The 68,371-nt window shown below is 34.1% G+C and overlaps 1 protein-coding gene and 1 long non-coding RNA gene across 3 annotated transcripts in view; one reads left to right on the top strand and one right to left on the bottom strand.

The window, feature by feature from the left end:
* Nucleotides 1-14,743: 14,743 nt before the first annotated feature.
* On the bottom strand, nt 14,744-44,878 carry LOC149084843 (uncharacterized). Of its 2 annotated transcripts, none has more exons than XM_089232577.1 (2): nt 44,241-44,878; nt 14,744-22,338 (listed from the first exon to the last, which is right to left on the bottom strand). In XM_089232577.1, the coding sequence occupies exons 1-2, from the start codon at nt 44,521-44,523 to the stop codon at nt 21,062-21,064; spliced, it is 1,560 nt and encodes a 519-aa protein (XP_089088703.1). In that variant the 5' UTR covers nt 44,524-44,878; the 3' UTR covers nt 14,744-21,061. The 2 variants fall into 2 exon arrangements, with proteins under 2 accessions (XP_089088703.1, XP_089088704.1); XM_089232578.1 differs by lacking the exon at nt 44,241-44,878 and adding an exon at nt 30,791-31,087.
* Nucleotides 44,879-54,466: 9,588 nt separating this feature from the next.
* The window catches only part of LOC149084842 (uncharacterized), an 18,281-nt gene continuing 4,376 nt past the window's right edge, over nt 54,467-68,371 (top strand). Inside the window, exon 1 of the long non-coding RNA XR_016192877.1 lies at nt 54,467-54,525. This is a non-coding gene — a long non-coding RNA (uncharacterized LOC149084842). The remainder of the gene's footprint in view (nt 54,526-68,371) is intronic.

The following is a 68,371-nucleotide window of genomic DNA, read 5'->3' as shown; positions in this document are numbered from 1 at the left end:
ACTCGGGTCCGCATACGCTTTCACAGGAGCACTAAAGATGCTTTGAAATTCGTGCATAAAAACTATTTTTTCGCAATTTTTGTCATTATTTTTCTCCTTCACCCCTGATTCAGTGTCCATAGGCAGGGTAGAGCCATTCTTTGGTGGTTTAATCTAGAGCCCAATAGAATATGGGTATAAAGATGCCTTCATTCCGATCCTCAGAAGTAGTCGATGGGAGAAAATGTCTTGAAATATTTTCAAAAGATTTTGAAAAAAAAACTGTCTTTTCGGAAAAATATGAAAGAAAAATTCCAAAAACATCCAATGTTCGAAAAATATGAAAGAAAAATTTCAAAAACATCCAATGTTCGAAAAATCCAATCCAAAACATCCGAAACATTCGATGTTCCAAAAAAAAAAAAAAAAAAATTCAGGAGATATCAAAGAATTCGCAAGTAGAAAAAATGGGGGAGGCGTGGACTTTTCAAAATGTCTGTCAGGACGATCTAAGGCTCGGAAAAGAGGAAAAATGACTTTAGGAGAACGCGAAGATACCTTTCCCCAATCGGTAACCCTTTGTTGCATCCGGGATAGTGACATCATTCAATTCGTTAGAGAAACGTGGGTTGTTCGAGCCAAAATGAGCGATCATGCACTTGTTAATGCTAAATTTCATGCTTCATTCATTTGCGATGTTCCAATCCTGTTCAAGTGGGTCTGGAGCAACTCACTACCGCTTTGATTCCCGACTACCCCCATTAGCTTCACGTCATCTGCTAATTTGCTAGCAATCCCATCGATACTCCGATCGAGTTTATTGATAAAAAGTGAAAAAGTATGGGGCCTAGGACACTTCCTTGAGGGACTCCACTTGTGACGCCTGTTCAATTAAAGAATTCCCCGTTCACCACAACTCATTGCGACCTAGCTCTTAACCACGATTCTCGTGAAAAACGTTTCAAGAGTTTACCATGTTGGACCCGATCGAATGCCTTCTGGAAATCAAGGTAAACAACATCTACATTTTTGGCCTTACCCAAAGCCTTAGTCACGTGATCATAGAAGCAAAGGAGGTTAGTCACACATGACTTTCCCTTCCTTAACCCATGCTGATTGTCCAACAACACATTATTCTCCTCTATCCACTTCACCAATTGCTTTTTGATAATAACTTCCAAAATTTTTGAGAGGGAGCCCATCAAACTCACTGGACGATAATTGGACACAGCTTCTCTACTACCCTTTTTAAATATTGGAACAACATTAGCAAGCTTCCAATCCCTTGGGATGATACCCTCATCAACACTACTCCTGTAGATCTGTGTGACTGGCCCCAAAAATTCATTAGCACATTCCTTAGGACCCTGGGATAAATATCATCTGGTGTTTGCTTGCACATAAATTTTTTAGAAGATTTAGGACCTCCACGTCTTCCACTTGAATATTGTTGAGAATTTTATCACCCCCACGCTACACCCGCACACTGAGTAGAATTTTCTCTATTAAAAACGACGGGAAAAAGTAATCGAAAGCACTACACATGCCTACATTGCTTGCTACCCTAGACCCTCCTATCCTGAGGGGGCCAACTGTCCCCTTGCACAGTGGCGTAGCCAGGTTTTGGTCCATGGGGGAGCGAAATTGTGAAAGGCGCCATTTTTTGTTCGTGCTTAAGGCGCAAACTTAAAATTACGCATTAGTGGAAAGAACTTTAAATTTCCTAATTTAAAAAAAAATCAAATTTATTTTGTTTCAGTGTTGATGTTATTTTTAAAATTAAATTAATTACCTTCCAATTGATTAATGTATTTTAATATTTTAATTAATTTTAAAAAAATGTATATTCCATTTTATGTTTTGTATAGTTATACAAATGCAAACACAACAGCTGGGAAGTTACCCTAAAAGGTAGTTTGAAAAAAATTTAGATTATATATATATATAAAGTATAAAAAATGATAGGAGAATATTTATATATATATATATAAAATAGAGAGAAAGGAAAAATATATTTTTTCTCTTTTCTCTCTCTGAAATTATTCCAAGATGTGAAAGTATCGAGAAATCTTCATGTTTTTCATTTAATCGCTTTTATCGTGTTACACTCTTATCGTAAGCACGTATCACATGTATCTACACTACTTCTACTCAACGCGCATGTATACTTCCAAGACATTTCTCTTATGGAATTTCTAACAAATTAATGCATGCCGGAAAGTTCTTTCTTATATTATGCGTGACCATAACGTAGGATATATGATGTCAAAGTTATGTATGGTTTCAGTTCGAGAAAAGTTTTGTCATCTGTCTTCCATATTAGAAGTAAAACTGGCAGATGCCGTAAGTTTCTTGTTATGTAAATACCACGGTGAAAGCCTGCCTGCGGGAAGGCTTTCCAAACGAAAGATCGGTTAGCATTCGTACCTAGAAATTGGAAAAAGATTCGCTTCAGTCAACCGCCACTATGCCACTAGTGGGGTTCAGACCGGGATGAATCCATCATGATCGCAGTGGTTATCACATACTGCTAGATTGCATACACACAAGCAGAGGGTGGCTGAATCCAAAAAGGTATAGGAACCACTGCTTCAAACGAATTAGTGTGCGCCAGAAATTGTCGTATGTGTCCGTAATCTATTTAAGTATCTCTGAGGCGTGTTTGTAATGTCACTGCTCATCTTCCAAATCGAAGTGAAAGTGGCAGGTGTAGGAATCGATTGAAATATTTTTTATGTTTCTATCTATACCGGCTTCCTTTGGAGATACTATTTAAAGGGGAGTTCTGTGCGAAATTGAAACACTTAAAAAGGCATTGTGCTTAGTATATGTATATTTATTTCTAGTGAAATAAATTCATGCGATGTGTTCTATAACAAATCAGAGAAGAATGAAAATATATGAGTGATGAATAGTACAGACTAGCGCAGAGTTTCTCGAACTTTTTTCATCCGCGGTGCCCGTTAATGCTTGCCCGTGGCTCCCCAGAGCAGTTTAACAAAGAATCTCTTTGAAAAACCTTCGGGATGCTCCGCGGTGCCCCGACAAAGGTTGGTGGCGCACAGTTTGAAAACCCTCTGGACTAATAAGTTCTTGGATTTTTCTCCTCGTAATTTGACCAGAGGGCATTCGGGTAAGTGCTGGCAAACCTCACGACACCATAGTTCATATTAGAAAGTATTGTAAGCCCTCGGATAAGTGCTAACTGAAAAACACTAGATAATCTTTCAAGAGAAGACTTAACGTTTCGTGGACACTTTGTTTTTCTGAAATAGTATAGGCTACGTATGTATATCATCAGTTACTTTTAAACTTTCCTCGTAATGCATGGACAATTCCAGGCCCGGTCCAAGTGCCTCAAGTGCAAAAGGGACTTCATGAAGATGAGATCCAGTTAAAATCTGCGAGAGTGAACTGTTAGGCAGACATTTCTGAACAGGTAGGGGGCCTTAGAAAAGTCCCTTTGATGCTCGTAAGACGGCCCTGCGTAGCCCACCAATGTGTTGTTGTAGGAAATAAACAAATAACGCTCGGAATTCTGCTTTAAAAAGCGATGAGTATATATATAGCGCATTTTTATTTTAATTTCGGAAATATTCAACGGATTCTCAAAGTGTGTGTGTGCTCGTGGCTCATCACCACCCATTTTTGAGGGACGTCTCAACGGGTTGGTGTATTGATGTGTGCTTATTCAGTTCTTTGCAGTGGGTTTTCTTTTTACATTAGACCAGGAGGTTCTCAAACTGTACACCGCGACATCCTGGTGCGTCTCCAATCTTCGTCAGGAGCGCCACGGAGCGGTGATCCTGACAAAGGTTTTTCGAAAATATTTTTTGTTAAACAGCTTTAGGGAGCAGGCGGAGCTTGTGGATAAGTATCGAACAGGGGAAAGGGACACCTCGTGTGGAAAAAGTTCGAGAACCCCCTGCGTCAGCATATTCTGGGAAGTCACGGATAAATGATGAAGTCGGGGGGGGGGAAGGCACGGTTGCCAAAAGTTTAAGAAGTACTGGGATTAATTGGAGGGGAGATATACACGTGTCATGAGATAACAAACACACCGGCCCCCCCCATAACTTTTTCCAGGAAATAATTTCTCCGATTCGGCACACTGCTGTATATGCATAATTAAGCAAACTGATTCATAGGAAAGAGAAACTACGCCATGGAAAAAGACAATGCTTCTGAAAGTCACATTTTAACATAAAACTATGCACTATCACCATATAATATAGCGCAATATATTGCCGTACAAATATAGAAGACTAATTTCCTCCCCCATTCTCTACATATCAGAGCGCTATTGACCCAAAATTATAGGTTTTTATTTACCCAACTTTAAGAAAAAACTCTTCCAGAACCCCTTTTGTGTTTTATCTTGGGTTTTTTAGGGCTCAAAAGCTCATAGCTGCTTTCCTCCTTTTCTTAGTCTTTGACACTGCTCTATATACAAACTAGTAGCTCTTACCAAGGCACCTGCAGATAACGTGGCATTTCTAGGCGTTATGAGAATCTAGCTAAATCCCCCATACATAAAGTGGTATTTCTAGGAGCTGAAGCTCTATCTAAGGCGCCCAAAGAAAAGGCGTTACTTCTTGCAGCTTGAGTCCTAGTCATTACTTCATAGGTTCAGTGGTCTGTCCACAATAGGTTCCCGTGCTTAATTTCTTCAAAAGGCGCCTTAGTCAATGCTCTTGGTGGCCCTTCAGAACAGAATGAGCATTTCGTGAACACCATATCCTCATACCTATGAAAGGTATTTCTAGGAGCTCTACCAAGAACCACCAATGGCAAAAGAAAAAAGTTAGAGCTAGAAGCGGGCAAGATTCTGTCCTTTAATAAAGGTGGGGGGACAGAGGCTGATCTGAACATGCTTGCAGATGAAGAGCTTGAGAGCAATTGTCAAAAATGGTAATGAAAACCTCCACTTTATTTTTTTCCTTCTTCTCAGTGATTGGGTTAGTACAAACCCAATCACTGTGAAACTGCAACAGGCGTAAATGTAGATTTTTTTTCCTTACTCATCCATCATTTTAGTTGATGAAGGTAGAAAATGAAAAAGTCAATATTTTTCAAGTTTTTTAAAGATCAAAAGTCATTTAGAAAAATAGGCGCCAATGTAGGCAAAATTTCGATTGGGGGAGCAATTGCTCCCTCTGCTCCCCCCTGGCTACGCCACTGCCCTTTCATCCATTATTGACGTACCTAAAAATGATTTTGGGTTAGAGCCAATTTTATCTGCCAACCTAGATTCAATTTTTGTTTTTATCCTTTATCGCTTTCTTTTATCAGTAAACAATGACAGATCATCTCGTCCAATTTCATACTCTCTGAACCCTCTTTTCTTTTCAAGATAAAGGTTACGCACGCTATCCGTGAACCAATGTACAAACACCCTTTTTTCGAACAAAGGGTATGACATCGTGCAAAACAGAGGACAGCTTTGTACTAAATTCTTCCCACTGACTTACCACCCCGATTGATTCCAACAGGTGTGTTTGAAAACTTCCGCTCACCTTCCTCTCAAAACATCAAAGTTAGTTCTTCGAAAACAAGAAATCAGTCTTTTGCTATCAACCTTACCCGAAGAAAACCTACAGAGAAAACTGACGATACGATGATCACACACTGGAAGAATCTCGTCCCCCACCGAAACATGTTTAACAAGACCCTCGGAACTAGTGAGAACTAAATCCAAAATAGCAGTACCCCTAGTGTCTTCTGATACATACTGATGCAAAACATTATCGAGCAACAACTTAAGAAAGTCCCTTTCATATTGATCTCTAGCTGAAAGATTCTCCGAATCTATACCTGGGTAATTGAAATTCCCTAGTATTACAACCCTCTTACGCTTACATATGTAGGAAATTTCATCATGAAGCTTGGCGATGTAGTTTGGCCCCATGTTCGGTGGATTGTAACAAACCCCTACAATAAGTTTGTGACGCCTTTTGTTTTCAAGCTCAATCCATATTAGTTTCAATAACACTTCTCTGCACGTTACACTCTCTAGCTTTCCAACATGATTTCACGTATATTAAGAGTCTACCCCTTTTCCTATCCGATCCATAAAAAAGTATCGTTACCTGAGATTTGTAAGAAAGGGTCATCCCCATCGTTTGCCCAAGTTTCTATAATGGCTAAAAGATTCAGGCCCTCCATAGCTATCATAGTTTTTAAAAAATCTTTCTTATTACCCAAGCTTCTGGCATTTATTAGCACACGCTTTATGATGCCAATTTTCCTGTGATTCAGTGTCAATCGAGAAGCCATCCAAGTCAGAGGTAGGTAATTTCCCGTCCATACTGTTATTTTTAATAATAACTAACCCGCGCATTCCTATCTATGCGATCTGGGAGTAAAAAACCGGACCTGAGCCTATCGTAAACATCACAGACCCCACTCCTATTCAGATGAATCCCACCATGAATTATTAATACGCCGTCAATCAACTGCTTTTACAAGGGGGCATCAATATCGTTTGGTAAGGGACAATTCTAGGCTATGGTGTCGCAGGGAATTCCTCTCTAATAGGAGTGTTAAAAAATGGAATAACTTACCCCGGTAGTAAATTCTAACACAATTGACACGTCTAAAAAGAAATACGATAGACATGTTGGGGTAAATCGAGAAGCTATCCATACTTAGAATAAGACAACCATAAATGCATTTTATGGGCATTGTATAATATTTTATCATGTATATACAGGGTGGTAACTATCGACAGTCCAATAATTACACACGTGATTCCTTGTGAAAAACTAATATAGAAAATTGTTTTCCGTTTTTGGATCGGACGAATGTAGAGTTATAAGGTTTTGAAATTTTGTGACGTGTCATTTTTCTAACGGTCAGTTATGAGGGGAACTCCGAACGAAAGTACATTTCTCCGCCAGCAGCGGGTTGTCACTTGAAAATTAACTGAAAATATTCTGTCCCAAGAGTTCTGCCTTCTTCCTTCACGATTGGTGTTTTCTCTCTCCATGTAGTGTGATATTATAACCTTGTTATTACGTATAAGTTACGTATTAGCTTCGTCCCCTATGTTTTCAAATTTATCACCAGATTTGTAACGTGTTAGCCAAATGAGACGAAGCCACCTGTCGGTAAATACGGGAAGCTCCAAGAACGTGACCCCCCAATGAGGAGCAAATGTCCTTTAGGCTTAAATTGAATTGGTGGATATCCTACTCCTATACCCCTTACTACCCCTTGGCAGAACTGTAATCACTGCCACATGTGAACCCTCCTCCTGAGCGGACAATAGTAAGTCCCGGTACTCTGACAGAGAATCACTAATATTCGCTACTACCCCTGATTCGTTCCCACGCACACGATTACTCGCAAAGGCAGCTTTCCGCAATGAAAAACGTCTCGAACGTTGCTAATCTCCCCCCCCCCTCCCCCAGGAAGACAACAGCGCTCGAAACCCCGAAAAACCTTAGACAAATTTGTACATCAACACACCAGATGGAAAAACAAAAAAAATATTGTGTATCCACAAGCGATTTTTTTTTTGCTTGAAATTTTTAATTAAAATTAATTTTTTTACTTATACAAATACAAATACAACGCCACAACAGGCAAAATGCCCAACGAGGTGGCTGAGAAAAAGATGCCCATAACAAATATGGATGTCATATATTTCTAAAATAAAGCAACCCCCAATTAAAAATGCTATTACACAAGCTATAAAAATATACAGGGTGGTAAATATCGACCGCACTATAATTACACACGTGATTCCTTGTGAAAACCTAATATGGGAAAGTGTTTTCAGTTTTGTGATCTGAACCATAATTAATGAGTTATAATGCTTTAAAATTGATTACGTCCTGCCAAATGCACCAATCGTACACCAAACGTATAATTTGCCGTTTTTGGAAATGCTAAAATATATTAACCTGCACACAGAAATCAAGAAAACGAGAGAGAGAAAAAGAGGTATAAAAATAATTTTTTTTCCTCACACTCTACAGGAAAGGAAAAAAAATTTGTTTATTATTACAAGTCAATCAGAATATATGTTCTTTGCATCTCACAACGACAGTTTTACGGAGGTTATAGATACGGTAGAAAGTACACAGTTTATTTTATTGATTTTTTGGTTATAATTTCTAATTTGATGGCATTCAGCATAAAAGAATATTGTATGCTGAACTACTCTTAAAAACTTTTGAGGGGGATGAAGTTATTCTTAAAAATTATTTTTTCGAATAATACTGGCTCTAATAACTACCATAAAACTAAATGTTTGTGAGTAGGTTAAAATAGCCAAATTTTAGGCCAGAAAAAAAAAATTTCATGTTCCCAAAGGAAATTTTAATGGTTTTATTGTATATTGGGATGTGCTGATTTCAAAATTTTGAAAAATTGTTAGTTTTGCCGAATCGGCTCTAGTTTTTGAGATAGTGCATAATATCAGTATTTCAATATTGTCTGCACTCATTATATATAATTTTTGCGTGGAAATTTTTCTTTCAACTTTTTACTTACTTTCCTAATTTATTCAACACATCATTACTAGACATCAGTGATCTTTATGTATTGATATTAAGTTTATTAATGATGTACATTTCGCGCAGTCATAACGTAATAAGTTTGATTAAAAGCTTCCGATTGAAAATCATTGTTTTTTATTTAATAAACAAATCACAAAAACACAGACATATATACAAATACAAACATACACATAGGTACAAACATAAAAACACATAAATACAAACACTTTGTGACCCCAAGGGACTTAAAAGTCCTTCCAGCAGGTCTAAAGGGGGGGGGGGGGGTTATAATCACATATGTTTCAGACAACAGCTTTTATAAAGATTAGACATATATATTATATTGTATTTTTATTTATATATTTACGATTAAGGTATACGTTAAAATGTTAGATTTCTCATTGAGAGTCATAATCACGGTTATATAATTATATTACGTATTATGAATATCAGTTAGTACATTACATGTAACACCATACATATACATGTATCTATCTATACTTAGTCAAATGCTCTTTTTAAATCTAGGAACACAGTTATGGAATACATATTATTATTGAAGCCATTGTTTAGATAGTTACTTAGATCTAATATTGCCATTTCTGTGTTTTTATTTTTTTGGAATCCATAGTAATTGGGAGAGAAAAAGTTTTGTCTATTTATGAAATTTACAAGTCGTTTTTTAACACATTTTTCAATTATTTTTGAAAAACCTGGAAGTATATTTATTGGTCTGTAATTTACCAGATCATTTCTATCTCTTGCTTTATATACAGGATGGACGAGAGAGTATTTTAAATTCATGATAAAAGATACCATTTAAAATAGAATGATCAATTAATTTTTTTAACGTGTTTAGGTGGTATTTTGAAATTATTTTCGTCGTTTTAGGTGTTAGTCCATCATAGCCACTTGCTTTATTTTCCTTTAGGTCTCTTATTACTTGTTTCAGTTCTTCTTGATCTATCTCAGTACAATACATAGAATTGGTTGAACTGGTTGATATATTATTTTGTTCCATACAGTGCATGCAAAAACTATTTTGTTCATTGGTGTATAAATTCCTAGTAATGAAGTCATTATTGAAGTTATTTGCAAGTCCATAGGGTCCTGACATTCTGGCAGTGTCTTATGCCCAATGTTTTTGTTTAATATATTTTCATTAATGTATTTCCATTGTAGTCGTTTGTTTTTCCCAGTTTTTTTAAAGTTATCTTTAATATACGCCTGCTTAATTTTTTTAATGTATTTTTTTAAATTTGTTTCGTATTCTTTGTACTCTAATTTGTACGAGATTATAAGAGGATTTTTTTTTGTATTTTCTATAGAGTTTTTCTTTATAATTTATTCTTTTTAAAATGTCTTCATTAATCCAGTTTCTTTTATTCTTTTTTGGTTTTTGCTTCACAGTGTCAGTCCATAAGTTTGAGTTCAGTGTTGAGATATTCATTAAGTGTTTATATTTGTTTTCGTCACTTTCATCTTCTACAATGTTCTCGAGATTCAGCGTTAAGATAAAAGCTTCGAATTTTTTATAATTAATAATTTTTATGTGTTTACTTTCCTCACCAATACTGTTGGATTGTTTTTGCAAGAAGTCTATGAATCCCAATACTGGATAGTGTTATTATTTTACTTTTTCCACCAGTCACACATTCGTCAAGCTATAATTTTTACATCCTGCATTGAAGATTTTTACGCGTAACAGTTTCGATAAAAGTTCAAAAAAATCCAAAGAAAAATATTACGGTTTTATTGATCAACTTGTAATCTGATTAAAATGACAACGTAAAACAACGATCGCGCAGTATACACGTACGCACACGTTGCACCTTCCCTAAAAAAATTAGACATGATATTGAAGATAAAAAAATCGCCACATTTTGGCAAAAAAGTGTTGATTTGGCTAAAAAAAATTTCAAACAGATCTCATTTGGCTAACACGTTACAAATCTGGTGATAAATTTGAAAACATAGGGGACGAAGCTAATACGTAACTTATAAGTAATAACAAGGTTATAGTATCACACTACATGGAGAGAGAAAACACCAATCGTGAAGGAAGAAGGCAGAACTCTTGGGACAGAATATTTTCAGTTAATTTTCAAGTGACAACCCGCTGCTGGCGGAGAAATGTACTTTCGTTCGGAGTTCCCCACATAACTGACCGTTAGAAAAATGACGTCACAAAATTTCAAAACCTTATAACTCTATATTCGTCCGATCCAAAAACGGAAAACAATTTTCTATATTAGTTTTTCACAAGGAATCACGTGTGTAATTATTGGACTGTCGATAGTTACCACCCTGTATATACATGATAAAATATTATACAATGCCCATAAAATGTATTTATGGTTGTCTTATTCTAAGAATGGATAGCTTCTCGATTTACCCCAACATGTCTATCGTATTTCTTTTTAGACGTGTCAATTGTGTTAGAATTTACTACCCCCGGGGTAAGTTATTCCATTTTTTAACACTCCTATTAGAGAGGAATTCCCTGCGACACCATAGCCTAGAATTGTCCCTTACCAAACGATATTGATGCCCCCTTGTAAAAGCAGTTGATTGACGACGTATTAATAATTCATGGTCTATCCTATCAATACCGTTGATGCAGAAATTTTTTTTACTTACAAAATAACTAATAAAAACCAATAAATTTTTTAACTTCGAAATCATTAAATCTTATTGTCACTTTTAACATTACTGAGTCACTTTCTTTCAGATGAGCCTGGAAAATTCCGGCTATTTGAGCTATAGATATAAAATTTTTCTACGGGCAATATCATCGGGTATCAGCTAGTGAGAATATAAAATAATTATCTAAAAAGCAAAAATAGTAATAAAATAAATAAAATGTCTCATAATACAAACTAATACTAAGAATAATTGATTAAAAATGTTCAATATTCTCGATCAGGAAAACCAAAAACGATCGATGCCAAAAATGATTTATCTGAAGGAGGAAATTGTTCTGACGCGCATATTAATTACGTCTCATCTATATATTATATCTTCAGCTTCTACCACTCCTCCGGTTCACCTTCAAGAGGCGATATCACCCACTTTGGGAAACATTGCAACACAATGTCGAGTTTATTAATTTAATGTATAATGTGATGGGCCTCTCAGTTGAAACGAATCTGACAACGCTGCCCGTTGCCAAACAACACATTTTTATTATCATCCCTTTGAAAGAACCATGAAATAAATTTTTAAATCCAGCATATATAAATTTAAGTCCTCAACGTCATAGGCATTGGTTGCATAAATTTCGATAAAACAAAGAAACCTCATATAGTATTTCTGGAGTATTAGATCAGAGAAGGCCCGAATAAAACAACATCACCTCTTCGTCGGTGTTTTATGACGCAACGTGTTACCCTTCTATTTTCGTATCAACACAATGATTTTTTTTTTATATATACACACACACATTCTCTTTTGGCTAATAATAAACGAGTGAGAGCATGAAGTTCCAAGGCCAAGAACATCACGATGCTAAAAAGAACCAAGAAATAATGGCGGACACGTAATTTACTTCTCAGTTGTTAGCATCTGTTAATCTAAAAATAGTGAAAAACAAGCATCGTATTGAAGGGAGGAAAAAAGTATTATATGAACCGAACAGGTTTTACAAAAGCACGAAATTTATGGTTGCTAAATTTCAAGGTATACAGGGTGATTCCATAATTCTCCTTGTCGCATTTTACTGGAAAACCGTTGATCCTAAAGGCATACTTCCGAGTAGAAAAAGTATCCAAATAACGTGTAGAACTCAGATACGTCATTCATGCAAGGGGTTGTGTAGTTATTAAAATAAAAATTGTCTTTTATGCGAACACACTGTCCTCAGAAACGCAATTAAAAAGTTGTTGCCCTGTCTCTCTCCTGAGGACAACAAAAAAACTTCCACGTTTCAATATTCATTGAGATATCAAAAATTGGAGAATAGTTGAGAAAGGACAACAGACTGACAACGCTTCTTTCCTTTATTTATGCTGTTCTTTCCCAACTTTTCTTTGATTTCTGAATTCAAATGTCTCAGCGAATATTGCACTTAAAAATTTGAAATTTTTGGTTGGCCTCAATAGAGACAGAGCAACAACTTTCTAATTTGGTTTTTGAAGACAGGGTGCCCGTATAAAAAGTTAATCTTTGTATTTTAATTACTATACAACACCTTGCAACATGATTGACATATCTGAGTTCTACACGTTATTTTGATACTTTTTCTAATTGGAAATATGCCCCCAGGTTGACCGGTTCGCCAGTAAAATGTGGCAAGGGGAATTATGTAAATCACCTGCATATTATGATGGGGTTCAAGTCAGAATGGTGTGAATCGATAATATTCTTCATTTTGAGAGAAAAAAGTTCTACTAGAATTGTTGTCTTTGGTTCCCATGTTGAAAATTTTGTGATTTCACAGTCTAAAGGTGAACTATTGAAGCTGAGACTTGGTTTATTTTTTATTTCACAGTTTAGCACTTCTAGATTTCATTTCTAAACTTGAGTCAGAATTGCTGAAAATATGACTTACACCACTTTGACTCCCTCATATATGTTACGGTGAATGTGATAAATCCGGTTATTATGCCTAATAACCGATCATTCTTATAAGTTTGATAAATTTTGCTAATTTATCACATTTTCACATTTACCGGTGATTAGCAGGATGATGGATTTGATCGGTGATATTGATTATGTTAAAAAATGTTGATAAATATGAAGATAGCTAACATCGCAATGTTGAAATACTCATTGTTATTAATGGGTGCGTAGTGCATGGGAGAAATTGATAAGTGGGTGAATTTAGGTGATATTTCCTAATGATTTCTTCTACATTTATCATACATACCAACCTAAATCGGGAATTATTCATAATCACCGGTAAAAGTGCTAAATGTAAGAAAATTTATTAAATTTACAGAGACGATCGGTAAATTATGCATGATATTACTGATTTATCACATTTACATAAACAACCTGTGAAAAAAAAAGTCTTGTCACAGCATTTGACAAACTCACATCGTTTATTTCTCGTTGTTAATTTGAAAGATAGATGACGACACCCAGGGCCACAACTAGAGCGGAGCAGCCGGGTCTAGTGCCCCGGTCGCTGGACCAGAGGGGCCACCGAATCCTTTCTGTGATCACTCCTTCAACATTACACGGAGGCATCAAAATTTTAGCTTTCTCCCGCTGACCAAGTATCTAATTGCGGCGCTGACGACACCTACTATCAAACCAAGGCTGCCCTTGTAAGACACGGGTCGGTGCGAAAATTAGAGCGGGGCAATTGGCGCCTTGACAATAACGGGGCCCCAAAAATGTTTGATGGCTTTTTTTCCCCCCAATATTATATATTTTTCTGGGGAAGGGAAATCATAGGCTATTCCATAAATTCAAAAATTAGAACTTTATGAAAGAAATTATTCCAGAAATTGATGAAAATGCAAAATTAATCGAAAAAAATATTTCCATAGTTGAAGAAAATGCGGAATTATTGAAAGAAGCAATCCCAGAGAGAAATAAAATTCAGAATTGATGAAAGAAATAATTCTAGGTTTGATGAAAATTCAGAATTAATGGAAGAAATAAATTCAGAAATTGATAAAAATTCAGAATTAATCAAAAAAAACAAAAACAAACTCTCAGAGCTGAAAAAATCCAGAATTATTCAAAGAAACAATCCCAGAGAAAAATAAAATTCAGAATTAACGAAAAAAATACAAAAATTGATGAATATTCAGAATTAATCAAAAAAATATTTCCAGAGTGGAAGAAAAAATTGATAATTAACAAGGGAAAAAAACCTTCCAGAAATGAACAAAATTAAGAATTAATGAAAGAAGTAATTCCAGGTTAGGGGAAAACTTTCAATTGTTTGGAGCCTTCCTGTATATATCTGGATTTAGGTTAAGCCCATAACTAGAAACATAAATGCATTTAGTCACTCCGGGCAAATATCTATTTTCAGTCACCCGGGGCAAACATTTCTATTATTTCGGATGAGAAAGGGTTAATTTGGGAATTTTTTATATTATATATTTTGTCACTTCCCAACTACCGTGAGAGTGAGGCCGGGTGCAACTGCACCTGTCACACACTCCCAAGGGCAGCTTTGATCACAACTACTTCTAAGATACACAAATAAACAATCCGAAGATACTAAAAAAATGAGTCTGAACACAAAAATCAATAAATCATTTGATTGAAGAACTTTTTTTTTATTTTGGTACAATGAACATATTTCATATTTCTTTCTTGAACAAAATAAACAACATGTGAAAAAAAAAATCATTTACACAAAAAATATTTAAAAAAAAACCAAATTTTCACAGAGGTGATCAGATGTCGATGTTTTTTCTCTTATAAACAAGCAGTCAATCAAATTAGAAAACAGAAACATATGTATAAGGTAATAGAATAAACGGAATCATATCAGAGAAGATCAGTAATTTGTATTAGTTAATTAATTTATTATTTCAAAAAAAAAACAAAAAACAAAATGGATCACAGCAAAAAAAGAAAAAAAATCGAACTAGAGAGAAAGTGGAAAATCGCATTTGATAGACATCTATAAAATAAATTATTAACATTAATTCATACCAAAATTTTAAGACATATATAACATTGCACTCGATTTTCTCTCTTTTATAATATCGTATATGTGTAATGGTTTAATAGTATTCACTTAACGTCGCAAGCGCTCTAAATCACACACAAAAACATGCAATCAAATATTTTCCAATAATTTTCAACATACAAATAAAATTTGACAATCAATATTTTAATTTTGATAACGATTAGCTGCATTTATGCAATTCACATTCATTGTCGTCAAAAATGTCTAAAATGCTTCATCATGTATAATTAGTACACATACACAAAAAATGAGGGATTTTCATTTTTATAAGGTAGTCATTGAAAGTAGAAATTTTTAGTTCCATGCGTCGCTTTTATATTTAACATGAATTCAAAATAGTCGGAATGCTAATCGGTGTACATATTTTGTTCATTATCGATCACGTTAATTAAAAAAATATGTATAAACATCACAAATTCATTTAATCAACAGCATATATCTTATACATATAATTTATTTTTCTATTAAACATCTATTTCTTTCAAATTCCTTCGATCCATATCTGAAGTAACATGTATATACCATTATAAGAGATAAAAAATGAAAAAACAAACATCCAAAACACTCTTTTAATGTTTCCTTTCCAGAAACACTATCACTCGACATTGTGATCTTTAAGCTCGACTTATTTTTGATTGGATACAAATAACATAATTTATAGGCATATACTTAATGTATGGAAAAGAGATGAGATTATATGACTACAGATTGTCCACGTGCAAAAAAATTTACGAATTAATTTCTTAATTATTCCTTAATTAAAATGATTGATTACGTCTAGCAATACGGTACATACAATCTCCTGACTATTTGGCCATGGTCTTGGGTCCGAATCGCGCGCATCTCCTTTTGAATGTGACGATAAAAAAATCTCGGTAAATTTGATAAGTTTTTTAAACTATTGACATAAATTTAGCTTATGTATGTAATATTGGAGTGTGTGTGTTTTCTTCTTAAAAGTCTAATGTATGTAGAAAGGGCCAAAATAACATGAGTAAAGATTTTTTTTCTATTATCTCATTAAAATTATTTTCGTCCTGATATCTTGTATTTAATTTACATGGATATATGTTTGCATGAATATATGTAAATATACTTGTATTTAATTTACATGAATGTGAAGAAGATTATGACATACAAATCATAAACAATTCATATCGGTCTTGTAATGTTGGCATTCTTCATGCATTTCGACACGTGCAAACAAAATCAACACTACAATACCTTATCTATCAAATTCACCATCCTATACTACTACTACTAAACCCCATACATGTACCTCGTCCATATTCCTCTGCGGAACCTCTAACGAATTGGTACATGTTGGAATGTGTGTGTACATGTAGTGAAACCTGACGTGAAATTTGTTTCTGTGTAATACTTGTTATGTGTAGTGCTGCCATCTGCCATCCTACACTGAAATTTATACATAACGGCCAGTAAAATTGAGTAATTTATTGACGATTTATCTTATTTACTAATACGAAATGGAGATTGTCCACAATCACTGGTAAATGCGTATATGAATTGGCGATATATGAACCGAATTTATGAAACTTAGAGAAACGGTCAATGATTATGCATCATCCCCGGATTTATAATTTTTAACGTAACATATCTTGGGTCGGAATGAATTCGTATGGGTTGGTTCTCTTGGGTTCTTATTGACTGCTCACAAAGTTGGTTAGTGTTTGACTAAGGTAGAGCTTCTCCGACTGTCATCAAGGGAATCGAAACTCCTCTGACGATTCTCACCACGGTTACGGAAGTAGATTTTCCAAAAAAATAGCCCAATAGCCCGAAGTTGTCTGCACCGCATCTAATGCCGATCATGAAAGCCTCAAACAGTACTTCTATCATCACATTCGAAAAGAAATTTTTTTATCAGCTTTCACATTAATTCAGTTTTCTATCTTAATCAGCAGCTAATACAAAAAAATAGAAATATAAATTTAAAAAAATGTATAAATATATCAATTCCTCATTGCCATTCATATCGTGAATACAGAGCTATTGAATCTGAAATACAAATAAATACATTTATACATGTATAAAAATTTCTTTACCGTCCGAATACACTATATAGTAGTACCCAAAATCACATTTCTATGATCGAAAATAAAATGGCAAAAACAGATTAAAATCTAGAATGTACATTATTTAATTGTCTGCTGAAATGAAGAGATTAGGTGTTGCATAATCTTATGTGAATTATATTATGCATTATATAATCATCCTGTATCAAAATATACAATGACGCTGAAAAAATGCCGCGAATCTTATAATTCTTTGCACATTCAATTTATTTATTTTTAAATAGAATGTACATAAAGGGAAATAAGAAAATAAGGTTTCTCCATCTTCTTCCAAATTTTTCTTGATTATATATGTATATATATATTTATCACAATGTCACAATCAAAAAATTCTAACCCTAAACTATCATCACTAGGGATCCTTAAATATTGAGCGTGCATCATATTATATTATTATCAACAGAGAGAAAAAAATTCTTAAGAAACCGGATGTAAAACATGGTGCAACCAACATTCAGATATATAATGTATCGAAGATTTTTCTATCTTAAAAAGACCTAAAGTGTAAAAATTTAAAATGCACTGTACAAATTGAAGATGATTTTTGGACAAAATTATGATTATACATTGAAGTCATTCTTGGCACGATAGGGGACTTAGATTTGGAGATCTATAACTAAATTTGCCCGTAGCGTTTCTGGGAATTTAGGTAAGAGAATATTTCACTCATAGAAGTTTAAAGTTCTTATGAAAAATTTACTCCGATAGTTATTATACTGTACTTTTTTTTTTCTGATATATACTCATATATATGTAAAAGAAAATCTGCTGATCCTAATTATAAAAGTTTGGACGGGACATGCCTACTTAGAAAGCATTAGTATTGCTTTCACTTCATCTTGAGAAGTTCAAATGCAATGCTCGTTTGTTCAATCATGGTCATTCTATGTAATAACTGAGCCGATTAGATCGTGAATCTGCATAAATATATTCATATCTAAAACCAGAGGTTGCAGCAATAACCCAACACAGAATATTTCATAGTAATCGAAGAATGATTTTTATCAAACATTTTTCGTATTTATTATACGTAAGAGGAATTTTCTCTCAGCAGGCTAATTTTATTTTTTAAATTCCGTAAAAAGATGAAAGAAAACACCGGTATCACTTATTAATGCACAGAGTTTAAAAGGTGATTAGTAAAGAAATCTTACGTGCGATTTATGTGCAATTCTCAAGCAATGATAAATGATTGATATTCATAAAAAAATCTTTTAAGATGAAATTTTGCATGAAAGCAAAAAATGAATCATGAATATAGACACTGAATAGTAGCCCAATCACTATACATTAACTTTTACGTTTTTATGGAATCTAAGTTAATCTATAATCCGCACAGGTACGGCCACAATTTGATCAAGAAATAACTTGCATATGAATTTCACACACAAACACAGGAATTTATATAATTCAAAACAGAACGTATTGAACATTATCAACGTCGACTGCGCTTGATCGGGAGAGGGTAAAGTTTTTTTATGGGACAATACAAGTATCTGTGTGAGCGAAAATTCTGTTAAGGTATCCGACTACGTCGGCAACGTTATTTTGGAAGAAATATAGAATTTTATTTTTTATTTTTTATGACACAGCCCTGTTTTTTGTAATTCCAAAAGAGACCTTGTTTTGTTTATTTGAAGCTTAGAATCGAAGTTACGTCCACTTTAGTATGGCGTTTTTACATACAAGTAATTTTTGAATGAAAATCTTAAATGTGTTTTACAAAGATGCTATTTGTGACATTTTATTTCATAATGTCTCATTACGAAATCTTAATATAATATTTTTCTACATATTTTGAAGGTTATATTATTATTGTTTTCAACATTTTGAGACACTTTCTATCAAACAAATTTATTAACGTTCACTCCAGTACCATTTTGGAGAGAAATTGCTCTCGAGCGTAGTCAGATACCTTATTAGAAATAACGTCAATGACGGGTTTTCTCCATAATGATTGTAGAAATATGTAAACAGACAACGTATATATACATATATATATTTTAGATGAAACATGATTTAATTAACAAAGCATTTCGTTATACAGTTAAAATAATTAGGAATTCCTTTTGGAAAAGCTCGTCTGAAATATATATTAACAAAAAAAAAAATGCACATAAAATGTTAACAATTATAACGAACACAATAGTTACATGATCAATAAAATACAAAAATAGTGATCTATTCTCGGAATAGGTTAGTGACTAAAGATGTTACAATAAAAACAATCATAATATTTTTCAACAATTAAAAGCCTTGTATTTAACAGCTCTAGTTGCGTCCCTGATCTCAGCCAACAGCACTTTGGCATTAGAATATATTATCACTACATAAATCAATGTTTGTAGTTTTTGTTTTAAAGAGTATTCCAACAATCTATTGCACTAGATAACAATATGGCACGATTATTTAACGGAATATATGGCAATGTTGCATTTTGTTTCTCCGTTGTTTCGAACTTGGTGGAAATGAAAGTGTGAAAAATATAGGTCTGTGTGCGTGTGCGATGGGTTTTATATAAATTTTAACAGTAAATCACTCGCGGATTTTATTTTCCAATACATCGCTATCAGGTATAAGATTCTAGAACACTTTGAAGATGAAGAGACATTGAAGAAATTCATTGAAAAAAGAGACTCTTGAATTTGGAGGTTTTAAGGTTGTTCATTGAATAAAATTCAATATCCTTAAAACTGACTGAAATAAACATTTCGGGTATGAATTCATTCAGTTTTGAAATAACAATATCATACGTGTGGCACACATCGATATGATTTAATTTTAATGATAGTTGGGAGAACACATATTTATGAATAATTATACCGACGAAGTAACGAAACGGCTACTAAGAGAGAAATATTTTAAAAGTTTTCAGTTTGCATAGTTAATATTTTAAATTGCATATAAGGAAAGAAGTATACTATTATGAACAGCAGATGTTGGCTAAGGAATATGTTTTTGCCTGTATGAAGACGATTGTTTTTTTCTCGAAATATAGATTTGAATTTGCAGAAAAGACCGAATTATCACAAATTCGGATGCAGTAATGAAAAAATATGGCAATACGAAGAAGCGCTGATTTGAATTTACCGTAATTCAAACACTTTACAAACATTCACTCAAAATGAAAAGTTAAATAATAACATTTAGGTAATGGAAACTTAATAAAGCTTAGACACGAGTTTACACATTATGTACATAGACAGACATTTACGTGAAAATTCACTATCGGCGGGAGTGACAAGTAGCGCAGCAAGTATTTGCGGCTTCAACAGACAAGATGAATCACTTTTTAATATTCGCATGCAATATATTGATTGACAGAGAAAAGGAGAGAAAACATGCACATTTTTATAGCTACATCGATGGAAGGGAGGCAATTTTTGCCATTGGGAGAGAGAAATTGACTAAGAGAGTTCTTTTTTTTTTTCACCAGGAAATCTTTTCTACGTACAACCTAGTTAAAAACACGCACAAGAAACACATATCAAATGCTTATACATACCACCATGCATTTTTAATAACATTTTGGTGAACCTCCGTTAGAAAATATGATGCTTTTCTACTCTGAAAATAGTTCTTTATTTACTGGGTTACCTTAGCAGCCTGAAGGCGCATGTAAAAACGCATACGCCTGCGCACGCGCATGTCCATCAACGATATAATGATATTTGTACACGACGACGTTTTCCATTGTGAGGCACCGTGAAGTTTCTGTGAATAGAAATGTAGAAGGTCCGAAATGATAGATAGATATGACAATTTCCTATGAGTGGGTAAAACATGAAATTCGTGGAACGGGAAAAATTCAATTTCTCTGATATTTATTGAGAACTGGGTCCAGCCATACCACTTGGACCTGCTCCACTTCCTGGACCATGTTCGTTGCCATTGTTTCCCCTGCTGCCATCTTTCTTCATTTTCTGTTTCAAGTGCACTTTGGCATGTCTTTTCTTTTCGTCGCTTCGAGCAAACTTACGACCGCACATGTCGCAAGAGAATGGCTTTTCACCGGTGTGGGTCCTGATGTGGGTTGTCAAATGGTCAGACCTGCTGAAAGACCTCAGGCATGTCTTGCACTGGAACGGCTTTTGTCCAGTATGAATTCTGATGTGACGGGTGAGCTCGTCGCTGCGAGAGAATCTTCGATCGCAAGGGTCGATCGGACATGCGTAGGGCCTCTCGTGCACCGGGGTTTTACTTGGGCGGTTTGGATATTTTCGAGGTTTCACGGGTAGCAGCTTCAAAGGTATCGGGCTATTTTGGAAGGTTTGACTAAGTATCTCATGTCCTTTGCTTGTCGACTGATTGTATTCTGCAAGGGTCGCGGTGCTGTGAACAACTAACCCGAGATCTGCGTCCAATTTCGAAACTGGAGATGCAGCGGCTGCTGCTGCCGACCCTGCTGCAGCTGATGGGGGTCCATGACTTAACTGCACTCCACCGATGTTATACTCCGGAAGAGGGGGTTGGAAAGTTGACCACTCGTATTTTGGTAAAACTTGCTGTTGTTGAGGTTGTTGCTGAGGTTGTTGTTGCGGCCTGCTGAATATATCTTCCGTTCCAGTTACCATGAGAGTTTGAGCGGAGAGCCCACCCGCTGCCAAAACGGTTTCTGGTGAAGAGATTGAATCTGTAGGACATGAGCTATAAATTGGAGGCTGCTTTACTGTAAATCCACCAGACGCTTCGAATTGCGAAGCAACACTGAGCTGTAACAGAAGATCTTGTTGTGATTGGTCGGTGGGGCTGCCCAACGTGAAAGAAGGTTCTGGTACTGGTGGTTCGCCAGTCTCAAATGGACTTGGAGCTGGTGAAGCAGAGAATTGGGATGTAGAAGGAGCTGGGGAAGATCCATGAGTGGCTTGCAAGGGTGAGCCTAATCCTGATGGACCTTGTTGTGATAAGATATTAAGTGAGAAAGCTTTTTCCGGACTGAACCATGAACTGACTTCTGCACTGGTATCGCACACTGGTGCAACCTGAGCAGTGGACGTTGTAAACGTGCCTCGATAGCTGATACTTTGGCTTGCACTTGTTTGTTGAGGCAATGTAGTTGGGAACATAATCCCTTCGGGCTTATCTCCACCAACAGTCTCGCCTGCAATTAATGAGAAATAAAGCATATAATAAATATGTATAGTAAAGATATTTCAGGAAATGTACTATATAACATAAAATAAAAATTATAAAAAACAATGACAACCCATAACAAACTTTTAAGTCATTTTTTAATGGTGCAGCTTATAAGAAAAAAAATGAAGGAATATATTGGAAACTTTAAGATTGAGATTCTTCTCGCACTTCTATTAAAAATGAAGAGACTGAGTTTGACTCAGTAGCTACTCTCATGATCTTACTTGAGATAAATTTATAATTGTCCCTTCTAGCCAAAGCACCGAGTGAGTTTTGTATTCGATAGTTTTTCATAGAATGATTAAATCATAGCTAATGCACGAGTATACTTCTCTTTATAGAACCCATGGCATTCTGCAAGACATTTATGCAAAATGAGTGGAAGCATTTTCATGACTATTCTGTATATAAAAGTAGTTAGTTGTATTAGAAGTTTTATCAATTGAATATTCTCTTCCAGTTAATACTGACTACGATACCAAAAAATTAAAATGCAGTCATACTTCGTCTAATGACGATTGGAACTTCATTCCGGAATCACATTTCTTTGCCAAAACGCGCTTTCCCATAAAGGTTTCTATAGAAAATCGTTTAATTCGTTTCAAATACAACAAAAAATTTGGCAAGTTAAGTTTTATAAAACACTAAGAAGCACTGTAAAAAAGATAAAAACTGATCGGGGGCTTAAATCAACAGCTTCACAATCGGATCAAGAGGAATATAGAGGAAATGATAGACAGATTTATTTATTTTTTGCGCAACAACACAGATGTGAATATAGAATACATGAAATAAATACCTTGCATTCATGTTATCATACATACAATGTAATAAAATTCATTTAAAAAGGCAAAGACAAAAAACCAAATTCATAGTCAAGCTGGCAATTCACATGAGCCAATGCTACTTAAAAAAAACATAATTACGATTACTATTATGTGATTGTCGTTGAGCTAACAGTGGGAAAAAAGGGCAATTATACGCTCCGGCTGATCCCCACTGCCATGTTTGGTAACAATGAACTCCAGGATTAAGAAGATTAAAATGTTACATTTAATTTTGCCAAAAGAGAGAGACAAGATTTTTTTCTTATTTAATATAAAATAAAATATAATTTAAATATAAAATAAAATATTATAATTTAAATATAAAATAAAATATTATAATTTAAATATAAAATAAAATATTATAATTTAAATATAAAATAAAATATTATAATTTAAATATAAAATAAAATATTATAATTTAAATATAAAATAAAATATTATAATTTAAATATAAAATAAAATATTATAATTTAAATATAAAATAAAATATTAAAAGATCCAAAATAGACATTGATCATGTGTGTTTGCGATATTTTCTTTAATTTATAACTATATTTCCATCGAGTAACTGGATTTTCAAACGTTTAGTGAAAATTGAAAAACTAACAACATCTGTGAGACTGTTGGAGAGTTTGTTCCACATAACAGGCCAACGAAACTGAAACTACATCTCATATATTCGGTTTTACTTTTAAGTGGGATAAGTTTGTTATGATTCCTTGTCACGTAGTTATGTTGGGAGTCATAGTATATGATGATATCATTATATCTGTTCATTTTAATTCATTGAAACATGATTATACATATCTGAGAAACGAAAAATCTTTTTATTTTACATCATGATAACCCAGTCGGATTCATAGGTGTCCTTTTATGTGATCTGGTCAGCTAATTTTTGTCTCATACATGCAGATGAAAAAGATATTCTCTTAGACTGTCTAGACCGTTCAGTTTGATGTTAAGTCTCGCACTGAAACGTGTGCACTAAAAATTGAGTCTAGGCTTTTTTTAACGCGGTTTTCTTTCAGCTAAATAATTTATTTCGCGTGAAATGACTCGAAAAATTTCTAAAAGAGAAATAGAGGCGTATCTGGAAATTGATTCTGAGGCGGGAGGTAAATTGATCGGACTCCGATAACAGTAATTCTGATATATTGATTGATGTGAAAATATAGCACACAATGTGGCTATGCCATGTTACGAGTGAATCCACATCCAAGCAAACATTCGTTAGCCGATGTAGTAATACTGCGGAAAAATCTGCGTTTTCCAAAATATTCGTAAGCCCGAGGTATTACTGTACTCATAAACGACGGTGAAGATAACGTACTAAATATCAAATACGTTAATACCGGGAGATGGCTTAAGATCTTGCTCGTTGGAAGATTCAAGTTACTAATGCTGTTGTGAAGAGCACGCAAAAGCATTTATTACTTTTTTCGAAACCCTCAAATCCTTGGCAAAAAAATAAAATAAAAATAAATAATATGAATAATATAAAGATAACGGATAGTCAGAATCCTCTCTCCTTGACAACACAAGAAACAATGCAAGTTCTGCTGAAGGTACTCTTCGATCGTTGAATGATTCACATCGTGGAATAGCAGCTCGCATTACAAGGTTCGTTCTAAAACACAGTTGTTTGGCGGATGGTATCGAACTTTCCATCGCAAGATCCATCCATGAAACAAATCTTTACCGAATCAGTAATTTTTCTTTGAGATTAGATTATTTTAATTTATTTGATAAACTCACACAACAGGCATAATCACAGATACAGTGGAACGGTCATTAGTCGACGAACTTGAAAGCGGGACTCTTATCTAGGGTTTTCGGGAGAGAATTCCTACCCGCCCGTTCTCTGGAATTTTTTACGATTTTCCGTTCCCGAAATCCCGAGAAAAATTCCCGAGAGTTCGGGAAAAATATTGTTGCAACACAGTAATACTTGTAATCGAATATTAAAAAAAATTCAAAAAAATGATGAGAAGTATTCGTTGAAAAATTAATTTTCTCTTGGATTGCTTGAAAAGAGATACGGGAGGCGGGGAGGAGGTTTCCAGTTCTAAAAACTGTACAAGTAACCTTGTGCCTACTATAAAATCCTAATGCTGAGAGAACTATACAAATAGCCTAAAGCCAAAAAAAAAGTTCCTCTTCCATTTTATGACCCTGTTCGGGAAACACCACAGATGAACGCGAGATAAGATCTGAAAAAAAAGAAGCACTGCGTTTAATTCGATTAATTTTACTTTCCCATCCGCATCACAATGACAGGCTGTTTCGCGATTGTAAGTAGAGAGGCCGAAAAGAAAACAGGAGGATTCCGAGGAGCTATACATCATATAGCCCTGATATAATAATACCCTGTTTTTTTAACAATCGTCAAGAATAAAGATCAGTACTGGATGAAAATGTGTACAGCTGGACAAGAGTCCGAAGCAACACTCCCACTTAGAAGGGAAAGAGTAATTCTCGGGTATTTTGCATTTACATTTTTTTTCAAAGTGGGGTGACTCTTGTCGGCTTTTTAAATGCCGAAAACACTATTATACAAATGCAAGAATAATTTTTGTTCACGAATTGTATATATATATATATATATACAACTCTCTCTCTCTCTCTCTCAAACGTTTCCAAAGAGAAGAGTGGGAGGGTGATGTCTGTCTTTGAGGGGGTATTTTGGAGAGCTGCACTTTTTTAAGGAGGTTAGCCAATGGTCTTTAATTGTCTCAAATCAACTGTCAAAATTTTTTATCATGACTTGCGATTGCGTGGAAAAACAAGTCAACGCCTTTGGGGTGGGGCCTGATAGTCCGGGGTGAAAATTGGGGACTTGAAGATTGAAAAACGAAATCTAGAGAAATTCTCTAATTGTTATTTTGTGCGAAAAAAGTATGAATAGTTATTTTTATCAAAGGGATTTATAAAATTTGATCAGCATAGTTATGAAAATATTATAGTGGCAAGCATATCTGGAATTAATGCTATGTAGAAAGGGTGAGATACAGTATATATATGTATATATTTCTTTGCTCAGTTTCGATTGCTGTATCATGTAGGGCTGGGCACCATGTCACAAAAGAGAAATTTTACAGGAGAGTCGTTTAAAGAATTTTTTTTAGTACTGTATGCCTCTCTATGGAGTTCGTTTGTTTTAATATATATCTCTGTGATTTATTGAAAAAGGATTTAGTGCTCCCATACCCATGTGTAGTGCGACGAAAGCACTGCAGATTAATAGCGTTATTTCAATATTGACGAAAACGGACATAGTGCCTTTTACCTCTGGCATACAGATTTAGAATATTCAAAATGAGAAAAATTAAAAAAAAAGGTAAAATATAATTTTTGATAACTGTAGAAAAATTAGAGAAAATTCTCTCCCAAAGAAATTTCAAATTACTAACCTCGAAAAAACATTTTAAATTACTAAACCTTGAAAAAACATTTCAAATCAATAGAAGCTGATTTAGGCATCCAAGACCTCATTTCGGGTTTTTTTTTCATTTTCTATGAAAGCCACATTTTTTTCTGATTTTAGCACGTTGACGCCGGCGCCGATTTTCATGTTTTTCGCGGCGCAGTGTTATTGCATATGGGGCCGGTCAAGTATTACGTAAGCAAATTTTTAGCCATTTTTGACCCCTTCCCCCCCTTGCCAGCAAAATCTCGTCATCGGCTCTGCCCCTCTCAATCCTAACTCATATTTTCATAAAGGGTGGTTGATGACGTAAGCATTATCCAAACCCCCCTCCCCCCCTTGTCATCAAAAGTCAGAAAATCGGAAACCCCCTTCCCCCATCGATGATGACGCAATACTTGAACGGCCTCTATTCAGTCATTGTATGTGCAACTGTTCGACCAGTAACATAATGCGTGTTAAGTTTATAATATTGAATTGTTACGTTTTTACTACTGAATTTTCGTTTTACAAGTTATGTTTTTATAACGTTGAGATAAAATAAAATAAATCCTACCTTTTTTCAATTAAAATACGTTTTTAAGTTTCCATTATTTACATTTTCAACTATATGGCAATTCTTTCTAGTTACTAAACGAACTACACTTTTGATGGTACGCAGCGTCTGGTCGAATATTGAAGTGTGACCCACCGGTGGTGCACGCCGCCCGATGGGACAGTCGAATGTGACCCACCGGTGATGCACGCCGGCGTGAACGTGTTAAACCAGGCCTAATTTTGTTTCTTTTATGCTTAGAACCGAAGTTACGTCCACTTAGAGTTGCGTTTTTACATCAAATAATCTATGAATATAAGTTTTAAAGATGTTTTATGCAGAATGTTATTTCTGACATTTTCCTTAAGTTTGAAACATGATTTCTAAAAACTCATTGGACTGTTTTATCATTGCAAAATTTTAATATTATATTTTTCTATTTATTATTAAAGGTCATAACCCAAAATCCAAGGTGTATTAACTGTATTTAACTAATTGCAGTGTTTTATATTCACAATATGTTAAGCGATATTTCAAAAAATTCCAATGTACATCAATTGAGTGAAATGACACTTTTGCCAAAATTTGAAATTCGAGTCGGAGTGAAAACGTAGTGAAGTTATGTAGTGCATTTTTTTACAAACGAGAATAATTTATGAAAAAAGAACACATCTTCTTGTGGTTTATAAGTTTATATTCCAGGATTTCATTTTACCCGAATCGATGGCCTCCAGCAAACAAGCTGAGATGCAAACACGGAAGGAAGAACCGAAACCAAAAAATACCAAGAGGATATTTAAGTAAATATGTATAGAACTTGACTCTGTTTGTATATACCTCAAGTTCGTAGGGACAGCTTCCTCGAAATGTGCACTTACTTCAATAACGGTACAGAAATGAGATTTTCCCCCTCATTCAACAACATATAACACATATCCACAGTTCAAGTTTAAAGAATTATATATATATATATATATATATATATATGAAAAAAAATCAAATCACATCAAAAGTTTTTATTTATTTGACGTCAAAATATTCCCAACATATTTAAAACAGATTTTTTTTTGACAAAATTCGGACAGGTTCTGTTCAAAAACGTGAGCGATAATAAAGCTAAGGTTAACAAGAAGCCGATGAATCATTATATGATTTAATAAGCACTAGGGTTTCTGTCAAAAGGAAAATTACAGACATGGAGGCTTAGAGGATATGCGTAATATTGACTTTGAAGTCCTCGTGACGTTAAAATGATAAATAAAACATTTTGATGACGTTTTCAAGAGCCGATAAATTTTATAAACCACGTATAAGCCTTAAATGATCAATATTTTAAAAAAGTATCGACTATATTTTCCTTTTTATAGAGTATTTTAGCTTTTTTTTGTATTCATGTACAGCATATAAAATTTCAAAATTCAAGAAATTGACTTAATATCACTCGAAATATCTATTAAAACTACACATTTATTCCAATTTATCAGAAAAGTTCATTCTTCAGTTCAGTTCATCATACCGGCCCAATGCAATTTATTAGGAAAAATCATAGTTTTTAGCTCTTTTAGACTCTGGTGCTACAAATGTGTGGGTTGCTTTTTTTCCCTGTAGAATTTTTTATTTTTATCTTAGGGAGTCAAGTCTTGACTTAAAGGATTGTGCAAGTGTTTGGCTAGAAATATGGTGAATATGAACTTTGGGGAGTTTCATCAAAGATCAGTATTCAAAGTTGAGAAGTGCCTCCGGGAAAAGTGTGATTTATTGCATAAAATTTAGCAATAAAATTCTAGAAAATATTTTACGTGAAGATGAATATGCCTTGCATCGTCGTGGTTGAAAAAATTTAAACGAAATGAACTATTTCTTCACAAAAAAATAAATAAAAAATTGAATATTCTAAAAAAATAAAGATTTGCTGACATTTGTTTTTAAATGCGTTTTTTTATGAGTATCATAAATGCAAAAACTGTGAAAATGGAAGTGGGCAAATGAAAATTCCAAAAAATGAATGCTCGGGTCTGAAAGGGATAAAGTTCAGCTCAATGCAATTTATTAGAAAAAATTTGCGTTGTTAGATATGTTTGATCACATTCATCCTTCCTCAATATTTCTTTTGCGTTATCTCCGCGAATACTAATTAAAGAGTAAAAATAAGCAATTAGAAACGTGTGTACTGCGATTTGACATGAAATACCAAAGAACAGATCTAGTTAGTCAATTTCGTCAGATTTCTATCTGATGGATAATGAGAAAGAAAACTATTTTTTTACTATGTGAGAGAGGTTAAAACCAAACCATCGGCTTTTTAGAGAATACTCTGTGATTATAGATCGAGAAATCAATCAGATTCACTCTCAATACATACGATTTTATGTTCCCATCCTAGTTGTATTTATGGATTTTGTGTTAATATAACGTGATAACACAGCCTTATGTTAGACTGTGTTAAGACTTATATCGATGTCCTAGTTCAAAAAGGCATCAACTTAAAATTCTATGTTTTGAGATACAGTCGAACTTGGTTAATTTGAGGTCTAAAGTCACGCTGGAAAAAAGTTCGAAGTATCCAAAATTCCAATTATCTAATTAATCGATCCTGGATTTGTGAAACGACTACAAATTGTGATTTAATTATCAATATTCACATAGGATAATGATTATCAATTATTAAAATTTTATCAGTTACAAAACTTTTTCAAATTTTAATAATTTATAATTATTTAATAATATTTAATAATTGCTCTTAACTGCTACACGATTTCTTGTTCTGAAATCAGCATCACTGCAGGATTTCTTGACCATGCTCGAAACCTGATTTACGGAAACAGTTTATGATCAGCCGTTACGAAACGGTTTTCGGAATTTTGCTTATCATTCTTATACTATCAAGAAAAAATATAACTTTCAATAAAATATTACAATTTGTATTTTCTGATACTTTCTATACTTTTAATGACGATAAAAAGATTCAGATTTTGAATGATACACCTTGATCCATAGATTGAACAACATAATCGGTATTTAGGGCAAGATAAAAATGTTAAAAAGGGCATTAACTTATCAAATAAAGAGTAGAGAAAAACATACATATATATATAATTTCAGAATTTTTTTAAACTTTTATTTGTCTTAAAAGATTTGTTTTTTAACAATTTGGTCGGAAAAAGTAGTCTGATTTGCAGAATTTATTGAAGTAAATTTGCTCACACAAAAAATCATGATGTTTTCCTCCAACTTCAAATTATCCAAAATATTTGAAAAAAAAAATTCGAATTAAACCAGAAATTCTAGCATATAATTAGAAAACACAAGAGGAGAGAAGGAACTCTTCGTAAGAGTTCGAATTATAAAAAATTCGAATTAACCTTGTTTGAATTAGCCAAGTTCTACTGTATCTGCATTTTAAAGATTTACTTTGTATGTAACTGAATCGCAATCAACTCAGATTTAATTATAGTAGGGAGTATATAAACGGAGTTGAGAGATTTTGTTGTTTTGAAATATGTAGACGAATTTTTCACCGTTCTCATGGCTCGCTCAAAAATGCAATTTTCTGAACTATCGCATTTTTGAACTAGGCCTTCGATATCAAGTTGAAAACTAGAAAATTCAAAAACCACAAAACAAGACCTACCATGATGCCGTACTCCATCATATGGTCGACATATAATATCCGCGGGAGAGCACCTCAAAAAGTGAGTCGGGATCCAAGAGGATGCCAAGGGATCCCTAGAGGCTGAGGGCACGATCACCTCGTGACGCCTCAGATAATTGTGTATCTTGCCATCAGTGGGCATATCTCGAAACCCTGGTGTGGAGGGGGGCGAAACGAGCAACGGAACGGCAAGCATGGAGGACGACGTTTGGCCAACTGTGGTTCACTTGCATAAGCTCCTCAACATCACCGACCATCATCGCTACCATGCATCGTTTATGGAGACCGACAGCGGTTTACCGAATTCGAGGCAGTATCTTCTGCTAGTTTACTGGATGGCTCCACCTATGGTTAGATCAGTAAACTCGTCTTAAGGATCTCTATTGGTTCGAAAGTTTCTTATAGCCCAACCCAATGTCGGCTAAATATGGTGATGCCAACCTACGCGGCTGCCAGCCGGTTTGACAGGTGATGGTAAAGAAGGCACCGAAAACTCGACAGTGAAGACGAGTGAGACAGCCGGCCACCGTTTTCAACGAGTAAATCATCACCCTCCTCAGCATCCTTGTCACCCACCCTTTATTTTTGTTCCTTAAATGGATATCACAACGGATGTGTCAGCTTAATTATGATGCAATTAATACACTCAGTAAAAAAAGAGTACTTTCGAACGGAATGGCATTGGAACTTTTTTGGAACGGATAAGACACTGAAGAAGGCAAAACATGGAAAAGTTCTATAAATTAGGCATGATTTCCGCATCAGCAAGTCGGAATTGTCCTAGGGCCCGCATCATTTCGGGAACCCAAAATTTAAGCAAAACAGTATATATTTTCTAATCAACCAAGAATTTATGATACTAGTCGTAAAGCTCTAATGCCCGCTCCAACCAGAGATCCCTTTTGACACTAGAACAGAGGTCTTCAACCTTTTTCCAGTCACGAGCACTGCCTGTACCCATCATAGAAAAGAAGAGCACCCCTTACGTCAAGTTTAGCATATGAATGCAAAATCAGGATGATTTCAATCCTTGAATGCAATTTGTACAAGGTGTTTAATTGGGACGGTTGATAAAGTGCTCGCGAGCACGAAATAGTATACGCGTATCGAGCATTCTGGGCACTTCAAGAAGCACCGTGGTGCTCGCGAGCAAAGGGTTGAGGATGCTTGCACTAAAACATAGTTTCCCAAATTTTTTGTTTCATATATATAGCTCCCTTTGAAAATTTTTTCTTCTCATCGCTCCCCAACTCAAGCCAGCCCATAGGATCCTATACAAAACCCGAAGCTTCTACCTCTCCCTGGACCATTTCATCGCTCCCCAGGGGGCGATACTGCCCACTTTGGGGGAAAACTACGCTACAACTACCGAGCGGTCATTTCGACCGCTTTTCAAAATTTGATTGCCATGTGCAACTCTACTTTTCTAAATTTGAAAATTTTTCTCCGAGACTTTTCCTAATTCGTTTAAAGGGATCCTTTCGAGCAAGAAAGATAATTTTAAGCCATTCTGTTGTGTTTTAAAAAATTACTTTTATCTAATATAGAACTACGAGCGGTCATTTTGACCGCTGTTGAAAATTTCGTTGCTTACCAGTGTATATAGCCAGATTTTGAATATACTATGGATTCATATTTTAGAAAATAAAATTATCCACATTTTCTTTTTTAAAAATAAGGTAGAATCGTTCATGTGTGTGTGTGTTTCGTTGTATTTCAGGCGTAAACAAACATACAATGCGTTAAAAAAAAACTGGGCTAATTTCTAAAAGCATTGAAATACATTTAAATTTTAAATTTTTTTGTCTTAAAATACTTAGTGGAGAATCAGGCACAAAGATGCCAGCGTGCCCATAAGAGTAAACCCAAGGAGGTGAATCACATTTTATTTTCGATCATGCATTTTGCAGACACAGGCCCAGGCCGATGCGTCAAAGGGTATTATTGAATTCCCCATGTACGAGAAGTCTGGCATTCCTGGTAACCCCTTTCATTGTTTAGCATTATCTCAAACCCTGAGTAGGGGGGGGGGGTTGTCATGGAGTAACTTACATTCCGAAATTTTGGAATCAATGTAATCAATTAATATAAATTCGAAAAATATAAACATATTTTTTACGGGGTTGAAGCCCCGAGGGCCCCCGTGTCTCCAAAAACCCCCATACGACAATATTTAAGACAGGCAACCATAGTTCTTATGGCACTTGTTTTAATCCAAAAATAAATCCACATTTACAGCCATATCATGCATTTTTACCATTTTTGTGGTCATTTTGACCGCTCCGGTAGTTCTAGGAGGGATGGAATTCCTGATAATCTAGTGTTAAGTCAAGAGCGTTGTCTATGAGTTACAAAATTTCTAAATTTATGAATCAATTTCTAAAATTTTTATAACAATATAAATTTTATAAATAATTAAATTCAAATTTAAAGTTAACCCTCTATGGTTCATCCCCATAAAAACATATTGAATATTTTTTTACAAAAACGGTTGTAAATTGGAGCATTTTGCATATTTTCAATTGAAACAATACGTCAACACAGCAATTTAAAAGTTGATTTTTTAATTAACTAAAATGGTTAATTAAGGGAAAATATAGAGTTTGCCTTGATTTTAATGTTAAATGTAAACAGATAAAATCTTACTTAGCAAAGTTATTTATTTTCAATCCCCCTGAATTATATAGGTTATATTTGATGCGATTTTATAAAACACTGAACGCGTAAAATTTCAGCTGCTCTTAAAAAATGGCACCAACAAGAAATATACTCTTTATAGAAATACAAAATACAACGCCACAACAGGCAAAATGCCCAACGAGGTGGCTGAGAACCCAACAAGGTGGCTCTTCCTGGATAAAAATGTATTGCACTTATATATAAACGTATTTTTTACTGAAATGACACTAAAAGATGCACTTACTAAAATACCAAAAAAATTAAGAAAGGGAATTGGTATAATGGGTTTTTTGCAGTGCCGTTTTAACGCATGAGCCCACCCGGGCACGGCCTAGGGCCTCAAGAGAAGAGGGGCCTCAGAAAATCACTTGACCCGGGGTCTATGATGCTCTTAAGACGGCCCTGGTTTTTTGACCATGTATTTGTCATGTGTATTCAAATATACATTTACCATAGACGGTTAATTCATTTTTGACGTTATAGTTCAACTTGATCATGCAGAGATTTCAAGCTCAGATTCTCTACATCAAAGCATAACTTATTTTTAGTTTTTTGCGAAATTTTGTCAGTGAGGATATTTTAATAAAATGCTTTATTTTTAAAGCATTTTATTGTGACGAAATAACTACTGCATATCGAAATTGTATAAATGATTAAGATATCAATTTAAAAAAAATTAAATAAGAGAAAAATTAGAACAAATTAATAAATTTTAATAATAATTTAATAAATTTTAATAATAATTTAATAAATTTTAATAATAATTTAATAAATTTTAATAATAATTTAATAAATTTTAATAATAATTTAATAAATTTTAATAATAATTTAATAAATTTTAATAATAATTTAATAAATTTTAATAAAATTTCTATGAAGTAAACGTTTTTAATAAATTTTTAACATAAATTTTTTTTTTATGCTAAAAAGCTAAATTTATTTCATTTTAGAGCTTCATGTAATTTAAAGTGGGTATAGCTGGGTGATGTGATTGGAAAGTTTTCATAAAATTTTCAAAACGTTCCCACATTTAGATGGAGAATAACTATTGGGAAGTAATTCTGATAAATCGATATATATATATATTGATTTTTATCTAATGTAGTACTTAATATATGCTCGTTTTTTTAAGCTGTGTAGCGAAATCAAATTCTGCGTTATAGTTTAACTACGATCGGAAAAAATTGATTTGATATGTTCTAGTGTGACGTACAAACAGATACTGTATATTTTAAATTTTTTTAAAAATTTTGAAGTAAAAATAATTTTAGAAATTTGGAAATGAAAATAAATTTAGGAATGAAAAACAATTTTTTTCAACGTTGATTATTTAAATTAAGATCAAGAGATCTTATGTGTGTTATCTCGAGAGGTCTAGCATTTGTTTAATTTTGATTAGAATCATCCCAATATAAAAAAAAATGTTAAAAAAAACCCCAATGCAAATAATTTCATTAAATAACCGAAATTTTAATTTAGACGAAAATATGCAGAAATCTTTCTTCGAGAGAGAGAGAGATAATTGACATCCGCGATATTTTATGTCAAATTAATGAACAAAATTTTCATGAGTATGATTATTTTCATGTGCGAAGTTTTATATTAGTTTCAAAACTCAAAAATTTATATATTTTTTATTGATTCTTAATTAGTGGTCATTTTGTGTCTGATAAGAACTTGTGATACGTGTAAGTTCGTCGTCAAAATTTATTTAAAAAACTTATTGCAGTCAACACTCGTTATAACAAATTCCATCGTTCTGCAGAAATCGAACGTTATATTAGGTGGTTATTGAAATGAAAACTTCTTTCTAAAGTAATCTGCTTAAGAAAATTAAAAAATTTGGACGGAATAAAAAACTATGTATAATTATTTTGTTATAACAAGCAAAAGGAATGAAAATATATTAGGTTTGAAAATAATAATAAAATTTAAATTAATTGAAGGTACTACTCCGAAAGGTCGAGCACACTAAACCTTTTAAGTGGCATTGACGAGATATCTCGCCTCCTTATAGGCCTCTCATTTTAGCATTGAGAAGTCAAGATATTTCGTAAAGTTGATTTTCAAGTGCAACATTTTCTGAAAATCGGAAGAAAGTTTTCTTTATTAAAAAAGATATGGCATTTTACAGGGGGTTCGGTTGTAAAACGAATGAGTGGGGCAAAGCTGAGTACGGACATTCAAAAAAATAGGGTGTTAAATAAGTTTTAGCCGGCACGACCCAAAATATACAATGTGATCAACTTTGCGAGTCAAGGGTGTATTTCAAATTTCGAAAAAACGCTTATTTAATACTACTTCATAGTGAAATATTTGGTTTTCAAAATTCGTGGAATCTGTCAGTTTCGTATTATCAATGGGTAAGCCAACGGGTCCTGAGTCCAGGGCCCCAATCACACAGGATCTAATCAAAACTATTGAAGGCTTTCACTAACTCTGAAAATTATTTTTTTCATAAAATCTGAGTTTTCACCAATTCTAGAATTATATATATCTCGCATTAATTTTAAATTATTTCTTTCATTAATTGGACGGGTTAAAGTTACATCACACAGTATACAGTAGCGGTGTAAATCACATTTTCAACAATTCTGACCAAGTCCAGAAATGGAATCTAGAAGTGTTAAACTTTTAAAAGAAAAAAAAAATAAACCGAGCTTCACACACACAATAGTTCGCTGATGCAGTGGTTTTTGAAGTGTCGGTCGCGGCTCGCTGGGTCGTCGCCAGATTTGGTTAAGGATGTCGCACCAAGCCAAGAATATTGATGTCCACTAACATAGTCAGGGGTCTGTCCAGACCATAGACTAAAGATATAATAGACAGCGCGCGCTATTCATAAAACTTGTCGAACGTGAAGAAAAGATGAGCAGTATTGTCGGGGAAAGAACAGGTTCTGCGCTATTACGTTTGGCTCGTTTTCGCAGAACCTAGTGATTTCGTGTTAATGCTAGGATGTTGTTGTAACGAAATTTGACTCGATCGAGTTGATGAAAACTTTCCTTCATTTGTTCAATGAATTTCATTCATTCTTTTGTAAAATATTTAGGGAATGAGGGATTCAAAAAAAAAAATCAATTCTATATAATATAAACAAATATTGCAAAAACGAAATTTTTTCATTTTCCAAAAGGGATAATTCCTAATAATTTAAGACTTTCAAGTTTTTAAATCCTATTATATATATAACCTACCTCTTACATATACAGCCTATTTCATTTATATTTTTAAATATTCTCTTCTCATTCACTTTGTCACTTTTAATTTCGGAAATATGTTTTAACTAGGGGTTATTAAAACATAAAAATTATCTTCCAAGAACATCAAAATTACTCTAATCATACATTTATTTTGAGTATATAATTATAATGTATCATATTATGTTATGTAATGTAACACATTCACACTCATACCATATTCAGTCATGAAATATTCAAGTAATAAGTAAAAGTTTCATTTCCAACATTCCTGAAAAACCTTTTATAACCTTATCACACAAAAATGTAAACACATAATATTTCAGGAATAAAATGAATTTTTCAAGAAAATTGCAATACCTCATCGTCAGTACTTTTCTAAATTATAAGAAATGAAATTTCGTGTAGCGTATATATGTAATAATTTAGAGTACGTAAATGTATGTTACATGTGACATATGTGTAACCTCTTCGCTCCAGAAGTATACATATGTGAATCTTCATTTTTTTTTTTTTAGGCATTAAGTAGTTTTTAGAATGATTCTTTCTTCAAGTTAACATCTGAGGTACGCATAGTGACTTCAGATCTTAACTCAGATGGTCCTAATAAAGATATTGACTGAAAATTAATTAATCAATTAATTGATTTTTCTTGTTTGAGGGCAATTTCACATACAACAAACACAAATTAATCAATAAGAAAATTTATTTTCTGTAATAGTTTTATCTCGGGCGTGAAGAGAGGTAAAAATACTATTTTTAGAGGTAGTTATACATTTTTATGCAAAACTGCCATTGTCTAGAGGGTGCGTTTTCATTACATTCTATGTAAATAAAATATTTGCCATAAATTCCTCATTCTGAAAAGCATATTTTCTTCAAGTTGAGCGAAACTCGAATAAACTCACTACCTCGCCAAATCTTCCGGAGACGTATATTTCAGTTAAAAGTTAATAAAACTAATTACTTTAATCATTTATTACCAAAAATTCTATTACAACATTTAATAATGGCTCATGACATTTGAATTTTACCAAAACTTGGAACTTTAATAGAATTAAATCCAAAATGGAATCGTTAAAAACGGAGACTACGTCAGAAATCCATTGAATCGTCAATTTAATATTCCAATTTTTAATTTATAAGAAGGGGAAAAAGCAAAAAAGTATTCCCTTGTGAAAGGATACTGGTCCCCCTTTCCTAAACCGTTCAGAACATTCGAAAGCTGCGCAAGTGTTGACCATTCTACTCAAAAATAAGACAGCGCGTGCAGATCGTCATACGAATAGCCATAAGGAAAGCATTGCCAGCGAGATTCCCAGACCAGCCTTTTGACCGGAATCACGTGACTCCGGATCTTTGCTTCACATTGTAACCCCTCGCGCGCGCTCTATATTATTCTTACTCTGTGGTCCAGACTTTCTTTATAGGATCCTGTTTTTTGTCAAAATGTTCTTTGTTTTTGTGTAAATGATCCATAATTTTGTGAAAAGTAGCTAATTTTTTGGGAATCAACCTATATAGTTGTGTGATTCGGTGCAAAAGGAATAAAATTTTAAATTTATGGTTTCGTTAATTTATATTTTGCGAAGGATCGATTTTTCAGATTCGGAATTTTGTGAAGGGTCCGGAAAATGGACCCAAAATTTTCGACTGGACAGATCAGTTGGAATCTTGGAATCCTGACTATGCAGAGTTGTTACCGTCTTGAGAGCGTCGTGGATATGTGATTATTAAATGACACTAGCACCCGTAGTGAAAGTGGATCCCACTTATAACGTTTTTAAAAAATCGTCATGAAAAAAACTTTTTAATCGTGAAAACGCTTTTTAAACGGGAAGTCTTGATGAGTACTAGTAAAAAGTAAAAAGATGAGACCACGAAAATAAGTCGTTCTAAGCGAGAAACGTTCTAAGAGGGAACGTTATAAGTGGCATCCACTGTATATAAGTATTAGGGCAAACAACAAAAACGTATGGGTAAATAATAGCTAGAATAAGTGAGCCGTGGGGGGGGGGGTAAAAAATTTGAGAAAAATTGCAATAACAATACAGTATCATTACCGTCGAGTCTGCACGTAACTGTCATTTTATTCCATAATTAAGATTATATGGAAAATTAGTGATATAGAGAAATAACTTTCAATGTGGAGTTTTAAATTTTCTAAAATGTGAGCGTTCCAGTAAAAAATTCAGATTATGTGGAAAATTCATTAAATTCTGTAGGTCATCGTATAGAACAGTGTTTCTCCACCCTTTTTGCCCACGTCCCCTCCACTTTGGACCATATTTTTTTTTGTGGCTTCCTGTCTTATCTAGGGCTCTGTAACCTCATCCGAGACCCTTTCTATTTATTGAATTGATTTTCTGACCCTTTTTACTAAATTTGAACTGATTTTCTGTCTTGCATATAAGTTTTATAAAGTCTTGTCTATCTCTGGACCTCTGGGCTAGAATCTAGTGAGTTTCTCTTTTGTGGAGGTTTCATACAGGGCCGTCTCAACATCATGGGTCTTTGGGCAAAGGAATGTTCTGGGCCTTGATCTGAGCTGCAAGTAACAGCTTACAGATTTTCATATTTATTCGGAGAAATCATATAGTATCAGATCTCATCATATAGACCCTATATGGGCACGAGGCCCTCATGCCAAGCTTGGATAGGCGCATGCGTTAAGATGGCGCTGTCTCTGCATGATTCTGAAAGTTTTTTCCTCAATATATTTCAATTAAAAGATTTATTTCTCACATCTGCATTTTTTCACAGCACTTTATGCCAACGCCCCCCCCCCTTATCACTAGTTAAGGGTCTATTTTCACTTGATTTTCACCCGTGATACCCCCCTAGAATATCCTAGGACCGGACCACAGGCGGGGCATATGGCCCTAGGTTGAGAACCACTGTAGTAGACCTCCTCCTGTACACCGTTAGTGTATAATTCCAGTTTTTTCTGCCCATCTCGCGATTTTCAAGCGAAGAAGTTGTCTTAACCTATTATATGGTGACTTTTCTGCCGAGTAGCACAAAACTTTTCATTCGAGAATGAATATAGCTCGGAAAACTCAACATTTATCCGTCAATTTTATTTAAGGGGGGTCTCGTACCCTTTAAAATGGTTGAAAAGCATCAGAAAATAGGCTAATAATATATTAGAAATCTACTATTACATATATTAGAAATATCCACATTAAATATATTATTATTATTATTATAACCACATTAAATATATTATTATTATTATAACCACATTAAATATATTATTATTATTATAACCACATTAAATATATTATTATTATTATAACCACATTAAATATCCACATTAATGTTATTTAACCATTGATATATTTCAAATGTGGTACACAATATTTTCGATTGCATGTGCTATGCTATGCCAACACAATTTTATGTATTAGTTTTATTTTTGAAAATTTTCGTACGTTAAGGAAATAATGTATTGTTTCATATTGCATCACACAACACCCAGCGAAATAGTTGAGATCCATTCATAAATATTTGATTTAAAAACATGATTTAATTTTTTTAATTTTTGAAAATTTGAACTTTAAATAAGATTGAGTCAATGAAATTTATACCTTTTGTCTTGTTTGATGAACTGAATAGTTTTTTTTAAATTCATTTTTTTTATTCAATTATATTGATGTCATGCTGTTTTATCGTACGCGCGAGGTGTTGATGCAACATTGAAAATACATCTTTTTTCAGTATTTGAAAATTTGAAAAAAAGTATCAAAGTATTAAACATATGTATGGATTATGCATGGCACTTAATATATATATATACATATAGAATATGTATGGTACTTAATATATATATATACATATAGAATATGTTTGGTACTTAATATATATATATATATACATATAGAATATGTATGGTACTTAATATATATATATACATATAGAATATGTATGGTACTTAATATATATATATACATATAGAATATGTATGGTACTTAATATATATATATACATATAGAATATGTATGGTACTTAATATATATATATACATATAGAATATGTTTGGTACTTAATATATATATATACATATAGAATATGTTTGGTACTTAATATATATATATACATATAGAATATGTATGGTACTTAATATATATATATACATATAGAATATGTATGGTACTTAATATATATATATACATATAGAATATGTATGGTACTTAATATATATATATAGAATATGTATGGTACTTAATATATATATATAGAATATGTATGGTACTTGAATATATGTATGGAATATGTATGATACTTAATATATGTATGATACTTAATATATGTATACTTAGTATATGTATGGTACTTAACATATGTACGGAATTTTGTTGGTATAGCATAGCATACAAAATTGAAAATATGTGCAAAGCATTTTAAAATAAATCAGTCGTTGAATAGTATTTTTAACAATATTTCTAAAGACAGAGTTTCTCTCCCAAACTTTTTGTTTTATCGCTCCCATATTCAGAACTTTTTCTCATCGTCCAGCCATTCAAGCCAATCCATAAGATCTTATGTTATACCCGTAGCCCCTACAATTCCATCGTCTCAGTGGACATTATTGCCCACTTTAGGAAATATTGTTATTTGACCATAAGTCTTTTGACTATGTTAAAAGATATGAGAACCCTTAAAAAAACTAAATGATTTTTTTTTAATTGTCGAAGAAAAACAAGAAGCAACGTAAACTGAACAGTAATAAATAGTGATTTTATAATTAATCTGTACCAATAAAAGAAATGGAATATATGAGGATCTTGTGAGGATCAGTTTTCACATGTGGTGAACGAGAGAAATACGCGTCAAGTACCTGTGTTGAGATTTGAACCACTATCTTCTCAGATATAGTCTTAGAGCAGATTTTTTTCTTTTATGATATCAAGTCACTGATTATGATGTTAATTATTTGATATTTTCGTAATTATTAATTTTTATTGTATACGTATTCTTTCAGACTGAAAATATTGTCGTAGAACTGCGAGAACACAACGGAAAATATGTTCGTAGATCGCACGCACGCACATACACACACTCAAAATTGAACCAACTGTTTTCCTTTGTTTTAAAAAAAGTGTAAAATAATCTAAGTATGAGTATATAATCAGACGTTATAATTTCGGATTCAATGATAAAAATTCACAAAAAAATGGCGATACCATCTATTTTTTCCTTCAAGCTGTACATTGAAGGTCTATATATATATAATAACTATAATAGAATAATTATAAAAGTCATTTAAGAAGATAAATGTCTTTTTTAAAATACGATTGGCGTTGTACTTGCTTTCTAGTTGTTGCTTGTAAAATCCCATATATGCCATGTAAAAAAAATTAATTAAAATTATTTTACCTTTCAGATTCGTTACTACACTTCAGTGACTGAGACTGAACAACAAAAATCTTACCTACACAGAAAATGCTTCCGAAAATCACTTTAATTTATACTTACTTTGACTATCAAAATTGAATCAATACAACGATTTTTATTGGCACCAAATTTCTGATACAACAATAAAAAATAAATATTGAAAAAAATCATAATATCGTCTGCAAAAAATAGAAATCAATTGTTAGTTTGATGATTCTAATGATAGATCTATCGGTAAAATTATAGCATGGCACATCCCAATTATCGGTATCAGTCGAGTTAATTAAATAAAAAAATTGATAACAACATGTGTAATGTACGACGAATATTTCGCAAGTATTTATTTATTATTATTTTTCCTTGAAAACTAGAAACAAACGGGGCCTACATCGCTTCCGTTCTACTTTCCTAAATAATAATGAAAAAAAAAAGTATCACGAATTCTCATTTCAACATCTGTTAGATTCTTCGGCTAAAATTCATTAAAAATCATTCGAAACCAAAATCAATTGTTGTCGTAAGCTTCCCGATAACCGTAAATTGATTTTTCCAACTGTAAAAGTATGATGATCATGATCATGTTTAATGAAAACTTAACAAATGGTCAAGATAAGAAAACAGGTTGGGTTTTGCGCATAGTTTTTTTTAATGAGATACGAGAGAGAGAGAGAGAGAGTAATAATGTGAGAGAGACCGACTCTCCCAAACTAAGCTTGAGCAAGCACATCTTAAAAAGTGCTCGACACCCTTGATCTCATGGCTTCGTCTGACTCGAAATCTCGGACCCAGATTCGATATACGTTTCTTCTCTCCTTTCCCCCATTTTCTTTTAGTATTATTTTGGAAAGAAATGTTTGAAAAAAATAAAAAAAAATACGGAAGAAATCTCTTTTACACGAAACTATTTCGACATCCGTTTCATTTTCGGTACTAAAAATGTTTTTTTGATATTATTGAGTGATTTTAAGACGATGCTTTCGAGGATTATTGGTTTCTTGGACACAGCTGTTTACTTTCGAGTTGCGTCGGCAGAACATCATCGACGTCATCTGTGAGGTTGCGTCATGAATTCATTTGGCGCTGGAGCTGATCCGAGGCAAAACCATCTTTACAGGAGCTATAGAGACTCCTTTAAATTTTTTTACTAATACATACAACTTTTTAATTCGACATCGTACTCACAAGTTACTACCATGTTTTCCGAAATTTACGATTTTTATCATCCTTACATCCACCATTATTGAGAGCCCTTTACGATTCTTCATCTTCCGACCCTTAAAGGTCATAGTTGAAACTTGAAAATTCGTTACGATGAAATATTTTAATTAAAGAGCAAATTACCAAAGTACACTTGTGTTATTTTGTGTTTAGTGTATTTCAAAAACTTAATTTATATTCAGTTATACGGTATAGAATTTATAAAAAATAAAACGATTAAAATTTATCATCATATCATTTTTGCTAATATGTCATTAAAAATGTCACTAATTTATATTATTATTAAATATGGATATTTCTCTCATTTTAAATGATTTTTGAATCGATTATTTGGTTTATAGTTCGATAAAAGTTTGTTTAGAATCGTATTACTATTTAGAATCATACATATCACATATTTCTTTTCGTAAATATCATCCTAAAATGTCACTAATTTATATTATTAAATAACTATCGATAGTTTTCTCGTTTCAAATGATTTTTTTAATTGATTACTCAGTTGACAATTCAATAATCGTTTCTTTAGAATCATATATTATCATTTTTAGAATCATATTACATATTCATTTTCGTTAGTGTCATTGTAAATGTCAATAATTTATATTATTAATTAAATATCGATATTTTTCTCGTTTCAAGTGATTCTTTTAAATCGATTACTCGGTGTATTGTTCGATAAACGTAGTTTTTTTTAAAAATCGAATTATCGTTTCGAATCATATAACATATTATTTTTCTGTCTTTATAAATGCCAGTAATTTATGTTATTTATTAAATATCGAAAGTTTTCTCATTTCAAATGATTTTTTAAATAAATTAATCGATTGGAAGTTCGATAAATTTTGTTAGAACCATATTATCACTCACAGATGTCATAAACATTGTTATGATAATCACTTGAAGGTCATAAATGAAATTGACAGTGACCAACTCACCTTCAAACGCTGATAAATCCGGAATACCGGCTTCAGAGCAGAAAAAAGACAATAACGTAGAAGGTACAGTAGCGTTCAAAGGATCGTCCACTTGTTGATCACCACTTTCACTGACCGGAGTATCTCCACAATTTGGGTCAGACCCAATAGGGCCGACCCCACTTGACCTAGAGTCACTCGTGTTGTCCGTAGACAACAAACTTTTGAAGAAATCGAAATTACATGCGAGATGCGAATCAAAGTAAGCGACCTGTGGAAGCGTGTCCAGTGCTTCTTGAATCATGCTAGCACCTGGTTCGGACCTAGATGACACACGAGAAGAGGGTGGACAGGCCACCGTGCTCCGGTAAGGTTAGAGTTGGCCAAGGTTCGAATATTATATGAACACACACCAAAACGATTGAACTTTTGTGTTTGATGATGAATTCAACTGGAATTATCTCGAAGTGAGAAATATATCTGATTTTCTTTTAGGCTTTAGAGGTTTTCAACAGCATATAAGCCGCTGACGTCTTTGAATGTTTTCAAACAATTGAGTAGATTTTTTCAATGTTTTCATTTCAAGGTTAATAACACTGGTCGACGATAGCATGGATGGTGATGACAAGAGCTCGACTTGACACTTACGACTTCTCGCGGGAACCTGCGTCAGCTGAATGAAGGCGCTGCGTTTATAAAACTGATTTCATGAATGAAGGCCGACGGGTAGGGCTTTCCATATTTGGAGAGCCGGAACCTGGTGGTAGCCAATAGCAAAGCAGCTTTCGCTCGAGACGTACGAGACGTTGCTACGTCATCGTGACGTTTCGATCCGAAGCTCTGGCCGCCGTTCAAGTCGGCAGTTCGGGTTTTCGACTGCGCGGTTTCGATCCGCAAACAGATGCTTGAATAACACGATATTTAGCAAGTTAAAACCACGGAAAGGCTTTCGAGAACCTCAAAGGATACTCGTCTGTAGTTTCGGAATCATTTCAAGCCCAAACGCATCGAAATTAGACATTTTCCGCGTTTTTTCGAGGATTTTTGTAGTCGTGACGTCAAAATTACGCGTTGCCCATATATGGTCACCGATCGTACCCGAAGAGATCCGAACGCAACAACGTCACTGGAAACGTCACGAATCTCCGAATATTTCCTTCTTGGGCAGATCGTGTATCGGTACGACTCGAACATCATTGGCTGATGCAGTCGGAGCCGAGGCTCAGCTCTGTTGCTATGGGCAACTCGGCTCCATCAAGAACAACATCTACATACACCAAAAAAAGAGATGAGGCCTTTTTTTTTTCTTTTCGGCATCCCGTTTATTTACTGTTATAATGTTGTTTAGCGATAAGCCGCCGGTTGCAAGTTTATTTATTTATATTATATATATATATTTATATGTTTTTCCTGTCGAGTTTATCATTTCTAAGAAATTGAATGAGACTTCAAGACAAGGGTGGAGTTTTCGATGAACTGTTGTTATCTTGACCAAGACGCGTATTTACAGGAGGGCTAAGCGGGCTACAGCCCAAGGAGGCAGGTTCGGAGGAGCAGAGCCGCCCTTAGGGGTGTGCGGCAGCTGCGGTCGCACCGGGCCCCAGTGTTTTGGGGGGGGGGGGAGGTTGTGGCGCATTAACGGTACCGATAATTTCTTTCAAAAATTCCGAATTTTCGTAAACTTCGGAAATCTGCATTTTCATCTAGAAAGAAATAAAGAATTATTTCTTTTACAAATTCTGAATTTTTTTTTTTACCATATCTGGAATTATTTGCAATAAATCCTGAATTTCCACCATGTCTGGAATTATTTCTTTCACAAATTATGAATTTCCATCATATCTGGAATTTCTTAATAAATTCTGGATTTTCAAAATGTCTGGAATTTTTCAAAATAAATTCTGAGTTTTCATAAATTCTGGAATTATTTATTTCTTTTATTCTGGAATTATTTATTTCATTTATTCTGAATTTTCATCAATTCCCAAACTAATTTTTTCTTTTACTCTGAATTTTCATCATTCTCTAATTAATTCTTTCTTTTTTTTCTGAATTTTAGTGATTTTCTCATTATCTGAATTTTCGATTACCTCTCACAGAAGAAAAAAAATTCGGGACTAAGGGGTTCCCGCTATCATTTTCGCCCCAGGTCGTGCGTCTGGCAAGTGCATAGAGTAATAATAGTGGTACATACATACGTATATCTTTAGTCTATGGGTAAGCACGGTCTTTCCAAGGAGTGGCAAATTCCAGGATTGAATGGTTTAAGAAAATTAGAATAGAATGGGAAAAAGCGGCACCCCCCCCCCCACCATATCAATCCACTTCTACCCAGAGATCGATGTATTGGTCAGTGAGAGACCACAAGAATGACCTACAGCAGTGGTTCTTAGCCATCCGAATCCCATGGCCAGTTTGATTTCTTTTTCGGGAATGGATGGCCCGGTCATATAAACGACTAACGGGGAACTAATGGGTAAAGATGAAATGGTGAATCACTCACGGCCCGGTTTGACTGATGTCGGGGTCCGGTGGTTGAATGAGAAATTTTTTGACCTAGATTAATGTGTGAGCATGTGAGCGACCTAGAAAGTATGCATGAATGAGAGATGTGAGTGACCTAGAGAATCTGCATGCATGTGAGATGTGAGTGATCTCGAGTGTGTGAAAGCATGTGAGTGACCTACAGAGTGTGCAAGTATGTGAGTGACCTACAGAGTGTGCAAGTATGTGAGTGACCTACAGAGTGTGCAAGTATGTGAGTGACCTACAGAGTGTGCAAGCATGTGAGTGACTCCATGCCGTGCACTCCTCGGATGCTTAAAGGGAAGATGGGAGGAGGGCTCACAAAAATGAGATCTGGTTGAAATTACCGAGAGTAAGCATGTAAATTCGCCAGGTAGGGCCTAAAAAAAATCACGTAGCTCCGGGGCTGCACGATGCTTTAAAGACAGCCCTGGAGTGACCATAAGAGAGACCTAGAGCATGTGCAAGCATGTGAGTGACCATAAGAGTGACCTAGAGAGTGTAAAAATATGTGAGTGACCATAAGAGTGACCTAGAGAGTGTAAAAATATGTGAGTGACCATAAGAGTGACCTAGAGAGTGTAAAAATATGTGAGTGCTAAAGAGTGACCTAGAGAGTGTAAAAATATGTGAGTGCTAAAGAGTGACCTAGAGAGTGTAAAAATATGTGAGTGCTAAAGAGTGACTTATAGACAGGAGCATATTTATGGGGGGGGGGGGTGGTGAATGGGATGCCCCGGGCAGACAATTTGAGGAATGAGTGGTCAAGAAAATTAGAATAGAATAGGTAAAAGGCGACAAAATCATAAATCCACCTCTGATCTTGACCAACGTCTTTGATGCAACCGAAAAATCATTTTCAAAAATTTATAAATTTTGAGGAATTTATAAAATTTTCGAAATTTACTAATTTCTTATCAGAAGTTCAACAGGTCACAAAAGTACTAAGAATCTAAATCAATCAAAAAAATAGAATAAATTAAATATTTAAGCAGTTTTTTCGTTCGAACGGAATGGATGCTGCAGCCTAAGTTGACAAGACTTGATGTACTCTGGCAGTGTTTCTTAACCTTTTTTCACCCATGGCCCCCTTTGGAAATATTTTATTTTTGTGGCCCCGTTTTACCCAGGACCTTGCCCTCTACACCCTTATCCGGAATCAAAGGCGAATTTATGGTTTTGCTGAAGTCGCCACCTTGGGCTATAGGCCCCTTAGCTCATCAATTCCCCATCATAAGCGGATACAGATTCCTCGAGGGCGAGTCACCGAAGATGTGTATAGTGAACGATGGGGGCGAGATCCCGCGATTCCCTCCCCCGATTCATAAAAATACGCCTCTGTCCAGAGAGCAACTCTTTCTACTTATTAAAAATTGATTCTGTTAAATAAATTTATAGACAACAAAAATTTCATAAATGATGTGGATCTTCAAACCCCTGCGCTTCAGTGAGCTTCCCTGTTGCGGAGGTTTTATGTAGGTCATCTTAACATTGTGGAATCCCCACGATGAGTGATGTTCTGGTGCTCCGTACATAGCTATTTGCATGCTTACTGTAGAAAATCATAGAACCAGAGATCTCATCATCATATAAGCTCTCTATGTACATGAAAATCCTGAGGTATGCCCGGATGGGGCCCACAATTTGAAGAGGGCTTTTACTCTATGCGCAGTTCCACTAAATTCTGAAGGTAACCATACTTCATTAAAAAGCCTGATTTCTTTAAATTCGAATTAATTTTTTCACAGCTGTCTGACCACATGGCTCTTTCCACTTGATTTTCTTCCGTGTCTTCTTTAAAATATCCCAGGACCCACAAGCGTAGCCGGTCAATTTGTCGCAATCAACTTGTCGCGCTCAACTCGTCGCGCTCAACTCGTCGCGCATCAATTTGTCGCAGTGCCAATTCGTCGCGGTACAAATTCGTCGCAGAGCCAATTCGTCGCGATACAAATTCGTCGCGGTACAAATTCGTCGCGATACAAATTCGTCGCGGTACAAATTCGTCGCAGAGCCAATTCGTCGCGGTACAAATTCGTCGCAGAGCCAATTCGTCGCGGTACAAATTCGTCGCAGTGACAATTTGTCGTGTAACCAATTCGTCGGGACGTCAATTTATCGCAGAGTCAACTCGTCACGCGATCTGTATGTAGGTTTTTTTGTCTCATACGTGAAAAAATAAACATGAAGAAAAGTTTTTTTCCATCAAGAAATGCACACAGTTTACTAAATTTTTTTTTTTGTCATTTCGAAAAAAATCATCGAAATTACATCGAAATTAAAATTACAATTGATATTAATGTTTTATTATTTAATTATTGTAAATGTTAAAAAAATCATTTTTTCTATGATAAAATTTTAAAATTCTGTAAAAAAATGTCGGTGTTTATGATATTCCCCAAATTACAGTACAGCGGAGGCTGTCTTTAAGTGTAAACTTGTATCTGTCCCATGTGGAATCGAGACTCCCACCAACATTAACCACTACAGTATCTCCACAAGAACCTGAAATAATTAAGAATTTAATTTAATTAATATTTCATTTTCACCGGATAAGCCACACTTGTCGCTTTCTCTCGAGATTTGCATTACTCGTAGCGAGGGGAGTTGGGGCGCACACCGAGATGATAAATTGCGATCACATACATTTTCAAAATTTAATTTGCACCGGATAAGTTGCTCAAGTTGAAAACTCAAAAAATCCAACCAATAAAGTTCATAGGTTACATTCGAGCAAATGCAACCGATAATCTTATTGGTTGAATTTTTCAAGTTTTATAAAAGGACTTTTAGAACACTTTCATAGTGTAATGCTAGCCTTAGATATATTGTCGGTAAAAAATTCCTCAAAGATGTATTCCCTACATGGCAGATACATATTCAATAGTGAATTAGGGCCATTCAAGTATTACGTGAGCAGATTTTCAGCCATTTTTGACCCCCTCCCCCTTGTCAGCAAAAATCAGCAAAACACTGACCCCCATCCCCTCCCCCGTCAGCAAAATTTCACCAGAAGCTTAGAATATTTCATATCTTCAAAAAGGGGTGGTTGATGACGTAAGCGACCTTCAACCCCCCCCCCCCCCGCCATCAAAAGTCAACAAATCCGAAACTCCCTCCCCGATCCTGACGTAATACTTGAATGACCCCTTAGGCAAATTGTGCTTTGGGATGGGCATTGATCCTAATTTATCATCTTGGTGTGTTCCCGCAACACCCCTCGCTGCGAGAAATGGAGATCCCGCCAGAAAGCGGGAGTGCGGCTTATACGGTGAAAATTTAATTTTGAAAATTTATTTTATCGTAATTTATCATCTTGGTGTGTTCGCCCAACGCCACTCGCTGTGAGAAATGGAGATCCCGCCAGAAAGCGGGAGTGCGGCTTATACGGTGAAAATTTAATTTTGAAAATTTATTTTATCGTAATTTATCATCTTGGTGTGTTCGCCCAACGCCACTCGCTGCGAGAAATGGAGATCCCGCCAGAAAGCGGGAGTGCGGCTTATACGGTGAAAATTTAATTTTGAAAATTTATTTTATCGTAATTTATCATCTTGGTGTGTTCGCCCAACGCCACTCGCTGCGAGAAATGGAGATCCCGCCAGAAAGCGGGAGTGCGGCTTATACGGTGAAAATTTAATTTTGAAAATTTATTTTATCGTAATTTATCATCTTGGTGTGTTCGCCCAACGCCACTCGCTGCGAGAAATGGAGATCCCGCCAGAAAGCGGGAGTGCGGCTTATACGGTGAAAATTTAATTTTGAAAATTTATTTTATCGTAATTTATCATCTTGGTGTGTTCGCCCAACGCCACTCGCTGTGAGAAATGGAGTTCCCGCCAGAAAGCGGGAGTGCGGCTTATACGGTGAAAATTTAATTTTGAAAATTTATTTGATCGGCGTACTGACTCTGCGACAAATTTGTACCGCGACGAACTGATTCTGCGACAAATTCGTACCGCGACGAACTGATTCTGCGACAAATTTGTACCGCGACGAACTGACTCTGCGACAAATTTGTACCGCGACGAAATGAGTCTGCGACAAATTTGTACCGCGACGAACTGACTCTGCGACAAATTTGTACCGCGACGAACTGACTCTGCGACAAATTTGTACCGCGACGAGTTTGTAGCACGACGAATTGACGCTGCGACAAATTGATTGCGACGAATTGTCGTGCGACAAGTTGATCGCGACGAATTGACCTAGACCCACCCACAAGGGGCCCATATGTCCCTCGGTTGAGAACCACTATACTACAGCTTTTTTTTTAAATCTCTTTTCGTTTATGATTCCCTTTGCACCATGATTTTTTCTTCTCTCTCCCGATTTTACCAAGGCCCTTCACATCTAGGAGACCCTTTTATCCATTAAAATTTATTTCTGAGTAAATTTACAATGTTCAAAAATGTTTTATATGAATAAGTTTGGTCTCCGGACCCTCGGGTAGATGTTCATCTTTTTACCGCCCCGCTCAATGTATGCCAAATTGATATATTACCCATTTTGAAAAACACCTGTTTTCAACATGCGGATTGGTGTAGATCAGGCCCACCCTTAACAGACACGGGACTCAGTGCGAAAATAATAGCAAGCCAGGAGCGACTTGACAATTTCGGAGCCCCAAAAATGTTTGGGGGACCCCGTAACCGTGATATTTGGGGGGGGGGAGCCGATATTTTTATGGTGGGTGGGTAATCGTCTTCGTAAAATTCATACATTATTAGAGAACATGCAGGAATGCTGAAAAATATTAATACAAAAAATATGAACACACCATTAAATGCAAATTAACGAAAAAATGAAAAATTTTGACTTAAGGAAAATTCAGAACTAAAGAAATATTTTAAATTAATGAAAGAAATAATTCCAAAACTAATGAAAATTAAAAATTAACGAAAAAAATAATTCCAGAATTTATGAAAATTCAGAAATAATGAAAGAAAAAATTCCAGAATTGATGCAAATCAGAAATAATGGAAGAAAAAATTTCGGAATTGATGTAAATTCAGAAACAATGCAAGAGAAAATTTCAGAATTGATGAATATTTAAAAATAATGGAAGAAATAATTCCAGAATTGAAGAAAGCCTTTAATAATTTGGGGAACCCCCTGTTTGATTTTTTTCTTTAGCCCACAACTGGAAACAAAAATGCATTGGAGCAAACATCTATTTTTGTGATCCCCCCCTCCCTTAAGATTTTGGATGTAAAAATGGTTACTTTGAAGATTTTTTAATGGTATATATTTTTTATTTCTATTATCGTGAGAGCGGGGCTCCCGAAAGAACAGTGCCCGGTGCGACCGCCCCTGTCACACCCCCTTGCGAGCGGCTCTAGAATAGATGACCTATTGTAGCGAATGATGCTATGCTAAAGTCGGAAATTGAAGGAAATCCGAAGTTGAACTCTCGAAAAAGAAAAAAAATTGGCAGAGATTCTAAAAGATTCCTAAAAGTACAATTCAAAAATATTTCTTGAGACTCGTCTTAAAAACTTGTATGAATCTATTTAGTGTGTGACACGCTTTTGAAACGCAATGAAAAATGCTTTTTTAAGCCCTATTTTTCGATTTGGTCACTGAAAAATACTTACATTAGCTCAGCTGAGATGTTTTCATCCTGCCCACTATACTGACCAGACATTACACTATTTTACTTTCATTCTTTTCGAACCCTATGAAATCCTTTAGATGAAAAATCATTCATCAAATAATGATGTGAATAGCCACATAGATAAATTTTTTTACCTTCAAATCAGCAAATTTTTTGATAATTTCAGAAAAATAGGTTAAGGGGTCTCCCCTACCTTTTCACATGGTGAAAAACTATGATCCAGTAGAAATATCATTAAAAATATTATTTAATCATTGATCTATTCCAAAAAAAGGTGATATACATACCTTTGATTTTATATATGCTATCCTACTTTAGTAAAAAAGTTTACGTATCTCAAATACTCAATTTTTTGCAAATTTTCAAAGAAAATTCATTATTAACACCTTGTCCGCATGGTAAAATAATGACATCAATGTAATTAAATAAAAATTAATTCACGATAGAGAAAACTGCTACGTTCATAAAATTACGAGAAAGCTTAAGATTTAATTGACTCAATCTTATTTAAACTGAAATTTTAAAACTGAAAAAATTAAATATCTTTTTTTAAACCAAAGTATTTATGAATAGTCATTTTATGAACTGAATAGTTTCCTTTATTTTTAATACATTTTCATTCAATTTACTACGTTTCGGCTCTCCATTGTAGAGCCGAAACGCGTCGACCAGTAGACCAATTAAAATTTTATTTGTCTTAAAAGCGTGTCAATTTTTTGTATAAATATTTTTAATGATATGTCTACTAGAGACACATACCTTTATATAGGTGGAGAAACAAGGTTGAGAAACACTAGTATATGCTAACCTACGCTAATAGAATGTTTTACTTATATCTGATACTTATTTTTGTGCAAATTTTCATAGAAAATGCATTATTAGCACATTGCGCGCAAGATAAAATAGCTTGACGTCAATGTAATTGAATAAAATTTTATTAAAAATAAAGGATAAAAATTTTATGAACTTAACAGTTTTCTCTATCTTGAATCAATTTTTATTTAATTACATACATACGTCATTATTTTATCATGCGTCCAAGGTGTTAATAATGCATTTTCTTTGAAAATTTGCAAAAAATTAATTGAGTATTTGAGATACGTAAACTTTTTTACTAGAGTAGGATAGCATATATAAAATCAAAGGTATGTATATCAGCTTTTTTTGGAATAGATCAATGATTAAATAATATTTTTAATGATATTTCTACTAGATCATAGTTTTTCACCACGTTAAAAGGTAGGGAGAGACCTCTTAACCTATTTCTCTGAAATTATCAAAAAATTTTCCTTATAAAATTGGCTGATTTGGAGGCAAAAAAATTTATCTATGTGACTATTCACATCATTATTTGATGAATGATTTTTCATTTAAAGAATTTCAAAGGCTTCGAAAAGAATGAAAGTAAAATAGCGTAATGTCTGTCTGGTCTCTCAGTATAGTATATCACCACAGAAGACCCCTTAAAGCTGTAAAAAAAATGGAGTGCATTTTGAAGAACAGAAGTATATTCTTAAACAATTTGTTTCTTTGCTTCGTAAAAGCTTGATAAGTAACACCCAAGAAAAAAATTTTAAAAACTTGATAAGTTACATCCAAGAATCGAGATAATGAATGACCATTCGAGTGTGAATTTTAATGAATAAAATTATTCCATGAAATAAAGTTGGAATCATGATGAATCATATGTTATGATATCAAATGGAGATAAAGGAATCAAATTTTAAGAACAGAAGCGGAAATGGGGAATTGCTTTTCTTGTTAAGATAAGATCAAGAGATCAATCTCTTCTCACAGCTGCTAATCTCTTAAAAGTTACTTTTTTTCCGTTTAGAAGAGACGTTGGACACTTTCTTTCCAGATATCTAAACCACAAAAATGTTTTTTTTTACTGTTGTTTACATTTTATTTCTTATGATGATCTGTCAATACATCTAAAAATAATATAAAAACTCTTTCCGCTGCAATCATGTCCGAGAGAAAGTTTCCATGTTCTTCCGTCAGATATTCTTACAGATATACAGTCGTATCTCGAGTTGAAACTTTAATTCGCTAATGAAAATTACTGAATTGAAAATTTGTATTTCGCGAAGCAAAATTTCCTATTTTTCACAGTGCAATACAAAAATCCCTGTCAGCTTTGGTTTTTCTCGTTTCATGCTCGTAAGTAGAATATTTGTTAGAAATGAAAGCATTATAACTAGGGATACGTAAATTTTGCAAAACAAATTCGATATTTCGCAAAAAAAATTTTTTAAATCATAAATTTCGAATTTATTCGCAAAAGGCATTCACAGAAGGCATTCGATCGGGTCCAACATGGCAAACTCTTGAAGCGTTTACACGAGATTGGAATTGGGGGCAACTTGCTGAATTGGATAGAATCGTGGTTAAGAGATAGGTCGCAACGAGTTATGGTGAACGGGGAATTCTCTGGTTGGACAGACGTCACAAGTGGAGTTCCTCAAGGAAGTGTCCTTGGCCCCATACTTTTTTCACTTTTTATCGATAAACTCGATCAGGGTATCGATGGGATTACTAGCAAATTCACAGATGATGTGAAGCTAATGGGGGTAATCGGGAATGAAAGCGATAGGGAGTTGCTCCAGACCAACTTAAACAAGATTGCAGCATGGGCAAATGAATGGAGCATGACGTTTAGCGTAGATAAGTGCATGGTCGCTCATTTTGGTTCGAACAACCCACGGTTCTCTTACGAGTTGAATGGTGTCACTATCCCGGGTGCAACTAAAGTCACCGATTTGGGAATTCTCATTGACGAGCGACTTAAGTTTTCTGAACATTGTTCAGCGGTGGTCAAAAAAGCGAATAGAATGCTTGGTCTCATTTTCAAAAAGGTCTCTTCGCGTTCTCCTAAAGTCATTCTTCCGCTTTTTCGAGGCTTAGTTCGTCCTGGACTGGAGTATGCTGTAAGGTTTTGGAGACCATACCTACAGAGGGACATAGAATTGGTTGAAGGGGTGCAGAGAAGAGCTACGCGTGTCCTTATTGGCACACAGGGCTTGAGTTATGAAGAGAGACTTCATTCTTTGAATATGTTTACATTGGATGAACGCAGGTGTCGAGGAGATATGATCGAAGTGTTCAAAATTTTCAATGGGATGGATAGGATGGACCATGAACTTTTAGTACACCGCCAATCGACTGCTTTTACAAGGGGACACCAGTATCGATTGGTGAGGGACAATGCAAGGTTATGGTGTCGCAGGGAATTTTTCTCTAATAGGGTTGTTAATAAATGGAATAGCTTACCCCCGGAGGTAGTAAATTGTAACACAATTGACACGTTTAAAAAGAAATACGATAAACATGTTGGGGTAAATCGAGAAGCTATCCATTCTTAGAATAAGACAACCATAAGTATTCTTTATGGGCGTTGTATAATATTTTATCATGTGTATATATTGTTTATGAGTGTTAATTGCATTTTTAATTGGGTTGCTGTATTTTTGAAATATATGGCATCCATATTTTTATGGGCATCTTTTTATCAGCCACTCGTTGGGCATTTTGCCTGTTGTGGCGTTGTATTTGTATTTGTATAAAAAAAATTCAGATCAGAAATTTCGCATTTATTCACAATAACGAATTCCAAATGAAAAATTTCACTTTTGTTCACACACACAAAAAAAACCTCGAATAAATGAAACGGTTTAAATCAAAAATTTCGCATTTAAAAAAAAAAGTATCTCTATTTTCTATTGATTTAACCTTATTTTTCAACTGGTTTTTATAGAATCATTTTCGAAATTCAAAAAAGTTGCATATACAATCGGGTACACTTATAACATAACCGGTGGATAAAAAGTACGGTTGCGAAATCGTTAAAATTTGGCCCATTCACGTCGATAATATTTTTACCTCTGTTATACCCCGCTTAAAACACGCTGTGGATATAACAAACCAAAAAAAAAAAAAAAAAAATGGGCTTAACCAAAAAAAATAATCCAGATATAATACTGCAAAAAAAAAAAAAAAACCCAGGAAAATATAGTCAAAAACAGTCTTTTATGGACAACATTCCTTGTATACGGGTGATATCGTAGACCTAAATTTTTTCAATAAACGCGAAAATACATGGATGGAATAGTTACACTTCCTAATCAACAGATAGCACTGAATATTATAATTGACAAACTTTAGCGCCACCTGTCGATATTAAATGTAACTATTTTGGCAATAAAATTTTTGACAATTAATTAAATCCTGTCTTCCTGTGCAGAACTGTATCGTCTCTTATGCTTTTCGCATTATGGAATTTTTACTTGTTTTTATAACTTTGTGATCTTTTTATTGGTGGTCTCAATTCAAGTTGAGACTGGTGGAGTACTGGTGGCTAATTGAAGTGTGAATATTAATTGGTGAATTCCTGAACATCAGTGGGATTATTTTTTCTGCATTTTTTAATTGTACAATACTGTCAACTTCAAAGGGAAAAACTGTTAGCATAAACTCAAAAAAAATTTCTCTCTCTCTCTCTCTCTCTCTCATTAACATGTCAAAAAATATCTGCATGTTGTATATATATAATTATCTCGTTTTCTAAATAAATTTCCAAAATTTTTCCAGATACCAATCAAAAACTATATTCATGTTATATTATATTTCAATTATGTGAGGCATAAGCTTATTTTTTCCACGACAATCTCAATAATGCATATATGTCATTGCTACACATATATATATATATATATGAGGTGTTGAAATTAGATTTTATATATATATATATATATATATAAAATCTAATTTCAACACCTCCTATAACATACACTTCTCTAATCACCTAGGGCTATGTTATAACCGAACTCGACTGTATTTACATCTAACACAACGCCAAAGGGGGAAAAACAGTGATGCTTGTGGTTTCCCTTTCAAGCACGCTCACAAGTACTGAGCAAAATTACGACTTTCTACTTCAAAAAGTGTAAATTACCTAGATTTCGCGAAAAAGTAGTAAAAAAAACAATTTCAGCATTTATTCTTCAAAGCTGGCGAATTTCGCATTTATCGTATTTATTTCGTAAATTTCACATTTATCGCGGTTATTTCGTAAATACAAAATTTACGTATCCCTAATTACAACCCTCTGTGGGTCATCCTTAAAACGAATTGATTTTTTTTACGAATAAGGATGCAAAATGGTGATGCTAGCATAGTTTTAATTGGAACAATGCATCAGCAAATAAATTTAATCAGTTAGAGGGGATTTTTTTATTTGCTAAAATGGTTGATTAAGAGTAAAATATAGAGTTCGCCTTTATACATATTTTACTGTTTTCTATAAACAGATAAAATCTTGCTTTTAGCAAACCTGAATAGTTTTTACCTTGAATTTAATTTCCAATACCCAGACTTCGGTGCAATTTTACAAATCTCTGAGAGAACAAGTAAAATTTCAGTAGCTCTCAAAAAATGGCAATGAAAAGGAATCAACTCTTCCCAAATAAGAAAGTATAAAGCCGGGATTACACTATAAAAGTTTGATGCGAAAATCTTTTACAAAACTTGAAAAATGTAACCAATAATCGTATCGGTTACATTAGAGCGAATGTAACCAATAGGCTTATTGGTTGCTTTTTAAAATTTTTGTGAAATGTCTTTTATCAAACTTCTACAGTGTAACCCCTGTCTAAAAGCAAAATACCAAAAAAGAAAATTGAGAAAAGAAAAAATTGGTATAGTTTGTTTTCGATCACGTATATTCACAGGACTTGATGGTCCCGTGTACATAAGTCTGAATAATCTGTCTTCCGAATAATCTGTTATAAGTCAGATTATTCGGAAATCATGACGCTCGTACGTCGAGGTATATATCACTGTAATATAATTTCAGAATCTTGAGAAAATTTAAGTCAGGGAGTGCGAACAGATGGTGACATACATAAAAACTAGGTGTAACGTTAACACCGTCATTATATCCAACAAAAGAATTAACCATCCCATTACGAAACATTTACTCGATAAAAAGAAGGCGTAATTAAATAATATTTTAAAGCATCTGTTTTTTAAAACTATCGAAATCCATTCGGTAAAAAAAAGCAAAAAAAATATTCGATAATCGACCTACGCAGGAAAAAAATCGAATCCCTAAATAATTTCAAACTAATTTCTTACACGTCAATATCGACAACTTTGATTGACAGCAATCACTACCCATATATAATATTAGAAATGATTTATAGACAAACACGCGTTTATATATACATCATGAAGCTGACGTCCGAACGATCGTGAAAAAAAATTATTCAATAGTTATGGTCTAATGTCAGGAACGTAAAATACAACAGGTGGTCAGTATTAGCCATTCCCCCTCCCCCTTCAGAAAAAACCGTAAATTATTATTACACGTATTTTCAACGGGAAAAGGGGGAGAAGTTTTTTTAACACACGCCTATATAATAAGAAAAACAAAAATGAGATAATAAGAAATGGAAAAAAAATGGAACCGATTATCTTTCATTGAAATAAAAATGCAAATTTTAAGCTGCCGTTGCGTTAAGAACATGTGTGTTAAGGTCGCTTGACATCCCACACATTTCCGGCGCTCTCTCTCTCTCCCTCACTCACTTTCGGCCTCACAACTGGTTCGCAGTGTCCCAAAAAAAAAAGAGATAATATAGTATTATGAAATATAAAATGTACGATATCACAAAAAAATATTTCTTTCTATCTAATAGAAACTATTTCACAATTGTACTTTCAAGAAAACAGAATTCAGATGTAAATACAGTATTACAAGATTTTTAAAACTTAACCCTCTATCGTCCCGTGCATCTTTGAATGTACATGGTCAAAAAACCCATTATAGAAATTTATTCTCTAAATGGTTTTTTGGTATTTTAGAAAGTACATCTTTTGGTGTCATTTCGATACAAAATAAAGCTACACAGGTTGTCCTGTAAGTCTTAACTCGGCCTTTATCTGATCAATCGTTCGTCGTAAAGGTATGGTTCAAATTTTAAAAAATGTTCGAAATGTGTGTCAGTGTGTCACAAAATAAAATTATAAATTTTTATATGGACCCTTCTTCCAAAAAACTCAACTAGGAAGTTGTTGTCCTGTCTCTCCTGAGGCCAGCAAAAAAACTCACTGAGATATGCGAATTCAAAAACCGAAAAAATGTTGGGAAAGAACAGCATAAATAAGGGGAAAAAGGGCCGTGTTTTTGGCTATGCTGTTCTTTCTCAACCTTTCGCCAATTTTCAAAATCAAATATCGCAGCGAATATTGTACTCCGAAGCATGTAATATTTTTGTTGGTTTCAGAGTAAAACAGGACAATAACTTTTTAATTGTTTTGTTTCGGACTGTACTGTCGTATAAAAAATTATTTTTTTTGTGACACACTGTATTTTCATTCTCAAAACTGGTACAAAGTGAATTTTGAACATATTTGGGACTTTTTTTAATTACAACTATACCTCTACAACGAACGGTTGATGAGATAATGGTCGAATTAAGACTTACAGGACACCTTGTATAAGTACAGCACTTTTTTTCTATACAGAAAGTGTTAATTACATTTTGGTGGCATTTTTGGAGAGCTGCTGAAATATTACGTGCTCAGAAATTTATAAAATCGCACCAAATTGAGGAGAATGGAAATAATATTCAGTCACAACTATTCAACTTTGTTAAGCAAGATTTGATCTGGTTTATAGATAACATTAAAATCAAGACAAACTGTATATTTTACCCTCAATTAACAATTTTAGCTAATGAACAATCCATTCTAATTAACTAAATTCCTGTGCTGATGTATTGTTTCAATTAAAAATATGCTAAATTTACATCCGTATTTGTATAAATAAAATTTTGTTCAATGCGTTTTTTTATGGGGTGAACCATAGAGAAAATAAAGTGGAATTTTATGTACGTCTGTCTATATATACGATCTAAATCCATTTTCGGATTTCAATCCATGAAGCTACAAAAAAAAGATGATTTTTCAAAATTATTAAAAAAAACTTATTTATATTTAATTGAAAATTTAATGCAAAAACTGCGTGTAAATCGGTCAATTTTTTTTCTTAGAATTAAGGAAAACACACACACGCACACAGAAATAAATGAAAGGAGTGTAAAAATATTTATGGAAAAATTGTTAACTTGAATTTTTTTTGGGTTTACTTTGTGAGATGAAAAGAAAAATAATACACTTAAGTTGTGGAAATTTTGTAGGAGTCTATACACACACACATTTAAAAAGTGGAAAAAAATATTAAAATTTAAAAAATTTAAATTAAAAAATTTAAAATACTATATACTTCTCTCATTAGTCGATTTATATACAGAAATTTTATTATCTAAACCAACTTTATACCTTAAAATCAATTTTGCCTGTTATACTTCTCTAGTAATGTTATGGATGGTAGAAAGCCTTAGCGTTAAATTTCAGAAATATACTTGTTAAAAAAATTGTAATTAAAAAACAATTATAAAAGTTAAAAAAATATATTAATTAAAAATATAATTAACAATCACGCGTAAAATATTAGAATTAATGGAAGTATTTTTCCAAATAAATATTGAGTAAAGGGGATATATTTTACTCAAATTTTTCTGAAACGATTTGGAATTTTTAATTAATTATATACACGTATTGCTCACGCATTTTTTTTGAAGAATTCTTACCAGTCTGAGCGTCGTATTTTCATTTTGATTGCAGAGAATTTCAGCAGCTACTACGATGACCATGACAATACGTCTTTTTATTTCTAGTGTTTTGGGTGTGTATGTGATAGAGATTGAAATCTAAGCTATTTATGTACACATATTCACGGGGAGCCAACCGCCGCTCAAAGCTCTAAATCAACCGAGAAGCTTATCATAACGGCTTTGAATCGAAGTTCTCAGCTCGTTATGCGCCTGACAATTGATGGTTATCAGTCCTGTGGAATAAAGTTAGGGAGACCTCAGTTGGGTTCCTACATTAGTAGCAGTATGTTTACGGCTTCCAAGGGTGTCTTGCCTAGCCGAGGGTATTGATGCCAGGGGCGGCTTAAGCAAGGAGGCAAGATGTGCGATGTACCTGAACAGCAGTTTGTAAAGGGCGGCAGCAGGGCCGTCATTTCAACTTTTTCCGGGGGGGGGGGGCAAAGCACATGTACTCAATGTATGTATATATATACCATTTGTAGTGTATTTTCAAAATCCGGGGGGGGGGCGTTGCCCCTGCAACCCCAAATGACGGGCCTGGGCGGCAGCCTAGACTTTTGTTTAGACGCAATCTAGGCTTTTGTTAGACGCCTTCCCACTGAAGTCGGTGGCTATGTACAAACAGCTTCGTAGGTATTCGTGCAACTAGAACCATCTTGACAGCTTCATAGTACCTTGGGCAAAGAAGCCCCAACATGGCTGTCACAATGAATGCTAATTGCAATGGAAGGTTTTCATGGCGCTCTGTGCATAAGGACCATTGCGATGTGTTCATTTATAAGACGGTTCATGCCGGTCTACCAGTTTTTTCAGTATGTGATTAACATTTCATTTAAAATGCGTTTAAAAATTTTTAAAAAATTGATGTTTTTATATTTAATAAATAGGTATACTCTGACATCATTATAATAACTTGAGAGATGTTCATTTTTCTGCCTTAAAGATTGCATTTATGACATTAATAATTTTTTTGCCGAAATCTAACTTACAATAGCCTTATGACATTATAAGGACATTTGCCATGTGTTAAACCAAGATAGCTTATTTTTTGGCAATAAAAAGCTCAAATATAATTTTAAAAAACTATGGATCATCGCTCAGGAACGTAACTATGTTTTTCATTGAGCAAATTATCGAAATAGCAAGATCCATCGATCGAAATTGAAAATTTTCTAGAATCCAGTGTATGACATCTTTGAGCCAACTAAGGTTGAAATGTGAGCCCAACGGTGAATGAGTTGAAAAAATAATCAACCACGTATATATAGTAAAATTTGTAAACAACATTAAGGGGTCTGATACCTTTTAACATGATGAAAACTACGCTCTCATAGAAATATCATTTATAATACTATTTGAACATTGATTTATTTCAAATTTTTTACACATGTTCTTGATTGTATGTACTATCCTATTCTGGTATAGATTCTGATGTTTTACACATCTTGGATAGTTAATGTTTGTAAATTTTCAGAAAAATGCATTAACACATGCATGATAAAATACCATGACATCAATGTAATTGAATAAAAACTGATTCAAAATAAAGAAAACCGTTCAGTTCATGAAATGAAGCAAAAGGTTGAGATTTCATTGAATCAATCTTAATTGAAATTAAATTTTAAATTTCAAAAATTTTTAAACACAAAATAAATTTTAAATGAGATTGAGTCGATGAATTCTCAAACTTTTGCTTCATTTCATGAATTGAGCAGTTTCCTTTATATATATTTTGAATCAATATTTTTATTCAATTACATTGATGCCGTAGTATTCTATCATGCGCCCAAGCTGTTTTTAATGCATGTTTTTGGAAATTTACAAAAACTTAAGTAAGATATGTAAAACTTTATAATAGCATAGGATAGCACATACAATCAAAACATGTGTAAAAAAACTGAAATAAATCAATGGTTATATATATATATATATATATATATATATATATATATACGGGGTGATTATAAAAAAACTATCCCGACATATGGGCCCCTAACTAATAATACCATTCACAGAAACTGAATGACATTTTGGCATAAGGTATTTTGAGGTATGCGCTTAAGAATACAAATACAAATACAACGCCACAACAGGCAAAATGCCCAACGAGGTGGCTGATAAAAAGATGCCCATAAAAATATGGATGTCATATGTTTCAAAAATACAGCAACCCAATTAAAAATGCAATTAACACAAATTACAAACAATATATACACATGATAAAATATTATACAATGCCCATAAAGAATACTTATGGTTGTCTTATTCTAAGAATGGATAGCTTCTCGATTTACCCCAACATGTTTATCGTATTTCTTTTTAAACGTGTCAATTGTGTTACAATTTACTACCTCCGGGGGTAAGCTATTCCATTTATTAACAACCCTATTAGAGAAAAATTCCCTGCGACACCATAACCTTGCATTGTCCCTCACCAATCGATACTGGTGTCCCCTTGTAAAAGCAGTCGATTGGCGGTGTACTAAAAGTTCATGGTCCATCCTATCCATCCCATTGAAAATTTTGAACACTTCGATCATATCTCCTCGACACCTGCGTTCATCCAATGAGTAAACATATTCAAAGAATGAAGTCTCTCTTCATAACTCAAGCCCTGTGTGCCAATAAGGACACGCGTAGCTCTTCTCTGCACCCCTTCAACCAAGTCTATGTCCCTCTATAGGTATGGTCTCCAAAACCTTACAGCATACTCCAGTCCAGGACGAACTAAGCCTCGAAAAAGCGGAAGAATGACTTTAGGAGAACGCGAAGAGACCTTTTTGAAAATGAGACCAAGCATTCTATTCGCTTTTTTGACAACCGCTGAACAATGTTCAGAAAACTTAAGTCGCTCGTCAATGAGAATTCCCAAATCGGTGACTCTAGTTGCATCCGGGATAGTGACACCATTCAACTCGTAAGAGAACCGTGGGTTGTTCGAACCAAAATGAGCGACCATGCACTTATCTACGCTAAACGTCATGCTCCATTCATTTGCCCATGCTGCAATCTTGTTTAAGTTGGTCTGGAGCAACTCCCTATCTCTTTCATTCCCGATTACCCCCATTAGCTTCACATCATCTGCGAATTTGCTAGTAATTCCATCGATACCCTGATCGAGTTTGTCGATAAAAAGTGAAAAAAGTATGGGGCCAAGGACACTTCCCTGAGGAAATCCACTTGTGACGTCTGTCCAACCAGAGAATTCCCCGTTCACCATAACTCGTTGCGACCTATCTCTTAACCACGATTCTATCCAATTCAGCAAGTTGCCCCCTATTCCTAATGATATGGAAAACAACAGTGTCACTCTAACAGTTACGGTTACAGTGAGAAAATTTCGAAAATATCAAATGGCAACACCAAGTTTTTTGTATTGGAATGTGATCTCCATTGTGAAAAACCCTAAATAGCGTTCGAACGGCAACTGTAGCATGAAAATCACCGGCGGTAGATAGGCTAAAAGTGAGGACAACCAATAAGGACAGAGAAGCAGCATAAAATAAAGCATTTTATTGTGTTTCACAAATTTTCCACATGACCTTGTGGAGGACTAATCAGGCTGGGATCGAAGAAACGGTGTGACGAATGAAACGAACATTAATGCTCTGGTGCACGGCAAAGTCCTTTTTACTTTTTCCTTGCCTAGCTCCGGGGATTTTCGTGCTACAGGTGCCATTCCAACGTTATTTAGTGTTTTTCAGTATGGAGATCGTATTCCAATACAAAAACCTTGGTGTTGCCATTTGATATTTTCGAAATTTTCTCACTGTAAGCGTAACTGTTGTTGAGTGACACTGTTGTTTTCCGTATCATTCTTGAGCGCATACATCAAAATACCTTATGCCAAAATTTCATTCAGTTTCTGTGAATGGTATTATTAGTTAGGGGCCCATATGTCGGGATAGTTTTTATATATATATATATATATATATATATATATATATATATATATATATATATATATATATATATATATATATATATATATATATATATATATATATATATATATATATATAATCATAGTATTTTTAATGATGTTTCTATTAGGGCATAGTTTTTCGGTTTACGGAAAATTCACCGCCGGAAAATTCACCGACAACAATTAACCGCCGGAAAATTCACAGCTAGGAAAATTTATCGCCGGAAAATTCACCGCTAGGAAAATTCACCGCCGGAAAATTAACCGCCGGAAAATTCACAGCTAGGAAAATTCACCGACAACAGTTCGATGCGAGGGAGTGAGGGATTGAGCGAGTGATTGAGTGAGCGAACGAGCTACTGAGTCCATGAGCGAATGAGTGAGGGAGTGAATCAATCATTTGTGACACTACAAGGTTAAAACTAACTAATTCACTCACTTACTCACTAGGTCACTCGCTCAATCACTTAATCACTCACTCACTCACTAGGTCACTCACTCACTCACTCACATACACACTAGGTCACTCTCGCATACTCACTAGGTCACTCACTCACTCATTTTTTTTTATTCAAGCATAGAAAGTACATATACAATTGAAGGAGTTATACCCAAGGAGCCAGGAAAGGGTCATACTGGATATTTAATACATAGACAAATCGACTAACATAAAGTGTAAATGATACACAATAGAATAATTATAGGAAAGAAAAAAAAGGGGGGGGGGGGTTAACAAGATATATTATTAAACAGTGACAACCATGGTGGTGGTGTTTTGAATAATTAACATGAAGAAAAAAATTACAAGGTAAAAAAAAGAAAAAGTGCTGAGGATGTGTAAGCTCTAGGTGGAGAGAAAATATATATATATACATATATACACATAAATAAATTATCACAAAAATTAGAAACTTTGCCTGGTTTTAATTGGAAACGTGGCAATTTTTGTATAAAATAAATAAATTCAGAGGCAAAAAACAAATTAAATCTATATACACCATAATTAAAAAAAATTCAAAAGTGTTTTTCTATGTTAGTATCAGATAAGAGATAGGATTTAATTAATTTTTTGTAGGTAGACAGAGAGACTGTTGTATCGAAATTTAAAGGAAGTGAATTATAGAGCTATGGAATAATATATGTAAAGTGTTTTCTAGCTATTGTTTTGTGAATTAGTGGTAGAGTGTAAGTACTATTTATTCTTGAGGACGAGCGAGTGGTATTAAGGTTGAAGGAAAACTGATTTTTGTGAATGAGCAATAGTGATTTATAAAAATAAAGATGTCGAAGAGGTAATATTTGTAGGTGGTTATAAAGGGCAAATGTAGGCGAGTGATAATCATTAGTAATAAACCGTAAAATTCTATTTTGAATAGAAATGATTGGTTGAAGATCAGTGAGGTAGTCGCTGCCCCAAGCAAGAAGACCGTACATTAGATGGGAATGGAAAAAAGCATAGTAAAGAGTGTTAGTAAAAAGGTGTTAGTTGAACATTGTTTTAGGTAATAAAATTTGTAAAGCATAAATCTAAGTTTATTTAATAAATATTTGACATGCGATTTCCATTTCATATCTTGGTCAATATGCAAACCTAAATATTTTATTGTACTGACTTGCTCTAGATCTTGACAAGTGCAAGAAAAATCATTGTTGTAGTTGATGTCATGGAAAATAATACTTACGCCAGATTGGTTAGTGGGAATTAAAGAAAAATTTATAAACTTGGTTTTAGTAACGTTAATTTGGAGGTCGTTAACGCGGAACCAATTTCTTACTTTTAGGAGATCATTATTAACAATATTTTGTAAAGATTGGTAATCAGAAGCAGAAAAGAGAAGAACCGCGTCATCCGAGAACGCAATTATTTCACCTTCAATATCAAGTTTGCAAAAATCATTAATGAAAATAGTAAAAAGAAGTGTGCCGAGTACTGAGCCGTGAGGAATACCTTTTATTATATTCATGGGATCACTAATGCTTGTAATACATTTAACAGATTGTGTTCTATTGTGCAAATAAGATTTAAAAAGATTAAGTGCATTACCTCTAATACCGAGTTTTTCAAGTTTATGAAGAAGGATTTCATGATTTACGCTATCAAATGCTTTTCTTATATCTAGAAAAACTGCAAGAGTCTTTCTTGATTCATCAAGGTTATGTACAACAGAGGAAGTTAATTTAAGGATGGCAGATTCAGTGTTTTTATTTGGGAGGAAACCGTACTGATTTTCAGAATATAAATTATGATTAGATAAAAATGAATGGATTCTAGTTTTTAAACTAGAGTCTATTCAATTACTAGGTCACTAAGGGCCGTATTCACCGACATGGTTTAAACTGTAGTCACAATTTTTTGATGAGAGATCGACACAGATTGGTTAAATTGAAGTTTTTAACCAATCTATGTCGGTGAATATGGCCCTTACTCAGTCACTCACATACTCAGTAGATCACTCACTCGCATACTCATTAAGTCAAACACTCACTCCTCTCTCATTGACTCAGTAACTCAAAATCGCTCACTCCCATGCTAACTGACTCGCATCGAACTGTTGTCGGTGAATTTTCCTAGCGTTGAATTTTCCGGCGATGAATTTTCCGGCGGTGAATTTTCCTAGAGGTGAATTGCATGGCGGTGAATTTTCCTAGTGGTGAATTTTCCGGCGGTGAATTTTCCTAGTGGTGAATTTTCCGGCGGTTAATTTTCCGGCGGTTAATTTTCCGGCGGTGAATTGTTGTCGGTGAATTGCTCGCGGTGAATTTTCCGGACACGTAGTTTTTCACGATGTCAAAGGGTATAAGCCCCCTTACAATCGTGAAGAGAAAATTTGCAATGTTATCTTCCTAGAAATCCTGTGAATGACATTTTCTTTGAACCAATGAAAATTGAAATGTGAGCCAACGCTGATGACTTGAAAAAAAAAAAACGACAACGTACAGCAAAATTCGCAAACAACATTAAGCAGTACTATCATATTGTGAGTATAAAATGACAACAAATATTTCGAAAAAGTTATTGCATAAATTTTATTGCTCTTCATTACGATACAAAAAGAAAATGAAAAAAGTACTAGAATTAATTTGCGTCGAGAGACATGATGATGAAAGAAAGCATTATTTCTCTTCGTTTTTCATTGTTTATTCATTTAATAGCATGCATCACTGATATATAACGTGACAAAAATGGCGATTTGATTGTTGTCTCATCATTCAACCTCGAGGTTAAACAGATAAAATGACAACAACAATGAACTAGAGCGATGTATTCAAGTCATTGATTGACAGAGGTTCCGAAAGGGAATCCTCTGTGGTTCGTCCGGTCCGCACATAATGTCATTTGAGAGACGACGCGGCCGGCAACTTGCCAGACATATTCATTTAAATGAATTAGGAAGTGATGTCATGC

This window comes from Pholcus phalangioides, unplaced genomic scaffold (assembly GCF_987345545.1).
Source record: "Pholcus phalangioides strain wild (caught in Gottingen) unplaced genomic scaffold, Ppha-v1.0 ptg000007l_1, whole genome shotgun sequence".
Classification (NCBI taxonomy): domain Eukaryota; kingdom Metazoa; phylum Arthropoda; class Arachnida; order Araneae; family Pholcidae; genus Pholcus; species Pholcus phalangioides.
Note: the sequence above shows the minus strand (reverse complement) of the source record. Positions and strands in the feature narration are given on the sequence as shown.

What these genes read in the sequence shown, in the direction of transcription:
- LOC149084843 (XM_089232577.1), bottom strand. Translation starts at nt 44,523, where the DNA reads ATGATTCAAGAAGCACTGGACACGCTTCCACAGGTCGCTTACTTTGAT. An exon ending in GGATTTATCAGCGTTTGAAG is followed by an intron (nt 22,339 to 44,240) that starts GTGAGTTGGTCA and finishes CATTAATTGCAG; the next exon opens with GCGAGACTGTTGGTGGAGAT.